Source organism: Cyrtonyx montezumae, unplaced genomic scaffold, assembly GCF_038088225.1.
Source record: "Cyrtonyx montezumae isolate F1298 unplaced genomic scaffold, pur_monq_1.0 scaffold_1, whole genome shotgun sequence".
NCBI lineage: Eukaryota > Metazoa > Chordata > Aves > Galliformes > Odontophoridae > Cyrtonyx > Cyrtonyx montezumae.
Window position 1 is genome coordinate 7,972,055 of NW_027071825.1, and position 69,853 is coordinate 8,041,907.

Genomic DNA, 69,853 nt, shown 5'->3' on the forward strand with positions numbered 1-69,853 from the left:
TGATAAATTCAGCAGTGCAGCTGCCCATGTGAGCGGGGCCAGGGCACCTTCTTCCTTCCTCTGCAGCAGACAAATGCCCCTTCAGAAAGATAGGTCCCACTGTGTCCTTGTGAGGGAATCATAGAATCACTGAGGTTGGAAAAGACGACCTCCAAGATTGCCTAGTCCAACCCTGGCCCACCCCACTGTGCCCACTGACCATCACCATCTGCACCACCTCCAGGGATGGTGACCTGGCCACCTCCCTGGGCAGCCTGTGCCAATGCATTCCCTCTCTTTGGAAGAGGAAATTATTCCTAATACACAACCTAACCCCCCCCCAGTGCAACTTAAGGTCATAACCTCCTGTCCAACGAGGAGGACAGATCACAATCTGAGTACACAAGGTGTTTCACCTCCAAATTTTACTTTTTCTACACAAAATTGTGCTGCAGTGGGTGGCAGTTCCTTGCCCCCAACTGGACTGAATCTCAACCACAAGCAAACCCTATGCACCCTGGCATTGTCCCCATTCTGCCACCTGGCCCAAGGCTCCCCTTAGCCACATCCTGCTGATGACCAGGGATGTTTGCAGGTGACTTACTTTTTAAAGGCTGGTTCTGAACCCTGTGACTCCGTGGCAGACCTGTGGTTGAGAACCTGCATTGTGGGGAAGAGGTGCTGGGACAATGGGGCCACACTGCTCTTGCCCCACTTGCACCCATGCTGCCTGCATGTGGGACAGGCTGGGAGCTGTCAGCCCGCATCCAAATGCATCGCTCCTCCTGACGATGTGCTTCATAGCCTGACCAAAGTCAGTTTTCTCTCTCTGTGAACTGAAGGGAGTTATTTTTGTTGGTTTCTCTTTTTTTCTTTTAGTTTTGTTTTCATTTTTCCATCCTCTCTCTTTTTCTTTTTTTTTTTTTTGGAAGGCACCCAGCCCATCCTGCCACTCAACGTGCCAGGCGGGGAGGGGTGTGCGTGCACGTGAGCGTGCACACATCAGCGTGTGCCCGGCTGCAGGGGCGGGCAGGCTGCCTGCGTGTCCCGGGGACAGCTGCGGCTCCGGCAGGGTCAGGATGTGACATCACCGGCGGGAGAAAAACCCTCGGCCCCCACTTTCTGCAACCAAAACCTCAGTCAGCATGCGGCTGCTCTCCGTGCTGCAGGGCGTCCTGCCGGATCCTGGGCTTTTATTTTGAATTTTTTTTTTCTTTAGTAAGAGCAGAAAGTGCGGCAGGACTGCGTGCTGGCAGCCAGGCGTGCTGAGGATGAGGTGAGTGCTGGGGCTGGAAAAAGGCGTAGGACCGGCGTCCCAGCTGGTGCTGTGTCTCCTGCATCCCTAAGGATGCTCCTGGGGTGCTTTTAGAGCAGGCTGGGCAAACTCGAGAGGAGCTTGCAGGAGCTCTTCCCCATTTTGTGAGTGTCCCGGCTTGGCTGTGAGCATGGAAGTGCTGAGGGATCGTGGTTTGCAGCTGTGTGTTAGTGCAGAGAGCTGGAAGTAAGTGGGGAGCTCAGGGTTTTGGCTGGTCACCCATCAGCCCAGGGCTGGGGGCAGTCCTGGAGGTGGCTTTGTTATTGTCTGGTGGAGGGCAGGAAGTTTCAAGCTGAGAAAGTTGTGGGGACGTGCTTCCAGCAGCTGTCTCGTGTTCTTCCAATCGTCTTCCTGGAGTTCCATCACTTGGGATTATGTCTGTGATGATGGAGCGATCACCCTCAGGACTTACCTTGGCTACAAGCAAGTCCCTGTTGCCAGTGGCAAAACCCCAGCATCAAGAACAAGGTATTCCTAATAGCATTGCTCCCAAAGTGTGCTGGGTGCCCCACCACTGGAGAGATGGGACTTGGACTTTCTGTGATTTGGGACATGGGGGTTATCGGGTGAGAGGGCTGTGTGTCCTCTTCCTGGAAACTGTGCTGGGTTTGCTTTTCACGGGGTGGGGATTTCCAAGCGTCAGCGGGGCTGGAAGAAACAACAGCATGGGGAACTGAGTGTCCTTTGGGAGTTGATCCCTCCAGAAATGGATGCTGGGTACTTTCCTAGAGGATTCACTTAGCCCCATGGGAATATATAAGAAGTACCCAAATTCACTCTGTGTTGGGGCTGGTGGGACTCTGCAGTCCCGCTGTCTGGCATTCTGACTCCCAATTCCTTCCCCAGCATCTCATCTTGGCTTGTTTCCTGGAATGTTCTATCGTTTGGGTTATATTTGGGATCGGCAGCCGAGAACCCCATTTCTCATGGCCAGCCCAGCTGGGGCTTGGCTCCAGCAGGAAGCGTGAGGAGAGCGAGAGGGGGCAGAGTGCCAAAGCCGTGCCCCCAGCATCTTCCTTCTGCATTTAAACCCTTAAAACCAACTGTGCCATCACATGCCACTGGTCCCAGGCTGGATCTCAGGGCTGTGTTGCTTGCATTGCAAGCGATGCTCAGGGGAGGCAGGGTTAGGTTTTGGTGCACCACCAGGAAGCCCCACTTGTACAGCTGCTCTGGGACAGGTTACAAATTGAGTTTTAAGGACATGGTTTTAAGTTGGCGTGTTGGTGATGGGAAGGTGGTTGAACTAGATGATCGTAGAGGTCTTTTCTAACCTTAATGGTTCTGTGAAAAAGGACTTATCTGCTAGCAGAGGCCCTGGCCAGCAGACAGCTGGAGGCTGTCTGTCTGTCTCAGGGCTCTGGCTCACTGCCCCAACACCAGGCTCACCATGCAGGGACGTGGCAGGAGGGACAGTCCGCAGAACAGAGAAGGCAATCCCCTGCAGCACCAAGGGAGAGTCCAGCTTCTGGGGGAGCACTGGGGGAAGCACAGAGGGATGTGCAGGGCTGGCAGGTTTGAATGACAGCTCTGCTTTGCGTGCTCGTGCTCCCCAGCATAGCTTGCTGTACTCTGCTGACAGCTCCTGCGGTTCCAGGGCAGATGTTTGTGCAAGTGTGTAAGTGTCTCATGCCAGATCCAGGACTGGCTTGGGCACCAGACCTACTGCCAGCTGGAGGTGCTGGTTTTAGTCCCTTTCTCCTCATTAGCACCGACTTCTAATAATCGTTAGGGGCGCTCACCAAGTGCTTTCTCTTTCCTGAAGCCAACTCTTTGTTTTTGCAGCCCTTAATATCAGTTGGCCATTAGGCAGGGAGGAATTATTTTTGAAACTGGGGAAACTGAGGCAGAAATTGTGGCACCATTCCTGCTGTGTCCCAGAGCTCAGCGCTGCCCTGACCACTCCTCCCCACTGCTTTCCAGACCCCAGTTTGGGGTCACAAAGGCAGGTCTGCCCCGGTGGCTTTGCTCAGACCGGTGGGAGTGATCAAAGTGGGCAGAGGAAGCTCCCCTCTCTGCTTGGCTTTTTTTCCCCCCTTTTGTTTTGCCAGTTTCTAAACAGACCATTCAGAGTCATTCTTAATTTAAATCAAAGCCTTTGTTTGGCAGCATTCTGTGGATTTCAAATGATTTAAAAAAAAAAAACAACAACCAAAAAAACACCCAAAGAAAAAAACAAATCCAAAAACTAAAGAAACAGAATCCTCCTCTAATTTGGAACTAGCAGCTGCCTTTGACCGTGAACTCACTTCCCTCCCATCCAGTTCATTTCCTTTCTCCCCCAGACCTGATAGCCCTCTAGGAAATCAGGATTTTGCATGTCCCTGCCTGCTGCAGTCCTGTAGCGGCTCAGCCCCACAGTTTAACCCTGCGCTGACTTGGCTCCCTGAGCCCTTAGTGCACGGCTATGAGCACCGCCCCACCATGGGAATGGCAGCACAGTAAAGTGGGCTGCAGTTGTGCCAGGGCTTCTCGAAGGGGAGCTTTGATTTTGCACGTGGGAACAAAAGGTGGGAGCTGTGGGCACCCACCCAGGCCCCTTGGCAGTGGGATGTGTGCCTGCATGCTGAGGGAGCTTCTGCCTCAGCCTGCCCCAGTGTTCCTATCTGCAGCTCCCTGTGCCTCTTGTGTATTTTCCTGCCCATCAGACCTTGTGCAGTGGGAGCTTTGAAGAGAGGTTAGGAAAGAATCCGGTTCCTGGCCCGGTGCCTCCGCCTGCTCCTTTTGGTTGTAAATCCCAGGATGTGTTCTTGGCTTTGTGTTAAATTGAATTTCTGGAGAACGTTTTTCTCCCTGATTCCAGTAAGGATTCATAAGGCCTTTAAATGGCTCAGTAATTCAGTAGTGGAGCTGGCAAGGATCCCAAGAGCAAAACCAGTCGCGTTATCCAGCTGAGCCTAGCTGTTGCAAGCTCAGGGACAGTTCTGCTCTGCATTTGGGCAGCACTGGGTACTGCTGCCTTATTCCTGCAAACATCTAAAACGCACAGCAGGATAACATCCATCGGGTGTGTAGTGTTTCTACACCATGTTTTGTTTTTGTTTTTTCTTTTTCAATTGATGTTTTGTGGATGTTCCAACCCAGTGCAGGGATAACTGAGTTGTTCTCCCATGCTCTGTGATGGTGTGGTGGCTTGTCCCCACTGGCCTCTGGTGGCACCTGGCAAGGCTTTCCCCTGCCACCACCTGGAAAGCCCCACAGGACTCGGGGGGAGCCCAGCACTCCTCTGGCAAGGTGGTTGGCTGATCTCTGCTGGATAGAATAGGATTTGCTTTTGGCTTGGGACTGAGTTTACAGAGCAGAGTTAATGCAGCAAGCTTTTGGCTAAGAGATGCCCTTTTAATGATGAACATGCATCCAAGCTTTCCTTGGACGCCATTCTCTCTCCCACTCATGACTTCGTATAAGTCACTTCCCCTTTCTGCAAACCTTTCTTCTTTTTTTTTGCTTTAACTTCTCCTCTTTGGGGGAGGCTGCCTGGGGACTTTTTACCTCTCCACACTTCAGAAGGGCACTGAGCTCACTCCCAGTGCTGCAGAGGGGCACAGGGAACTCCATGCAGAGGCACGAGCACATTTCAGCCTGTCCAAGTGCACGGGATTTCCACTGGAGCTTCAGGAAGGAAAAAAGGGAAATGTCGCAGACCTTATCTGGCAGCCTCAGGAAGGGATGAACTCAGCAGTGCTGAGCAGTGGCTTGCAGGTCACGTCCCCTGTTCCCGGGGTGCTGTGGGACCAGAGCACCGTGGGGAGCGCTGGCAGCACCGGCTCCCGCGCATTGTGTCGCATCCTGGCCCTGCTGCACTTGGATGCCATTTCCCTTCTTTGGCTGTGGGTTTTGTTCTACTAAACAAACACACGGGCAGAACAACAAGGAGAATCCCCCCCTTTTCCCACTGATCCGGGTGCTGGAGCTGTGTGAACCAGCGGCCAGCTGCAGTCACAGTGTTGTCCCTAAGGCACTGGGGCTATTTTTGTGGGAAAGAGGCACAGCCCCTTTGGCAGGAAGGAAAGGGCCACAGGTAGGTGAGATTTGTTGACATCGCACTTAGTGCTTCATTGAAGTAGTTCTGGCCAAAAGCCCTGGAGATAAGAAGCTGGCTCCTGGTTATCTCAGTGCTATTTCATCCCAGTCAGGTGTACACATGACCAGAACTTGTCTCCTCCTCCCAGATACCTCCAACCCTGAAGATCCTCAGCGTTGACCTCACCCTGGCCCAACCCACGATGGCGTTGTGTCTGAAGCAAGTGTTTAACAAAGACAAAACCTTTCGCCCCCGGAAGAGGTTCGAGCCTGGCACGCAGCGCTTTGAGCTGTACAAGAAGGCACAGGCTTCCCTCAAATCAGGGCTGGACCTGAAGGCTGTGGTACAGCTGCCTCCTGGAGAGAGCATCAATGACTGGATCGCCGTGCACGTGGTGGACTTCTTCAACCGCATCAACCTCATCTATGGCACCATGTCAGAGTACTGCACGGAGAGGAGCTGCCCAATCATGTCGGGTGGGCTCAAATATGAGTACAGGTGGCAGGACGATAGCAAGTACAAGAAGCCAACCAAGCTGTCAGCCCCACAGTACATGTGTATGCTGATGGACTGGATTGAGATGCTCATTAACAACGAGGACATCTTCCCCACCAGGATAGGTGAGTGTGCTGTTGTAACCCATGTAGTTTTCCAAACTGTTGGTGCTCCTCTGGGTTGGTATTGCTGAGCTTTGCAATCCTAAGAGCTCTGCTGATGGCCTCCTCTGGCTGGGAGCTCTAGTGACTGCTGCTGGCCTTTCTGCTGAGCTGCTTTCTTGTAGTTTTTGGGAGATGTTCGAGGGTTGGAGCTGATGTGTTGCCAGTGGGTGCTGGTGAAAGACAGCTTTCACCTCTCCCCTTCACTAGGGGGCTATTCTGGTGGCTTTCTGTCATCTTCAGGGAGCAGACAGGGTCTATAAATAAACTCTGTCAGCGTTCAAGGGATATTTGGATAAAGCCCTAAAGAATATGCTTCAACTTTTGTTTAGCCCTGAAGTGGTCAAGCAGTTGGACTTGATCTTTGTAGGACCTTTCCAACTATCCTGTCTAGCCCTACTTCATCCCATCAGACCTGTTCTTCATCTGGGTCATTTGTGCTGAACTAGGCTGCCAGGTTGTGTCCAGGAGCAGTTGATTTACAGGTGAAATGCAAAGCCGCTTGGATGTAAAAGAGGTTTAGGGGGTAAATACAGGTCTTAGGGGTAAATGCGGGGCCTTGAGTATTTATCTCTCCCTTTCTGTCACCTCAGGCAGCAGAGCTGACAGAACTGAATAAAACCACTGCAGTTAGGCTTAGAATTTTCATGCTAGGAAATGGTCAAGAAAATGATCAGTGAGGGATTTTTGGCTGCCACTAATTGTTGCATCTTCATTTGGCTATGCTGGAGCTCCTAGTCATGCATTACTTCTTTTTTGGGAAATCCTGTAGCCCTCTGGGCTCTGGCTGTTCCACATGGGTTCAGAGGGCTGCCAGCTCTGTGCAGGCAGGAGGAGGGAGGCAGTGTGTGGAGGCTTGGTGTGTCAAACTTAACATTAAGTCAGCTGTGTGGAATGGGCGGATGGGCTCAGACTGCAGTTAGGGTGGCACAAATACATTTTTTTCTTTTCCAAAGCCATGACCAGGATCCCTTTTACAAGCATCCTTGTGTATCCCTGAGTGACTTCAGCCTCCTCGCTGGTGTACTTCAGTACCTTGGCTCTCACTTGTAACAGGGAACTTAGCTGGACTCATGATTCATGGTGTCATGCAGCAGGGAGGGTTGCATGGCCTGGGGATAGTGCCCCAGGAAATCTGCCTGCAGATTTCCATCCTTGCCATCTGCAATGCAGCTGTCCCAAGATCAAGATTTCCTTTCTAAGGCCACCTGACCGCAGACAAAGCAGGGGTTTTTTTAGAAACTGCAAGTGTGACCCAAACTTGCTAATGCAGTCTGAGGCTAACCTCAGCAACCCTGTCCAACAAAAGCCACAAAATCTGGAGCAGCACATGATTCAGTGGGACCCAGTTATAGCACTGTTGGCAGCCAAGGGAGAGGAATTTTTGGGGTCAGAGTGGGAAACTGGCTCATCTTGGGCTCAGAGGCTCAGCTGGAAATGAGCAGAGATAGAAGGCAGAGAAGATGGGGCATCTTCCTCATCCCCAAGGAAATCCACCCAGAGGGCTCCATCCCACTTAAAGGCTTTGCTGTACAAATCCTTTGGAAGGAAAACTGTCTGTCTGTTGGTCATGATGAGACAGCTTCCTGGACGGGGGTAGCATGGCTGCCATAAATCTTTTCCAGCTCTTCCAGACAACCCGTATCAGTTAGCATGTTTTAGTTTCACTCTCCCAACCAACATAGCTGGGCCGAAAAAGAAATAAATATCTTCTACATGCGGAATAAGTATTGTTCCCAAGGAGGGATAAGAATAAATGATTCTACAGGCATATCTTCACCAGCTGGTCAAACTATGTCAGTGTTCTTTTTCATGAACAGAATTACCACATGTACAATAGCACCAGCCCCAGTAATTGCTGTGCCTTGAGGTGCCTGCTGGCAGGGGAAGAAGTCCCCTTCAGTTTCATTCAGTGTCTCACTGGGATCCTGCCCAGCACCCAGTGTCAGGGCCACCGGTAATGCGTGGGGAGGAGGCTTTGATGGATGGAGCTTGCAGGGCTGTGTCCCACGCCAGCACTGACGTGTATGCCAAAAGCTCTCCATTTTTAAATGAGCACAGACGTGGGGCTTGGATGAAAACCAGCACTGGAAACACCCTGTACTCTCTGCCAAGCATGTCTGTGGCTGGAAGGAACATCACTCACAGGAGGCTCTGGGATGGTTCTTGGAAAGCTCTTCTATGCTTAGACTGTGCTGTTCACACATAATCCCAAAACAATGATAAAAAGCAGAGAAAACTTGATGTATGATTCTTTCTCTTATAACAAGAGTAAAATGTTCAGAATTCAGTTCTAATTATTGCAGTTTTCTCAGCTGGCTGATTTTTAACTCAGCTTGTCTTTCATTTCTCCCTGTTTTGTTCCAAAATTAATGCCACACCAGCTTGCAGCTGCCATTGTGCTGTTAATTTCAAATTGGATTTAAAGGCTTATTTTTAGGAAAAGACGAATCATGGAACAATCCAGAGGCCAGAATGGAGGTTAGAAATAATATGAACAATCATTCATCGTGCAGTTCATTGAATTACTGCTTTTGGACAGGGAAAAATACAATTGTTAAGAAGCAAAATAGTTTCACAGCACTGTTTCATCATGAAAAAATGTAACTGGCTAGTGCATGAGGGCCGGGGATGAGAGAGATGGTGAGGAGGATCCAAGGCCCACTCGTATTCCCTTCCAGTAAGAGCAGATGCTTTTCATTTCCTTTTCCACACAGTCCCACATGACTTCCTTATGTTTTGAAGTGATCAGCACAGAGTGTGGAAAACAGTCTTCTCTAAGCATTAAAGCACATCTTGGGTTTCAAGGAAAACATCCAAGATAAACTGAAGGTGCTAACTCATTTTGGGGTGGTGAGTCATGCTGCTCACCAGCGCCTTGATGAAATAGAACCTGCTGTATTTACAGCTCTTGTGCTGGCTTCCAGCACTTGTGATGCTCTGCGTTTTGCATTGCTGCTCTGCTTGGCTCCTGTTGGTACCATTTCTGCTCTGCGGAAGGATGAGGCCCACCAGCCTCCTTCCTAGAGTGGGCTGTAGATAGAGGTCTTTCCTCACAGGGTGAGGGAGAAACTTTCTTCAGAAAACCCAGAGAATGGGAAGGGGAAGGGACTGAGAATGGGGGCTGAGGACATGGCTGACTCCCACTGACCATGTATTACGTGTTTTGGCTGGAGGATTGTGTATGCATCTGGCAGGTGGGTCCTGTTGGGTAGCTGCCTCTTGTCTGGAGCCCACTGGAGATGTTATGGTTGGAGAATGATGATCCAGCTTATAACCACAGATTCACTGAGGCTGGAAAAGACCGCTAAGCTAATCTAGTCCAACTGTCAACCCATCCCCACCGTGCCCACTGACCACCTCCCTCAGTGCCACATCTTCAGTTCTTGAACATCTCCAGGGACAGTGACTCTACCACCTCCCTGGGCAGCCTGTGCCAGTGCATCATCATTCTTTCCGAGTGGAAATTTTCCCCAGTATCCAACTTGAACCTTCCCTAGTGCAACTTAAGACCATTACTTCTCATCCTTTTGCTGTTATGTGGGAGAAGATTCTGATTACCAACCCCGTCACAACCTCCTTTCAAGGAGTTGTAGAGTTTCTTCTCCAGACTGAATGATCCCAGTTCCCTCAGCTGCTCTCCATAAGTATTGTGCTTAAGATCCAGTACTAACTCTGTTTCATAGACGGTGCAGGTTCAGCTGTGCCACTGACCTCTCTCCTAGCCCATGTTACTACCCCGTGGTAGATGTTCACAATACCTTTTAAGGGGTTCTGGGACAGGAGAGTGTCACAGGAGAAGTAGACATGGCTGCAACATGGGGAGTGGAAGCAGGGCCTGATGGCCAGGCCCTGTGTTTCTCATGTGTGAGCAAGAGACGTGATGTGGGGAGAAGAGCCCCAGTAGTGGTGCTGCAGCATGGTAGGTGACCTGCTCGAGTCTATTAGTGACTCCCATGGACTCTGTTGGTGGCCAGTCATCGACACAGCAGGGCCATGTCTACAGAGAATGGCCACACACTGACACCTTGTGATGGACACAGGGAAGAGCAGCTGCACATCCCAGGAACTGGGTTCATTTGAAACCACAGGGGTGGATAGAGCAGAAGGGTTCTGTTATGCCTTGTCAGCCCAGAAATATATTTCATGATATCATCGTTAGAAGTAAGTTGACTCAACAGCTCCTACAGTTGCTGTGATTCTCCATACAAGATCAGTGCTCCTCACTGCCTGGTTTGTGAGGAGGAGGTACTAGGCAGAGGATGGTGATGGAGACAACACATGCATTGCTGCCTGCCTCCTGGCACCTTGCTGAGTTCCTGGCAGCAGCTGCACATCCTTGGTCTCAGGACAGGCTGTTCAGAACAGCATGTATTCCCCAGCTACGGGCTGGGAACGTGCACTCATTACAAATTACTTGCCATGATGGAATTTTCTTTATTAAAAGAAATATTTTTATAGCTGGTTCCCCAAATCTGATCTGTAGGAGCCACCCTAATAGCACATTTCAGGCCCCAGCTGGGTGATTAGGGCTTTTAGTTGCTCAGCAAATTCTCACTCAGTGCAAAAAGCTCAAATGAAGCCTTTGATAAAGCACGGTGTTTTTGCTGGCTGCAGGGAAGCCCAGCAGACTGCTCGCTGTCCTTATCAGCTAGGCAGGCAGAGTGAGCCCCACAGCTAAGGGGTCAGGGCAGAAGCACATCCCTTCATCAGTGGGATGGAGAGGTGCTTGCACTTGGCAGAAAGACCTAATTAGAATCTAATGGGTGATGTCAAAGACTTCACTGGGTTTTGTACTGCTGCAGGATGCTCACTGTAATGCAGGGCAGTGGCTATAAATCTCAGCCCCCTCTCCTCTTGGCTGCTGAGCCAAGATGCACATTTTCCTCAAGATGAGCCCAAGCCATCTACCCATGGCACAAGCAGCCCAAGGTTCTGTCTTGTGCACAAAGCAGGGTGAGACCAGGCTGAGGGTGAGATTGCTCCAGACCAAAGATAATCTTCTGTTGTGAGTACTTTGACACAAAACTCAGTGCTCACAGAGGAAGACTCAAATTACCATCTGTATTTTTTTAGCTAAAAGATGTGTGAGCTGGCTATGGGAAGTGTTTGGAAAGATTCTGAAGAGGTTAAGTGCTACATTAGTAAGAAGCCAAGGGAGGAGGAAGGTAGCACCGTGGGAAGGGAGGATTTTATTTTGCTCTTTGCGAATTTGCATTGAATTGCTTGGAGGAAAGAACCTTCAGGAAAACAAATTTCACTTGGTTCATTTTCCACCTTCCAAAAAATATATTTGGGGGTTTCGAAGACAGGTTTTCTGTAGAAATTTCCCTTAGCTTCCTGACACTGGCTGCGTTACACCTCTGGGATTTACGCTGTTATAATAATGTATTTAGATAAGGATATAAATAGAGAGTACTAAATTGTATCCTTGTACGAGATAAAGTGAAAAGTACAAAGTGGTGCATGGTGGGTCCTGTTCCTGAACACCTTGGCAGGTTATTTCAGTAGGGAGCATCATACAGGTGCAATGACATTACAATCTGAGCGTTGTCAAGACTACCATTTTTCTTCCTGTTTTAATGATGTGTTTGTATGAAAAAGGGATCCCCAAACCAGCTGGACCTCTGTTTCTGTTGATGCATCCATGCTTACCTGTTGAGTGCAACAGGGGCATTTAAACATGAGCTAGTTTGGGGTTTTTGTCTTGAGAAATGGTCAAATGACTTTAATTTGCTTCTGCTTTGCAGGTGTTCCCTTCCCCAAGCAGTTCCAGCAAGTTTGCACTAAGATCCTCACCCGCCTCTTTCGTGTCTTTGTCCATGTCTACATCCACCACTTTGACAGTATCATCAACATGGGTGCTGAGGCTCACGTCAACACCTGCTACAAGCACTTTTACTACTTCATCAGGGAATTCAGCCTTGTTGACCACCGGGAGCTGGAGCCTTTGGTAAGGATGCTCCAGGGATGGAGAAGAGGACAGGGTGAGAGCAGTGTGGGTTGAACAGAGCTCTGGTAAATTCAGGCAGGGTTAGGCTCTGCCCTACGCAGGACACACAGCTCCAGATAGCAGCTAATATGTGTTGAGCAGAAGTTGCACTGCAGCCTCCCTTGGGAAGCAATTAAAGCAGAGAATGAGAGAGAGACCTTGGACATAGCAGGGATGAAGGAGCTACACAGTCCTGTCACGTAAACTATTTTTAAGAAAAGCAAGTGTGTCCCAGACCAGGCTGAGTGTGGTCTGGCCTATGGAAACCTGTTGTGGTGGGGAGAATAATAGGGTACCTAGTAGTTAGCATGCTGTGCGAAGGGATGGGCTGCAAAAAGGGCCAAATCCAATTGGAGAGTTCAAAGACAAAAGAGCTGAGAGAAGTCACAGCCTGAGCTGCCTCTTTGGTACTTCACCAGGGAGCACTAAATGCTTTAACTCCTTTCCCGCTTTCTTTTTTCTGTCAGTTTGCCACCTCCTCTGCTCTGATTGCAATCTGTGAGGCTGGGATGATGATCCAGCCTGGAGTCACATGAATGACAATTACAGACTTGTTAATTAATTACTTCACGTAGTGTGATTGTGGCCGATGTTATCACAGTGGCCCTCAGCTACAGAAAATGACAGTTCAGTGTCACTGTGTCCTCTGTTCTTTCTCACAACCATTCCTCACAATAAACTCCTTTAACATTGATATGCAGCACATAATGGTGTCATCTCCTTTGACTGATGCTTGCTAATGTAAATTATTAGCACCTAATAGCCAGAGCAGTGACTGATGTTGCTAAATAGCCTTTCAGTGCCAGTGACACGCATGCAATGTGAGATGACATATGGTTCTGGATGATTCTGAGATGAACAGATTTTCCTGTGTGATGCAACTAGTGTTAAGCTACAAGGAAATGAGGGACTTTTCTCTCTGGTTATGCATGTCTTGTTTCCTGGTGTGCCCACTGCTTGGTATCCACTACCCAGAATCCATATCCTACAGCAGCCTCAAGCACCCATGAGACCTTCTTCCCTTCAGCAATGACTTGCTGTATGTCTGCCATTGAGTGACCTGCAACCAGAGAGGGCTGAGTGCAGTGCTGGGCTGCGGAGGTGGAACAAGGTCCTGAAGGTTTATGAACAGCTTTCAAAGACAGAAAGTGGTTCTTCTGACCCCTCTGTTACCTCAGGGAGGCTACATCTCGGCACAGCCAGCAGTCCCAAAATCTGAGTGGCAAAGAAAAACAGCCTGTTAGCCTACACAGAGCTCACTCTTGTCCCTCCTGTGTTCGGCACTGATGACTCAGGACTGGGTTTCCGAGATGAAGCATCTGAGAAATGACAATGAGAGGAGGGGACTCTGGCTATGGACACTTGAGCCTGAGTGGCTACGGAGGAGTTGCTCAAACTGAAGAGGCATGTTGATGCATTAGGGATATCACAAAGCAGGAGGAGACCACTGGATAAAGACATCTAACTAACCGTACTGAAGGCCAGAGATGTGAGTTGCCAGGAGATTTTTGGTGGCCCTTTGCTATTAGCACTCTTCTGCAGCCATGGGATCCCTTGCCAAAGCCACAGGCCCCATGAGTGAGCTGTTGTCATCACCTGGAGGACAGCCACCACTTCTGGGAGCACCTTGCATCTCCAGGCTCTGGGAGCAGCACTACTTCTCTGTCTGCTCCCTGCTGAGTCAGGATGTGCAGCTCAAACATTTCAGCTCTTTCCTTGGACTGTTCTCAGCCCTAAAACTAACCTCTTGACATTGAGACCAATGAGCATGCCAGGAAGGAGCTGCTGGGGCAGAGAGGTTCCCAGAAGGGCCACCATGGGAAACAAGAACACTCTGAATTCCATACAGCCACTTCCTTGGGTTGTTTTTGGATACCTACCAAACTGCTTTGTGCAGCAAAACCTGTGTTTTACACTTACTGGTTCTTTCTTTTTTCCTCCCCTTCAATGCAGAAAGAAATGACAGAACGAATTTGCCACTGAAGCGATTTCAGCATGCATGATTGGCAAGATCATTCAGCACTTGATGGGACAAGAACCCTGCGGAGGGAGATGAAATGCCCAGAGCAAGTCCTTGGGAAGACAGCTGAACTATGAAAACTGCAGAAGAGCCTTTCTTCTTTTTTGTCTTTGGCTGCATCAGTCTCCAAATGTTTTGTTAGCGAGACCTGCCCCATAAGAAGGTGTGACCTTGGCTACTGAGTCATGCCTGTTGCCTTTCTCACGCATGCTGGACTATGATAACATCTGAGATCAGCTCTGTAAAGCTGGTGACATCTGATCCCAACTGACTCCATGAGGTTAGTTGCCAATGTCCCATTTTTAACCATGAGCTATGAATGTTTCTCCTTCTGCCCTAATTCATGCTTTACCAAAGGGACTTCCCCTCCTTTCCTCCCCCCACCCAGGAATTTTTCATGCTTGGCAGAAGGGACTTCAGGATGTCCAGTACCACTTGGACTGATGGCAAAGTGGACCCATGACAAATGGAGGTGAACTGGGCCACTTTTCAGAGTGATCAGCAGTCTACCTGAGTATTTTCCGTACTCAGAAATTATGATATAAAGTGAGGGAAAGAAACTTGCCAGAAAACAAGTGATGTTTCCTGACATGTTGTCCTGGCTCAAAAAAGCAGGTGCTGGCTGTAGAAATCATTGTCTTCCCATTATTCGACCCTGTAGCATAGGCATTGTTCTTTTGATGAGAGTTTAAGGCTTTTTTTAATTATTACTATTCTGGGGGAGTTAAATTGTCTGAGCCACAGTGTTGTTATGTTTGTGTTCTTCACCTTTTTCTAGGGAAACTTTGTGTACCAGACACAGCTGATATATATATAATCAGGGGTTTGCCCATTCTGGGGGAGAGGGGGGGTGTGGATAGAAAATGTAAATATTTAAGACAACACTAAAGTTCACAAGTGGATTTTTAGTGCTTAAAGCACTTATTTTATTGGGAAAGTCTATTTTTTTTAATCTTGTGTACCAGATGTATATTTTTACATGGAAATAAAATGGGACAAAATGGACACAAAACTATCTGATACATCATTCCAGTATTTTCTGTGTGATATAATCATTAAAAGTCCAGACATTTTTGTTCTGTTACTAATTAAAGAAACAGGGATGAGCCTGGTGTCCTTCGTTCTTCCCTCATTCATAGTAAGACATTACGAAAAGGTATCCAGGATAACTTGAGTGGATTTCCCTGACAACTGCAGCACTGATGGAGCTCAGTGCCATGTTGGGACCTCAGCAATGGGCAGCTTTGCAAGAAGTTGTACATGATGAAGAATAGTAGACTAGAAGAATAGAAACTCTACAAGTGTCTGCTGAAAACCTGACTCAATGGAAGACTCTGAGATTTAAGCCTGTGTTAGGGCAGGGGACTGGCAACCCGTGGTCGCAAAACCATGATGTGAGCTGGTCTGAGATGTTCTTCCTCTCTTGGTGGAAGTTTTTGAGATGTAAAAGAAAACATGGGAAGAGAGAAAAATGAGCTAAGAAGCTGTTATTTGCTTTCTTGGAGGTGGGAAATGCTGATTCTAGCAGAGAGATTCACAATGAGATGCAAGACTGTCTCTTGAAATGTGTACAGTTTTTTTCCTTCTGGAGGCTGGCAGCTTTGCTAGTGCAGTCTGGTCAGCCGGATTTCCTAATGAAGGTCAGGAAGGACAAATGACTCACAAGCGTCAAGAAAACCTTGAAGACAGAGTGTGGCATTCAGCTGCCTGCTGTAAAGGGCCCTGAGTCAGAGCTGAAATGCCAGCAGTGTGGGGAACTAAGTGCACGTCTGACTGGATGTAAGCAACAGCAAGCAAGGCTGCTTACACAAGAGAATGTCTTCCTGTAGAGAGCTCAGTTTGGAAGACAGAGGATCTGTGAGTCTGTAACACGTCTGACCATTCAGCCTGTGTTAGAATAGAAGCTTTGCTGCAATATGGGTAACCCTCAGATGCTATTTATTAGAAACCTTAATGAAGATGTACCACTTGGGAGTGGCCACACAGTAACAGACCCATCTTTAGTCATTTAATATTTTACATCCACTGGCCAGTTTCCAATTGCTTTGGGCTATGCCCTAATGATAGCATGAGGAGTAAGAGTTTTGCCATCCATCCACGTGGCTGATTGGGTGAGCATATGTAAGAGCTGGCAGTATTGGGGCAGCTCACTGTAGGCATCCTGAGCCAGAGGCAAGGACTAGCACTGCCCTCATGATCTTCCTCCCTTGGGTCTTAATCATCTTGCAGTTTTCCAGTAATGCCAGGATTCTCTTCACTTATATGACTACAGAGAACGAGAGTCAGGAGGTAACAGGGTCTCAGCCCCAAGCTGAACTGGCAGGTTGCATGTCCTAGTCTAGGTGGCTACATATGGGTGGAGAGAATGTTATCAAAGACCTCTTTTACTGATGCTATGGCTAAATGTTCTGCAGATTTAGTGACTGTATTCAGTAGTAATCATTAATGAATGGTTTGTATAGTGAAGACAAGAGTTTTTCTGTTTTCTTTCCAGCTAATTCAGTTTGCTAGTGTCTGGCAGACCATATATTTTCAAGGTCCCATATAACTTTGGCTTCCTATTAAACAGTCAGTTCAGGATCTCTGTCCTCAGAGGTAGTGGACTGGCACTGTGTAAAGCTGTGAGTAGTCCTCCTGAGCCTAGCTATAGGAAAAGCCAGTTTCACCTTGGCATATGCAAACATCCATACTAGCACTTCTAATATCCACTTTGAGAGTTTCTCCTTGTCCCCTTCTGTGTACAGCTTTGGCATACGGGATCCTGAAAATATGGATGGAAATATGGTCTCTATTTGTAGGGGCATCCCGTGCCACCCATTATGCTGTATGTAAATCATAAGGTTTCCTGAAAGAAACAGCACCTTTTTTCCCACGTGAAGTTCACAACAAAAGAATGACACTGAAGTCTGAAGGTTTAATCACCCAAATGAGAAGTGTAATTTTCAGAGAAACAGAGCCTGTACAGCTTCCTTGAACAGCAGAGGGAACGGTACATGCTCTGTGTTCTGAAAACCAGACTAGAGTCAATCACAGGTGCTTAAATACAGATTTAGGTTCTTGGCTGTGGGCAGAAAAGAGAGGGATAATTCTAGTCGAGGCTTAAAATCATTTTAGTAGTAAAACGTAGATCGAAGTATTGTGATCAAATTGTAACATGGCTATATCAAAACTAGCTTTGGTAATTATCTCTTATTTGCTTAACAGCCAACATAGGCAGCTCCTTATGTCCACTGTCTGTTGCACAGGTAAAAAGCAGACACACTCTTGAAAAGGCATTAAAAGGAAAAATCATGTGGAGAAGCTAGCAATTTTACAGTGGTTAATGCACCAATTACAGTGTTTGAGAAGGTGGTTTTTTTTCTTTGCAGGAATTTGCTTAACCATTTCCTAGAAATGTCATGGCTATCTCATGCAAGAAGATGAAAACAAAAATCCTTTATTTACTGCTTTATAGCAAACCAGGCTGAAAATTAAGTCTTGCCCTCTTGTTAAGTGTGCTGTGCAGTTGGGTAACCTTGCAAGTAACAAAGGGGAAAGAAATACAAGAAGATTCAAGAATACACATCTTGCTTTGAGAATGGATGCCTACTTTTAAAGACTGAAAATACTGTGCTGTGTAAGAGCCCTTTAACCCAGCAGAGAATGGTATGACAAGAAGCAACCGATGGGAATTAAAATCCAGATAAGTTCCATTTGAAAATAAGCTACAAATGTTTGACATCATATCTGAGCACAGACAGTTCTAGATGCTGAGGACATTAAGGTGTTTGTATGGGTTTGAGTTACTCTTCTGAACTAGCATTTAATTTTGTTCAAGTGGAGGAATACAAAGAAAGATGCTCAGGCACAACTCCTGAGCCCTTCAAGCATAAAAGGTTTCTAACTGTCATTAAAAGAGAGAGGCTGAGGAACATCCTCAGCTAAAATAGACCTCCAGAGGTCCAGGTGGGGAAGAGCTGTCAAGAGAGACATCACTATGGGTAAATCTTCACCTAGGCTTGCCTCTTGTTAGATATCAGAGCACTCAAGCATTTCTAGGAAACAGCTACAGTGCTTGTGCTGTTTGAAGGATGTGTTCTTTTGTGTCAGTTTGGTGATGAGAACAAAACATGCCTTCATCCTGTGAGAGGATACGAAAAAAAAATACTACTAGTGCTCAGTACTCCCCATTCTGTCCTGCAGCCTTCTGGTTTAAGTTGTCTGAGGCACTGCTCTTCAATTTCTGGGCTGTTTCCTTTGAACCTATGTGAAGAGCTGGCAGCTTTCTAAAGCTATGGCCCCTTGACAGAGAAGGCAGCAAGAGCAAGTAGCCTATGTCTTTACTTGCCTTAGACTTGCTGAGCTTGTGACTTTGAGAGTTGTGGGCACCAAACTGCATGTCCAGATTGAAACCACAGTGTTCTGGCATGATCATGGATTAAAGCTGTAAATCACTGACTGAGCTGAATTTCATGTTTCTCTTAAGCCACTTTAACAATAGCCAACACTTGCAGAACAGAAGAGCTTTGTGTGCAAAATGCTGCTAACAACAACTTATTGGCCTTGTATGTGGCTGCAAAATTAAATGTTGTGGTTCTTGTATAAATAAAAGAAATTCTTCCTGCAAAGAAATCTGAAGTTGCATTTTGGTGCTTGGGGGATAGGTAGTTATGTCCCCTGTTTGAAATGTGGTAGCATTGTATGCAAGCTCCTAGTTATTTGTAAATATGAGGCAGGGAGCAACTTCAAGGAGTTTTTGCTGGACTGGATTTTCATCTTCATTTATATATAATATATATTTGTATACAGACTCTATGTTTCCCAGTTTAAATCTTTTTATTTAGTCTACTACAATGAGTGGAGGATTGAAATGGCACCCAAATGGAGAATGACCTTTTAAAATGTCAATCTGAGTTTATATGGAAGACAGCTCTTCTTTGCCAGGGATACATCTCTGCAAATGATTCCACCACCCCGCTCAGGCGCTGACAAAAAGGCTCACGAAGAGAAAGTTAACTCCTCAGAAGCAGATCTGAGCTCCTCTTTGTAAAACTAAAAAAAGAGGCTCATCCACCAACTCAAAGGCAAGGTTTCTGTCATTAGTGAGCTTTTTTTCTCTTGCTGCTGAAAAACTGCTGTTTATTCCTGAAGGGAGGTGAGAAAATGAGACTAGAATATGGGTAATCTATTGAGGAGTGTTTTGTGTTTGTTATCTTTTCCCTTTCATCTCTCTCAGCCTGATCTGCTTGAAGATTGGCTTACTGGATGTCAGGAGACACAACCCCAATCCCTCTGCTTTAGCCACACTGCTTTGAAAAGCAAAAGAGGTGGAAACTTTCTCCAGGTTGCTTGAAAAACTGCTGAGATACGCAAACTCCATATTGGTCCTAAGAGTAAGCTGGAGGCCCATGAAAAATCAATGTCTTATGTAGAATGTTTGTAGGAGCACAGGATGAAGATAGCAGGCAAGGAAAAGACCTCTCAAAGCATCTGCTATGCTTCTGGCATTACACACATTAATCAATATGGTGGGAAAGCCAAAACAGAACCAAAAAAATCCCAAAGACTTTTCCATACAGTTATCCTCATCATCCCTTCTGTGCTCTGACACTTCACAAGAGCAAATATTTGATGAAGCCATGAGATGTGAAAGACTCATTGGCTTTCTTGAATGCATCGGTGTGAGTTTTTTTTTTTTTTTTTTGTGAAGGTATCATCTTAACAAAAGCTGAACGTTGTTTGATTGCTCATTCCTCCAACGTTTTTATTTTTTTTTCCCACTGTCCTGATCCACCTTGTGCACATCGTAGAGGATCTGTAACAAGGTTCCAGGACAGGTCTTCCCATTCCTGAGGACGCCTCTCTGTGCTCACGAGGCCCAGAAGAAAGAGGCACTCAGGGAGAGAGCAATGGCACACCACACGGACCCCTACAACCTCAGCAGCAGCACAACATGGCGTCCACATCACGTGACCCCTGGGGTCCAAACGGAGCTGCAGGCCTTGTGGGGCAATCCTGCCACTCACTGACACCCAGCTAAGACTTCAAGCACCAAGCCAGGCGGCCCAGCCATCTCCGTGATAATCTTTCCCTGCTGGCCTCGATTAGACGTGCATCGCACCTCGCCTGCACGCCAGGCAGCACCTGAAAGCGAGAATCGCTCCAGCCCAAGCGGCGCTTCGCGCATGCGCAGTTCCCCGCCGCGGGACGCCGGCGGCCGCCATGGAGGTGAGGGCGCCGGGCTAAGCCCTGCGCAGTGGTGGTGGTGGTGAGGAGGGGCTGCTGTCCACTGCGCTGAGGGGAGATGTGGGAGGGGAAGGCTGCGGGCAGGGTTCTCCACGAGTACCGAGCATCTCATTAGAAACCCACGTACCGCCGCTGCTTATCCGTGGGATCGCTGGGGGTGACCTTGTGTAGTGATTCCGAGGGAGTAACTCCGGCTGCCGGCTTCGGGACACGTGTGACTGCCAAACGTGAGCCCATCCCCCTGACAGCGTTTGGCGCTGGTTTGTGGAGCGCTGACTTTGAAAGTCAACCACCAATTAGATGGCTGTGTCCCCCCCCTCCCCCTTTCCTACCCTCTTTCTCTTATGAGCTGACTGCTTATCAAGGTCTCTTTTCTCTCATACAGATGAACACTGCACGATTTGCCCGGAGAGCCTGCCGCTTGTTCTGGTAACTTTGAAGGTGTATCCATTGGTTTTTATCCAAACAAAGCTGCTCCCTATGCCTCCCAGATGCTGGGTGGAAGTAGGGGCAGAACACACCTGTGGAGCTGAGCCCCTTCCACTGCAGTCCTCAAGGTAACTGTGGGCGGTACTGGCAGCTTGCCGGTGAAATTGGGTGTGCTGAGCACCTGAGAGCCTCTTGAAGTTGAATATTGTCAGTCATAACATTATTTTGTAGTACAACCGCTGCTTAAGTACTCCGTAAAGCTTTCACACACACACAGAAAATATATATTTGGCACTATGAAGGACTCCAGTAACGGTATTGAAGCACACGCTTTTCTGTGTGTGACATCAAATGTGAAAATTCACTGGAGTTCAATGGCTGTTAATTTTAGGTGAAAGAAGAGTGGAAGAAAAATCACTCTTGTTTTGGGCTTTAAAAACATTTTGTGGTAAATGAACCCCTCCAGAAGAGGCTTTTGTAATATGGGAGTGTGTTGTGTAGCCTTTTTCCCACTGAGAAATGTCCTTATCTAATGTTCTGTGGGGTGCTGAGTATGATCAGGAAATCCTTATCTTGCGTTTGTTCAAAATGTAAAGTTGTCTTCTAAGGAGTTATTCTCTTTGGTTTACACTTGAAAACTGGAAATGGAGCTCACTGTGTGGGGTTAGAGAAGCTCATTGGTGGTGCAGAGGCAGACTGCTCAGAGTTCTTAATGCCATCAGATATTCCAGTGGGAGAGCAGCTTGCTATTTCATAAGTGGTCCTTGGGACTTACTTGCCCTGCACAGCTCCTTAAATTAAAACTGCTCAAGGGGTTAGAGGAGCTTTGTGTAGTTGAGTCAAAGTACTGTTACAAGGACTTTTCTCATTTAAAATATGTATGATCTGGAATTTAAAATGATTTTGCAGCTAAGGTCCTGCTGCACTGTGATAGAAACTCTTAAATATGAAGTTTCCATTGTGGTCTGTAGCACTAAATACCTTGTTAGGCTGTATGACTCTAAGTGGAAGGAAGATGGTTTTTAGTTCCCTAACCAGTATGTATGCCACGCTGTCCCAGGTGCTGCTTACCATTCATGATTATTTGCTAGTCTGATGAAATATTACATCCTATTTCATTCTGTTATTCACTTGGCTGCCACAAAGGCAAGTTGTCCCAAACAAGAAAGTGGAAAGATTACAGCACATTTTTCAGCCAACTTCAGTTTCATTTGTTATCCTTCCTTGTTAACTCATTTTAGGGTCATCGTGCTCGCGTTGTTTGCCTTTGGATCTTTCCAGTGAGGATGATAAGTTCTCTTTCTGTTATTCTGAATGGTAACTAGTGCTTTTAAAATAATGCACAATGACTGATCACAGCAGAAGACCTCTTTGTCTGTTTTTTCTCTCTACAGGAGAGGGGAAGGCGTGCTCTCTGTTCCATTAAGGTTCTCCCTGTTTCCCCAGTAATGGTGAAGTAATAAATTGGGGTAGGAGGAATCTATTTGAAGTAAGTTTGTGCTGTCCTGCAACGTGAGATCCACCCATTGCTGGAGGGTTTGATTCAGAACCTCAGAAACCCCATCCTTAGTTTGCATGGGAGGTGCCTGCGAATATGGTGTTAGACTGCAACTTGCAGAAGATAAGGTGACTGGTCTTCTAAAAGTGAGACTGAAGGGAATCACAGAGATAAGCAGGGGGTCAAAGAAAAAGATTGCTGTAGCCTTCAGAGTGAAGGATTTTAGAAGGGTAGTGTCAGTTATTACAACGTGTAGGTGGTACAGTAACATCTGCAATATGGCAACTTTGATAGCTAAGAATTAATTACAACAGACTACCATATGGATGAATGACTGTCAGCTGAAATGAGTGGAATATTATCAATAATGCTGCGTTTTGCATTCTGTAAGTATAGGAAGTAAAATCCTTAATGCAGAAGTGTGCCCTTACTGTGCTTGAAGCACAGTGCAACAGGTTCTTGCAATCCCTTGAGACTCTGGATGTGACTGTAGTGTACATAACAATATTTATGTGATTTTTGAATGTAAGTGTGATGTGTTCCTTTTCAGCTACCAAACAACTCAGTTCAAGCAAGACAGTGTTGGAGCAGGTGGTAGTACTTGGACTCTGCTTAAACTGCTTCCTCCAATTGAATTCAAACACATAAACAAGGTATCTGCTTCTTAATAGAAGAAGGCCATCTGTATTGTGTTTTCCAAGTGCTTCCTGGATATGCGTATGCTTGTTTTTTAAATATAGTCTTCCTTCCTTTGGTAAGCAGATAAGAATAAGAAGGGAGTTACTTTCGGATAGTGGATTTTGGCGTGTTTGTATATGGAGTGTTAGGAAGCAAAATGAAGGATAATAAATGGAGGTAGTGAAAACTGTGTTGATTTTTCCTTCTCTACCTGTCGTTATTTGAGTGTATATATGAGTTCTATATAATAAGTGTTATTGTTCATCCTTTTGAAAATATTATAGAGGCCACGACTGCAAAGAGGAAAAGACTGCAACTATTACCTTCCCACACAAGGCTGTGAATAGTGTATATGTTAAATATCACCTCAGCACTGAATTGTGATGATAATAACATGCAAGATTTCAACACCACTGCAGTTAAGGCAAAAATTTGCATGCTTTTTTTGTCCTTTTGAAGTATGGATTTTGCTGGGTTGTGTTATCCTGTGAGCAGTAATCCTAACCTGTCTGGCAAAGAAAGGCAGAGTTTGAATTGTTCCCTGTTTCTTCAGCTCCTGTCAACTCAGTCAGCCAGTACTCTGTTGCGGTTGAGAAGGATGTAAGAAGTGCTCTAAGCACCTGCCTCCCTGCTCTCAGCCAGAATAGATTGCAAGATGGGTGGACAAGTTGGTTTGGTGGAAGCAGGAGTTCAGCACTTTGAGCCACGTTGTAAAATGACCTTTAAACGACAGAGTTTAATGTTCCTCTTGGACCTGATGCATCTGGGAACCTTTTTTCTCCAGAGCAGTTCATCCAGTCTGTGCTTTCTGTCTGGCAGGGTGAGTTTCCTGAGAGCCCAAATGTCCTTGTCACCAGAGGTAGTTATGCAGTGTGCAAAACACCTCAGCACTGCTTGGAAGGTTGAGGCATGCTGTCTTTCAATGTCATCAGAGACTTTTATGTACAGTTATAGAAACACATTGCTTTGAAAACTTGAAGAACCACTAAGGCATTCGATTAGGAATTAAAAGGAATTTTCTTGTCATTCCAGTTGTTAATTAAACTTTGGTCTAGTTCCCTTCTACCAACGAGAATAAAGCTATTATACCTATCAAGAAAAAGCTGTGTTGATAGAGAATTTAAATAATACACTGACGTGAAATAGCAAACAGGAAGGGTAAAAAATAAAATCTAATATAGTAAACACTTAATGCCTATCTGATAGTACATTTGGTCTAGACTATAGGTTGAAAATATCAGTTTTCAGTAATTTGATTTCTGTAAAGATAATTGGTGAACTTTCTGGTTTTAAGGAAGCAGTTATCTGTAATTTAGGAATTGAGTCAGACCAAAAGGAATTGAAATAATGCAGTGAGGCATTAAGCACTGGGCTGTACATAGTATAGCCAACTGGTAGAGCACAGGAGATGGCGTGAACAAATGTGTCATCTGTGCTGAGGTGAAGGGTTTATCTCCTGTTCTTTTTGCATAGTTTTTAGTCTTCGATATGAACTCCAAATCCATGTAATATTTTAACTGAGCTACCTGTCTAGGGATGATTTTTTGACTTGTAAAAGGTCAGGTCGCTGAACGGGCTCGACACCTTTTGGGAATGAAGTGCCTCCTTCAAAAAGTCAAACTAACACTGAGCAGCTTCGTGTGTGTTGTTTTATCCCAGCTCCGATTAACTTCACATGCAAGCTGAAGTCAGTCAGAGCTGGGACTTGCTGTCAAAGGCTGGCCTTATCTTTATTTTAAAAGTTGAACCTGTCTAAATGTCAGTTTGAGTTAAAAGTAAACTGTTTCTTCAGAAGCAGGTGAAATGTGTGCCTGTGTCTTTCTCACTGTATTTCAGAACTAGCAAGTGTCTTCCATTGCAACGATTTCTGCTAAAGACTTGAAAATGAGGATTTACTGTTCTCTTGAATAGATGATTGTGGCTTTGAGTGATGCGTTTTCAAGTGTTGCAGTAAGACATTAGAGGGCTTTCTAAATAGCGTTTGTCTATTTGAGACAAGACACGAATTGTAAGTGACACTTATAATAGCAGTTACTGACAGATACTGACAAGAAAAGCAGTTTTTTCTTTCTTTCTCATGTTTTGGTAGATGGTTGTGTAACATTTTCTGCCTCAGATTCTCCGTGTTTTAAGAGTGCTTTAGAATCAGAAGTGTAAAAACAGTTATCAAGTTTAAAAAAACTTCAGTAAGGTTTTCTGTTAAAGGAGAATTGCCTGAAAACTTACTGGTTTTAGGACTTGCATTTCTATCGTTGTTGTAATCATACTATTTCTAGGGATCTATTATTTTTCTTTCTGTAATATAAGACCTTTAATAGTGAATTTATTTAGAAATCCCACTGACTGTGTAATGTGTTAGCAGTTCATCAGTACTGCTTGAAGACTTAGAGCAGCAATTTTTAACTGAGGGAGCCGAGTTGGCAGATACGTCTGAAGTGTTGGAAAACTGCTCATGTGAGTGGATTGTGGAATCACTTAACCTTTCTGGAAATAGGGTAGCTATTTGAAGTAGCCCCTGGCATGGTGCTGCTTTTGATTAGGCCTGCCTTAAAAAAGAGAGGGTCTTTTTCTGCTGTGTTATCATCGGTGAATTGTTACCTCTGAGTAAGCTCTTGCAGTATTTGCAGCTTTTAGTACGAGAAATAAAATCTTATGCTCATTTTGGAGCATAGGTTATCTTCCAATCTGTGGTTTAGAAAGGGACATCCTGATTCTATAAGAAATGTTTTGCTGGCCTGTTGTCAGCATAAACTGACATAGATCCCTCCTCTGACCTGTTGACTCCTGTGGTTGCTTCTTTTCATTGCTGCATTTAGGACTTCCCATTCTTCACCCTTCTGTTGTTTGGGGAGCTCCTTTTCTTAAGGTGACCTGAAAACGTCTTAAACACTAGCATAGCTGAAAGTACAGTACCTGTATGAGGGTTAAAAATCCTGTCTGTCTTCAGCCTTCCAGCCTCCCCTCTATGATTCAGGACATGTGTTTTATTGAAGGTAGCTCATGGTGGTTTTCAGTGAGGTTATTCCTGTGCTTTCCCTTAGTGTGCTGTGAGAGGAGGAGTTGCAACAGATCCATAATTATTTTCCTTTGTTTTTATGTTTATCAAACCTCCCCAAAACTGTTAACCAGCACCCAGCTTGTCTTTTGTAGGTTTCCTCTATTTCTATGGGAGAAGCATCAGCCTGTGGTAAGGAGGCAGAGATACTTTTGTATAGCTTATGGGCATAAACAGGAATATGTGCATTTTCTCCTGAAGTAATCCTGTGTGTATTAAAAGCACCTTTATGTTCTGTCATGCAGAGATGGTCAGCAGTCAGCCTCTTGCTGTAGCAGACAGTGTGAAAAGGAAAAAAAAGAAAAGGACCAGAGCCACAGATCATGTCCCTGGGAAATTTGAAGGTTGGTGGTAATTTCTGAGCTTCTACTTGTAATGGGCCATTTTCTCTAACAAATTTCATAGCTAAATGTTGCGTTTTGGCCAACATTAAAAGTCAACGTTTCTGTATTTCTTCATTGTTTCAGCCTTCAGTCACTTTTTATTTCTTGTGGTTTTGAAATCGATGTTTCCTATTTATATTTGATTTTGGTAATAGAATCAGTGTTTTGACTGCTAGATGTGAACACAAATGTCAAGGCATTATCAGAAAAACACAGTTCAGTGGGACAAAACTGACCAGAACGAAACTTCTTAGTGTGGAAGTAGCATTGTAAGGTAGATTACAGATCAAGGTGGTAGCAGTCTTCAGCAGACTACATCTGCAAGTAGATTTCACATGGTAGGCATTTTCTGATCAAGGAGGGAAGTGTTTTTCACTTGGAAAAAAATCAGTTCTGACTTGTAAGTGAAGACAGGGAATGTGGTTTAGGTCCTAGCAGTCACTGAGGTAAAATGGTGCTTGTGTAAACAAACTTGTCCTTTTATTGCTGGGATGAAATCAACTTTAAAGTTTTTTGGAACATGAGGAGGAAAAAAGGTGAATAATGAGGCATAATTAAGCCTGGCACATCTACTTTAATACTGCATAAATCTGTTCTCTGTGGTCATTACCAAGGAAATATTCTCCCTTGTTGTCATGGGGGGGGTGCTCATCAGATAAATAGCTCGTCTTGATGTTATTCACTGAAATGCTTTGGCTAATATTTCCCATCTGCTGGGTTTCTTTGGCAGATTTGTACAAGCTGACTGCTGAGCTCCTTGGTGAGGGAGCTTATGCCAAAGTTCAGGGTGCTGTCAGCCTCCAAACTGGGAAAGAATATGCAGTAAAAGTAAGTATAGAATAGAAGCAGTGTCACTTCCACCCGTAACACGTTTTCTACCTCCTCCTATCTAAGTTAAAACATGGAATAGAGTGTGTAATAGCAAAAGCTTTTAGGAAATTCTTTATATATTTTATTTTCTGACAGAGGTGAATCTTCTCTAATACTACTATGCTGAGTGCTAGGGCCCATTTATGGACCATGTCTGTCTCAAGTCTTCACATTTAATTACAAATAGTAGTGATGGGAAGGCTGTATGCTTGATTCTTTAGCTAAGAACAGATGCACAAAATTTTAATCCCTTCTGAAAAAAAACTCCTGCAGATGTTGTAATTTTGTTTGTATAACAGTTGAAGTGTGAAGTCTGGAATGAATAGCTACCTTATGAATTATACGTCTTCAGATACTAGAGAAATCTGACTGTGAAAACGAGAACCTGACACTGTATATTGGTGGTGCTAGTACTTGCAGGAGCATTGTGAGCTTTCAGTTCAGGTTACAGTTGTTCAGTCTCCACTCCTGTGGAAAGCCTTTGTCCTCATTCAGTCTGAGGAATGTGTGAAGGCAGGTGACTTCTGATGGCACTGCAGAAGGCCTTTGAGATTGTGTGTGTGTTTGCTTTAATATATTAGGTCTTGATATTGGGTCTCCGTAGTATTTGTGCCATGAGCCAGTGTCTCATTTTGTGGTTAGTTTAGTACTTTTTAATTAAATGCACTTAATGAGGAGTCTGTTCTTTTTGTCTATTTCATGTCTGATATGACTCAAATCTATTTTTGTTAGAACTGAAAAGGATCTCCTTTTCTGCAGAATTAAAATGATGCAAGAAAAAGCTTGTGGTTACTGATCAGTAACTGTGGTAACAGGCGGTTTTAGTTCCTTCCTTCTCTTCCTGTCCTCATTTCTCCTGTTCTTTGAATGCTTTCCAGACTCTGCTGACACTGTAAATAGATGACACGTGACAAATTAAACAGACAGATAAATGTGGAGTATCTCTCTCTGGTGGTCATATATGAGATTGAAGTTCTACATCAGTTATCCAAATCCAGAGGCACAGGCACAGTTCCTGCAGTAATCTTTTGAATGTGAGCTCTGTCTCTTTCCACAGATCATTGAAAAAAATGCTGGCCACAGTAGAAGTCGGGTTTTTCGTGAAATAGAAACACTGTATCAGTGTCAGGGTAATAAGTAAGTATAGTGTCTCTTCTTTGTTTGACGTATCTTGAGTATTATAGTTTCAAATTTTCATTTGTGTCTCCTTAAAACCACTTGAAATTTAGACTTATCTGTTCAAAATAAGATTTTCCTCTTACCTGGGAAACTTAGAGAAATGGTTACAAATTAAGTTGTATAACTCAGCCATCATCCAGGTCAGTGTAGTCTGGATGTGCTTCAGTGATGCCTGGCTTTTATCTAAATAAGGAATAAACATGTTGACACTTCCCCTCTGATTTCACCACTGGCAAAAGCTGACCTAGTAGCAGGCTGCTGTTGAATGTCTTGCCCTTTCTTAATGTGTGCTTTTTTTCTTTGTATTTGTCCTCCTGCTTGGAACTCTTAATTAAGACAAAAGCTAGTTTAGTTTTCATTTGGATGAATGTGCTGACTTCATTTAGCCAGAGGATGAAGTAACTTTAAAGCTGCCACTCATGTCTGAAAGGGGGGGAGAGCTTGTGCTGCCAGTGACAGTGTGCTCTGGGATGAGTGTAAGCAGTTTCTGAAACTACTCCTTTAGATCTCTGTTAATATGTCACTGCTATCTGTAGTACAATTGTGTAGCTCATGTTAAAGTCTATTTTTAAACAATTTTTAAGTGCAGCTGTTAAAGGTAATCTAAAAACAAGCTTGTTTACCAAACTGACAGCTTTAAGCTGTGCTACTGAGAAGCAGATTAATCTTTGTTCTCTGTGTTGTTGAGAGCATATGATAATCCAGCATATACCTGATTAAAAAAACTGCAGTTCCTGTGACCATCTTCATCACACAGACTTTGCATTTCCTGTAAGCTTTGAAAAAATCTTATGGGATCTTCAATGTTGGACACGCTGAAGGCAGCTTGGGCTGTTTGTGCTGCACTGTGTGAAGACCATCCACTAGCTAAACCAAAATTAGTCTGAAATTGGCAAGTAACGTACTGGACTTAATGTCATGTTGATAGTTGCTGGTCTCTTGTGAGCCCTGAGTGTTTTGCTTTGTGATTTCTGCAGAGAAGAAATGCCAATATAATTGTTTTTTGCTCTTGCCTTCAGCACAAGCGTACTCTTCCAACTTATTAGATACAGCCTATTATCAGTTATCTTCCTGTCAGTTGAGCAGTAGCAGAAGTCTTTTTCAATCCTGTCTGATGAGGATTTTGGTTTTTGGCCTGTTTCCTCTGCTTAAATTTCACTGTGAGTTGGAAATTGATTTTAATGCAAAGAGGCAACCAAAACGATTTGTTTAATTAGCACTTTCAGTTTTGGTTACTTCTGGCACTTCCTAATTATCCGTAATGAAACATTCATTGCTGTGTTTACACTCTCTGCTTCACTCCTTTTTTTTTTTTTTTTTTTAAAGGAACATTTTGGAATTAATAGAATTCTTTGAAGATGACACAAGATACTACCTTGTCTTTGAGAAGCTGCGAGGAGGTACTGTACAGCAACTGTGCCTTTGCTCATTGAGTCATCTGGGTCCTATTTGTCTCAGTGTTTTAAAAGAAAGTGAAGAGCTTATTTTAAATGCTTGTCAGTTTTAAGACAAAGAGGCAGCAGAGGGAGACAGTCTGTTGAATATTATGCATGACTGTAGTATAGAATCTAGATATCCTGGTAACACTTTCCTTCAGTGAAGGATTGATGCTGTTTAATTGAAGCTGATGAAGTGGCTATTAGAAAAAAAGACATCTTACTTTTGTCTCGCCTTGCTCCAGTTGTAAAGCCGTCTGCTTGTGGCTGTTGGAGAGCCACTGAAGTGAGCATTTGTGATCACTGGTCACCAGTATTTACCACTCACTGGGGAATGAGGCTACATCGAGCATTCAAGTGGACGTGAAGTCTGAGTTGTGCAGTTTTTTATGTTTGTTTGCATGTGCATAATTACAGTATCCATTAACTGTATGATGTGAAAAAACAAGAGTTAAAAGTATAACATGTTGTTTGAAGAACATCTGGCTTTTTGAAGGCTTATGCTTCTGTCTGTATAACACCATCTATTGTCACTGGCCAGGAAGACAGTAGCAAACCACATTTGCAAGAAATGCAAATTATTTTAGTATAGGTGCAGAACCCCTTTTCTTAAGGGCACGGCTTTTCACTGAGAAAGAGCTTTTGTTCACTTTCCCTTAAAATTACTGCATCATTTCATTATTGTTGCCTAGGTTTCTCCACTGCACAGACTTCTCTGGCAAATTAGCTGTAGCAGGGCTAGATTGAAATGAGCCTGCATTTGTCTCTTTTCCCATCTGTGCATTCTTCTACTAGTTAACTCTCTCTTTGTTGAATGTTAGGCTATGCTTGTCAATGTACCTGCTGCTGAGTGGGTAATAGTGCAGCTCTCTCTGCTATCTTACCTACTGCTTTTCCAGTGTTTAACTTGGGCTGAAGCTTTTCTCTTTGAAAGACGTCAGTATTTGAAGTGTTAATTATGTGGGTTTGAATGATTATCAAAGAAATAATGGGAATCGGGTTGGACCAGCTTCTGATGTGCTGCAGATTTCAATGTTGATATAAACAACATGGCTGGCTCTGACTCCAGTCTCAGAGATGGAGTGCTAGTATTCAGTCATAGCATGGGCTTCCCATTTTCTCATTTGCTTTCCTGTAGCTGTGGTAACTGAAGGAGTTTGGCTCCCATTTTATCTGTGATCTGTTCTCCAAGACTTGCAGAAAAAATCTGCAGGCTTTTCCGTAAAGATGGGCACATTATTAGGAACTGTTTTTACTTTGTAACTGTGTGAAGTGCAACTCTGCCAGGAAAATCCTTTGAACTCCGTGCCCTTAAAAAATGTGTAGTAAGCTCATAAATGATGTTATCAGCAGGAGAAACCTTGTGTCTTTGAGATCTGGTAGCCTGCTCCAAGGTGGCTTTCTTCCAGCAATCTGAAATAGTGTTTTGAAGCATATCTGAAGAGTCTTTTTGTTCATCCTTCCTTTGACTCTCTCTGCCAGTCAGCTTCTTCCTTTTTTCCATCTGAATCCTTACTGTGGAGGAGTGGCAACAGTACTGATTGTGTAAGAATGTGACATCCTACAAGAGAGGAGGGGAGGCTTCCTTCCACATCTCAAACTTAGGAATAAAAATGAATTCACCTGATATATAAGATATATGCAGTATTTGGAGCTTATCACAAATGTCACAGTTACTTAACACTGCCTAACTGCTGTCAAAAGCATACATCTCTGAGTAAAAAAGAATAAAAATAAAAAATGCAAGTAGTGAGGCTATTTAATGGGCTTGGATCTCTGTGGGTTATGTTTAATTACTTTTTAAAGGTTTTTTTAACATTTTGAGAAGATTAATGGAATTCACTTAGAGAAGTGTATTTCCTTATCTTTTTATCCTTTGTTAAAGAGATACCAGTGGTACCCTGTCTACCAGTTACCAATCCCTCATATTTTAAAGGCCTTTTGTCAGATTTCACAACCCTGGCTCACTGTGTGAGCCTTATCTTGATGTCAGTGGGAACTGTATATTTAAGGAGTGTATTTTCATTTTGATGATATTGAGATTTAAAAAAAAGTGCTTACTTGACTTTCAGAGCAGGATTTCAGCTGTCAGATTGCACAAAATGAGGAGAGTTAGTTCAAGGATGTCCTGCTGCGACCTGGAGACTGGTGGATTTTGCTGAAGTCCTACGTACATATAAACTGATGCTTGAGCTTTGCTAGTACCATTAGCAAGTCTTTGATGTTCGTTGTATGTGGAAAACAGACCACTTGTCCTGGGGCAGTAAAAAATGACTAATTCACATGCTGTACTTAAACCAGAAGTCTACAGGGTTTGAGAATTATACGCTAGTACACTTACATTCTGAAGCTACTTATTCTTTTATCATTTTCCTGTTCAGTACACAGAAGTTGCCTCCTGTAAAAGGCTGTTACGAAATGAGAGAAATGGAAAAATGCATTAATGTATCTGTTGTTTTGTAATTGTTTTCTCTGGCTTTTTTCATGTAAAAGCATGGGACCATGAGGCTTTTGTTGCTGAGAAATAAAAATATTAATAAGATTAGGGCAACACTTTAGTTTCAGATAATTTTTCTAAATAAATTCTCTCTGAAACTGTTCACACTGAGGTCAGTTTTCCCTCTCTTGCAGACCAGTAGTAGCCATTGCGCTTAGATCCACGTATTGACAGATCATTTTCTTGGCTCAGTCAGCGTTTGCAGTAAGATTTTCCATCTGTTAACTCTTACAGGTTCAATCCTGGCCCATATCCAAAAGCGGAAGCATTTCAATGAAAGAGAAGCTAGCAAAGTGGTGAGAGATATTGCCTCAGCTCTGAATTTTCTTCATACGAAAGGTAAAGGAAGTTTCTCTCCATCTTCACTACTTGATACTGTGCGTTTAGGATGTGAAGCATGTTTTATCTGGAAGTAGCCAGCCTTAACTTAGCGAGCATTTCTATTTCCAGCCGTGCCAGAAGACATGTTATTTTCCTCTATAATAATCATTTCATAATGTGGTAGCTTTAGTAATCAGCTGTGTTAGGATGGTATAGCCTTTTGGAAACCAGATTTTAAATCATCAGCTGAGGAGAATTAACATTAGGATTGAATCCATTTGCTTCTTCACGTTACCTACGCCACTCTGTAAAGGTTACTCAAAAGGGAGCTGGTTTTCTTTTTAATTTCCCCCTCTTTCAGATCCGCAGAGATATTTTTCTGTATTTACCCTGAATTTCTGCTAATTACAAGAACTCCATGTTAGATTTTGGTCTCTACATTCAAGTCCCCACTGTTGAGGGAGAGACCTATGAGTGAACCGTAGTCTTTCTTTGGCTATGCCTGCATTTCATTAGGAATATGGTTAGCTTTAAAAGCCATTCTGTGTGTGAAGAGTTCTTTAAAATGTTTTCCCCCTGCTGTTCTCTACTTAAGAGTACTCTAGTTTCATTGCAAAACATCTGTGTGTATTATAGTAGTCTCAGAGTTATGTGTTCAAGTGGAATGGGGTAGATAACTCTAAAACCTTATCCTTGTCCAGATTATCTGGTCCTACCTAGTTTAAGCAGTTTACTTAATGTTTGCTTTCATTTTATTGCAGTAACTACTTTTGAATTGAATGGCATTTAGTTGAAGGCTATGTTTGTTGCTTATTTTGACAAGCTTTCCATTCACTTTGCTTATTCTTGTTAGCCAGCTTTTACAGGTGGTCAGCAGATCTGTTTGCTGTCTAAATTCTTGAGTAAAATAAAATAGGTTAGTTTGTAGGCTTTACTTCTAAGTCACAGGACTACTTATGCTTAAAGAGTTGGAATCACAGTATTTATACCTCCATAGGTTGAATCTGTCAAGAAGAGTGATAATGCAGAAAGAGTAAATAAAGTAAAACCAAGGAATATTGATCTTGCTCAGTGTTCTGACTGTGATCAGAAGTTAAAAGAGCTTAATTTGGATTAAGATTTTTGGTAATATTTGTAGCCTGGCTATGTGGTGACTGAGTTTTAAATCTGCTGAGAGTGTTGTCTTTGAGTAGTTGTGTTTAGACTTGGAGTTATGGGGTGAATAATAAACAGAAAACTTAGGGCAGACATGTGGAGAGACACACATTCATCGTGTTAATAGGCTGTTTAAGAGCAGAAAGTCTAGGAATACTGTTCAAGCAAATTTAATATCTACTCAGCTAGTATCTTTCTGTAGTTCTCTTAGACTACTTAGCTTTGATTCCCTGTTGCCCAAACAAAAGGGATGTGATTCATTAAAATGGTGTTAAAGCATCAATATATTTTCTTTCCTGCTGTTTGCTGTGAATTGGTACAGTGGGGATGTCTCACAGAATCAGCTACAACAACATCCTGCTTCTTTTTATTGTTCTCTTTATGGATCTTCTGTGTCACATTAAAATAATTAGTAAGTACCATACAGAACACCGAAGTAAACAGGAAATGAAAGCAGTTTTATCACACAACTTAACAGAGAAGTGCTACAGCTAGATAGTTATTCAATTTTTTTTTTTGGGGGGGAGAACTAATTCTTTTGCTCGTAGTAGTTTAAAACTCGGCTGGATGATAATACTGCCTTACACCCACCTGGGGTATGTGTGCTTTATTGCTAATAATCCACTGGAGGAGTGTTTAAAGGCAGTTGTTTTCTTTTCTCTGTACTGTGTGCGGCTGCAAAATAAAACATTATATAACCATACATTTGAATTCAAACTGTAATACAAAAAAAATGCTGTTAGGTTTCACCTTGCAAGCCAAGCCAGCTGCTGGGAGTTCTGTCAGCCTTGCTGTAAATGCCAACATGGGCTACCTTGATGGATGTTGGTCACATTTCCCTCTTCCATGTGTAAGCAGTGGAAACTGCTCTGATTCCCTTAGATCAGTGCTATGCTATGAATGTTAGATTTTTTAAGTCACTTCTTGTGGTTTGCAATGAAGAAAAGTAGTTGGTATCTTAACTAGAAGTTGATGGGATATCTTCTATCATAATATAGAGCAGTAGCAAGTGTGCTTAGAGTGCTTTTAAACAAGACTAGAGTGCTGCTAGTAGCCAAGTTGCTCATTTGATTTTATTTTTGCTACTTGTTTTCTACCTTCCCATCATATTTGATCATATTTAAATGGAGAAGTTCCAGCAAATGCATGGTTAGGCAATTGAAGAACTGTTTTGATCATCACCTTTGCCTGTGAGTTGCACGAACAGGTACTTTGAGTTTCCCAGCTGGGTCTGCTTATTCTGGTAGCAATTGAGTGAGTGGTTCTCCTGAAGACTTTTTTCTACCTCTGACACAAAAGCCTTGATATTTTCTTTTGCTTCAGCAATGAGTACGTAGCTGTACATGTCATTAAAGGAGCTATATTTTCCTCTGTAAGCTCAGTGTTTTCTTCTGAGCAATGTCTTAAGTAGTGTCTGTGCTGAGAGGAGTCCTGCAGACTATCAAATGGTCACTCTGGAAAGAAGGGCCTTCCTGTAGAAGGCACGAAAATCTTTTGACTAAATTGTGTACACAAGTAAACCTTCTTACAGGTTTGTCATCTTAACAAGCTGTTTTTAATGAGTTAATTTTAGGGTAAGTTAAAATGTTCCAGTGTTAGCAGGTTCTTGTTTGCTTGATTGACTCCTATATACAGCTAAGGATGATAAAGGTATAGCATGATGCAACAGTGACTTTTTACAAATTTAGTTAATTGCAGTGTCATTACAGGGTGTGTGTGTAAACTCAGGGCCAGAACATTTCCCAGACCATCTTCTAATAGAAAGAAATAAAGAGAAATAAAACAAGAGAGTATCTTCTCTAATGAAAATTTGTTTTCTTGTTTAGGAATCGCTCACAGGGACCTGAAGCCTGAAAACATCCTGTGTGAATCTCCAGAAAAGGTGCTGCTTTGTTCTTCAAAACAAAAAAAACAACAATGCTTCACAGAGTTAAACTTAAGTCAGTGCTCACATTCAGTCTGTTCTTTTTACAAAAACTTCTGAATTTATTAGTGAACTTAACTGAATTTAGTAGAACTGAAGCCTGGAAGAGACTAAATTCTTCTGTGAGTTGTAAAAATATGAGTATCTGTCCAGCTGATAAAAAATTAACTGATTTTTGAGATGGCATAGCAACTGGAACTTAGCATCTCATCTATTCTGAGGTAATACCCAGATGGACAAATAATGTTTTCAGTCCAGCTGGTCATGTTATGCATAGTTCCCAAACTGCTCCACTGTGTACTGGCACTTGCCTAGCCATTTTGCACCCCACTTAATGTGGGGTGATGTGTAATGTGTAGGGTAAAAGTAATGTGACAGGGTCAGATGCTGGGGATGTGGGAGCTACTGAGGGATATTGCTCATCACCCTTCCGACCAATGCCCACCAAACCTCCTGAGCAGCAGAAGAGAGCGAGATGAGCTCCTACCCCCCTTCAAAACTCCTTCTGCACAGTGCCGAATAGTATGGACTATCCCTTTGGCCAGTTTAAGTCAGCTGTCCTAATTCTGTTTCCTCCCAGCTCCTTGAGCCCTTCACCCTGAATGGTCTTTACTGTGTACAACACTGCTTAGCAGAAACTATGTACATCCTTGTGTTATCAACATTATTTTTCTCCTAGAACCAAAACATAGCTTGATACTAGACACTCTGAAGAAAAATCCATCCCAGCTGAAACTAAGACAGACCCAGCCTTCTGAACTGGAGTGTTTTTATCTTTGGTTTTAGATTTCACCAGTGAAAATATGTGACTTTGATCTTGGTAGTGGAGTGAAGCTGAGCAGTGCATGTACTCCAATAACTACTCCAGAATTAACAACACCGGTAAGAGACGCACTGTGGCTTCCTGCTTTTCTCCTTCTACCATAAAACTGTTTTTCACATCTCTGGTGCATAGCTTTCAAAGGGCAACTGCAACGATGCTGAGTGGTGGATAGTTCATTTAAAGCAGGTATATATGTGATAATTGCTGTCTTGGTTTCCCAGCTGTAGAACAAGTGAACAGAAGAGCAGGATTTCACTCTGTCAACTCTCCTGTTGGCTAGAATACATCACACTGATCCTGTTTGTATCTCAACTCCCCAAAGATAGTAAAGATTTTCATGTTTCCTGTTTTTATGGGACTGAGTTTGAATTCAGTTTTGTCTGCGTTTCCACATACTTAGTTTTTGTAGCTAAGACCCGTGAGCTAGAGGGAATGCAACCCTGTAAGCAGTTGCTTCATAACAGATAAACTATAAAACTACAGAGCTGTTCTCTTGGCATTACTGTGAAAGAAAAATGTCAGATTGTTCAGGAGTCTTGTTTTCTCAAAGTCATTTTCCATGATAAAATTATTTGCTTTCTGAAAAGCTCCAAACTGGTGGGTAAGATTTTAAAATGTGAAGTATGAGTAAGTAGATCCTGTGAATAAAGTGATAGATTAATATTGAACAGCTTATAATTCTGAGACCAGTTGAATCTCTTGCTTTCTGTGAGGCTTAACAAAGTGAGACCTGCAGTAAAATCTAGCTGCAAGTTTCAGTAGTCTCTGATGCATAGTTCTGCTTTTAGACAGAGGCATATGTTGTAAAGAGAGGAGTCGGTTTAATTAAAAAAACGCCAACAGCATCTCCTTGTTTTAATTCAAGCCTCACTTCAAAATCTTGCTTAAATTTGATTCCCTAGTGTGGGTCAGCAGAATACATGGCACCCGAAGTAGTTGAAGTCTTCACAGAGGAGGCCACGTTCTACGATAAACGATGTGATCTTTGGAGCCTGGGAGTGATTCTGTACATCATGCTCAGTGGTTATCCTCCTTTTGTGGGCAACTGTGGCATGGACTGTGGCTGGGACAGAGGAGAAGTCTGCAGAGTTTGCCAGGTGAATGCATGTACTGGCATACTTAAGACACTGTACTTTGCCCTGTGTAAGACTGGCCATAGCTCTGAAAGTGATGTGCATATTAGTTACCTGGGAAGATAAGCTCTCACTGAGAAGTGAGTCTGGTAATGTAAGACTTGATTTACAACAGCCCTTTCTCAGGTAATGGTTGGCAGATACCTCTTTCTCCTCTTGATGAGATAGCACAGAGCTTCCTCTTACCCTTCCCCCATCCTCACTGTATTCTCTAATCCTTGATCTGGTTTATAGTAATCACCACAATTCCTCAGGTGAAAGTTGAGCTCCCAAAGAGTCTATATATCCAGAGCCTGAGTTTATTCTTTCTGAAAACAGTATGTTGACTTCACTGTTACTGGGGAGTGAGAGGTGTTGTCAGCTGTGTATCATGGCTGTCTTAAAATGTACTGTGTCACTCTATGGAGCTCCCTGACACCCTTGATTTGTTGTATAAGGAGACTAGCTGGTTTCAGCTGTCACTCACCCTGTGAAGTGGATAAAACTGGGTGAGAAGCATCTCACCTGGGAAGTCATCTAGTTATGTTCTAGTTGCTGTTTAATTTAAAGATTTTTTTCTTTACCAGAACAAGCTTTTTGAAAGCATTCAGGAAGGCAAATATGAATTTCCTGACAAGGACTGGTCACATATATCCTCTGAGGCCAAAGATCTCATCTCAAAGTTGCTGGTTCGTGATGCCAAAGAACGGCTTAGTGCTGCTCAAGTTTTGCAACATTCGTGGGTTCAAGGAGTATGTATCCCATTGTATTTTTAAGGGTTGTTCTTCTTCCTGAGTTGTAAACAAGCTGCTCCTTCTCTCTAAATATTTAGTAGAGATTTTTCATGTTTAGTGCTCTTGTCTTGATTAATTACACTATATCCAGTGGTTTTATTCTTCCTGAAGCTCTGTGTGGTAAATATTTGGATGACTCTGTCAAGCTTTAAGTATTTTTTTAATTTGCTTTATGCATTTTAAATAGCTTTCCTGTGGAAATTAGGCACTGCAGTGTGCTTATTGTGGTGCTGCTCTCTAATATAATGCTGCAGAATCCTGGTAGGTATGGTTTTAAAAGAACTGTATGCTCTCTTGCTTTAGTTCTCAGTTCAAGAAAGAGCAGATAGGCCCTCTGGAGAACTTCCCAAGCTTTTGCATTATACCTGCAAGTGGTGGTCTCTTTTTGTGATGGGAAAGGTGGATTAGGAAATCAGTGAGCAGTCATTTGTAAACCCACAGCAAAGTAGTTAATATACAGTATCCATTAGCTCTTGTGAATGTTTGATTCCCACCTTCTAATGCATAACTAGCTTTCTCTGAACTGCTTCTTCCAGCAGGCTCCTGAAAGGGGATTACCTACCCCTCAAGTTCTTCAAAGGTAATCTTTTGTTTTTTTTCACACTTTTTTTTTAATATCTATAAGGTTGGCCAGGAATTATTACTGAAGGAATGGGGAGGGATAGGACATGGCAGGAGGTGGCAAATGAGTGGGTAAGGTCTGTGGTTAATAGTGGAACTACTTAAGTATGGCAGCACTAATTTTGTTAAGAGCATCAGAAATATTAAAGCTGTCATTTTTCTTTATAATCTAATCTTACTTGTTTGTGGGAAAGGAGTTGGAGAGGATTCCTGTGGAGCATGGCTAATCTTAGTCTGGAAATAATCATGGTTTTGGCAGTTTGCTGCCCAGGAGGCAAAAAGAGGCATAAAGGCATGTGTTACCCAAAGAGACTTCATTTTGATGGGTGAATAATCGTATGTACAGACTCGGATCTGACTTCCACTGAAAATGTGGTAATCACAGTAGCAATTTAACCATGAGCAGGACAAGCTTTGTTTAAAGTGGTTTGATGACAGATTCTGTGGGCCTGAGTCACACATCTGTTTTTATTTCTGTATCTGCCACTGGCAATTCCAGGTTTTTCTTTTCCTCAGAAATGCAATTCCTGAACCCAGATGTGCAATTCTAGTGGGATTTTAGTTTTCGGGATAAAAACAGGATAGTTCCACGTGCCTCTCCTTTCTTACATGTAAGCTGAAGCCTGGTGTCACAGGTGGCTTCCCAGGTTTTCCTGGGGAGTCCTTGGCAGATGGAGGGCTAAAACTGTGTCTGCTTTCGGAATCTCACAGCGGTTTTGCTATGTGTTGCTGGTTTTCACAGTAAGGAGGTGCAAATATTAACTGGTCTTTTTGCCTACTGTGTCAGTGTTTTGGTAGGGGAAAGAAAACTTCCTGGAAATGCATAAAAAGGGTAAAAAGCCAAACTGCCTCTTCGCACGTGTTCTAACTGCTTTCTCCTTTTCCCTTGAAAGGAACAGTAGCACAAAAGACCTGACTCTTTTTGCTGCTGAGGCTATAGCCCTTAACCGCCAGTTGTCTCAACATGAGAACGAGCTCAGCACAGAGCAGGAGAGTGCTGCCCATGCTGTGTGCTCCATGAAGCTTTCTCCTCCATCCAAATCCCGGCTTGCCAAGCGCAGAGCAATGACACATGCCACCAAAAACAGTGACTTCCAGCCACTTCCCCATAAAGCCTTTTAAACTTCTTTCCTGCTATACATTGGCAAGATGAGCTTGTTTTATTGTGTGGATTTTCAGAACTGATAAAAGCTTCTCTGCTTCTGATTCTTTGAATAGAAGCTTGCTCTTGTGATGCCCTTTGTAACTTAAAAGGGGTAGCTTTTTATGGGAATGTTTTTGCCTGTCAGATTTGGTGCATTAAGATAATTTAACTGATGTTTTTAAACTAGAGAAGATGGTTTTGCTGCTGTATTATCTGAGGTGATACATCACAAAGCTTTCATATTTTCTTAGAAGAGCACACTTTAAAATTCAAGCTTGAAAACATTTTAGAAAAAAGTACTTTCTTGCTTTGCCTGGCAGAGCACAAAGTTTACATATCTGTTTGCTCTCTTTGATAGCAAATCTTGCAAGGTGCTGCTGCTAGTGTCAGCAGTAGAGACTGTTTTCAACCAACAGTGCCCATCTCTCTTTTTGTACACTCAGGAAACAGAGATGATGACTGGGGGTGGATCTGTGTCTCCACTGCGTTCAGTGAGCATGATTTTTTTGTTGGTGATATTGTAAAGGTGTAAGGAGGTCTCAAGCTTGTTGAGATGATGACGGTGTTGCTTTTCTTTTTTCCTTCTTGACAATTTGTGCATCAGCATGTGGGACAGAATCTGGAGATGTTGTTTCTTTTTCTGACATCTTGTTCTCAACTACAGTGTACTGCATTTTATACCAGTTCTTTCTGTCCATTGTCCCTTTCTCTTACAGTTATGCTCTTAAGTCTGATAACAATATTATTGCAGACAAGTTTATGCTTAGTATTTGTTTTTAAAATATATTAATGCTATTGTCTGTTATACCTTCTTTTCTCGAAACTCATATTCTTCCAAATCCATTTATATGCATTACCTGGAGTTCTTAATGGACAGGCTTGAGTGAATTTTAGTATGTGAATAATTTAGGATCATCAAATCCAGAGGTACGTCTGTTCAGAAACAATTCTGCAAGCTGCACTCATGTAGTGAACTCAGGCTGAGATCTCAAGTTCCAGTTTGAGTACTGTGATGCACCAGGGAGCAGGAGTAGTTTGGAAGGGTACTGGCTGAAAAGCTGAAGATGTTGAGTGACCAAGTTAAGGTGTCCATTGAGAAGGATGCAACTGTTGAGCACTTTCTAAAACATAAGCTGTGAAAATTGGGCTGAGATGCCCAGCATGATGCACCTTAACCTTACCAGCCATTTGTGAAAACCTTTGCTGGGGCATTGTGCACAGGCTGAAGGAGGATAAAAGGAGGGTCCCCCACTGCCAGCATAAAACTCTCCCAAGCAGAACATGAAGGAGTAAAGTAGCTGATCCAACAAGTGTTTGAAATTTGAGTAGTCAAAGCTGAATGTCTTCGTATGTCCTATTCAGAGCTGTGTTACATTCTTTTATCAGTGTACATACAGCTATTTTTATACAGTATGCTGTATTTTGTGACTAATATTAAAGTTCTTATTTAAAAGTTTTTATACGTTGTGCCAGTGATTATGAAATGTATTTTGCTTTGTTTTTATTAAACCATTTTAAGCTATGGATTTAACACATTTGACGATTCTTCTGTGTGGTGTTCCTGGGATTTTTGCTGTTGATTTTTGGTGGCTTAGAAAAATCAGGACTGACTGACTGACATCTCTGTGGTTACTCTGGAGGGTAGGCTTTGTTGTGGCTGTATTATTTTATCAGGCTCCTGCCAAGCAGAACTTGCACTAAATTGTTAAACTTTGTCTGCTGGTTACAGTAAGCCCTCCAGCTGGTGGCTCTGAACCCTGTGAGGCTCTCGGGGTGCTTATAGCTGCCTTGTGGATGCTGTGACCTGTATTAGAGCATCCTTGTTCCCCACTGATGCATACTTGCAAACTCATCTGTTCAGGGCTTGAAGCTGAGATGCTGGGCTTTTTAGTGAAGAGCTGAAATCTGGACGTGCTTCTTCAAGGCAGTAACCTCTGGCAGAGAGGAAGACAAGCAGCTGATAGCAGTATGTGCCAGAGTCGAGTGAGATTGGGAGCTGAGAAAACTGCCCCAAACAAGGAAGAGGCAGTCACTTAAGCCAATTCTTCTATTACCAGATGTAAACTAGTTTCCACTGCTTGCAGGGCAGTTTTTAAATTTCTCTGGAGGTTTATGACTAGTCATTTCTAATTGAGTTTGGATGGGGAAAGCTGTTCTGCCTGAAAGGCAGTCAGTGTGGGGGACGGGACGCAGCATTCCCTGCATGAGGTTCACCTGCAACAATCACATCAGTTGGTCTGTGTCAAACACTGTGGGCTTTGTTTCTTTTTCTGGTAAGATCTGAATAGAGCAGGAATCCCAGAGCAGATGGTAGGCCCTCTGTTTGCACTCGCATCTTTCTAAAGGAAATCCTCTGCCATATTCGGATCAGGAGCTTTAGTTAGAAGTAGGCTTTAAAACCCTCTGCTTCTCATTCCTCTTCCCCTTAGTGAGGGTAAGAGGGGTAGCAGGGAGCATGGGGGGCCTTACAGCAGCAAGTGATACAAAGACAACTTCTTACTAACACTTAAATATTTGCCTCAAAATGAAGTCACATTCATCTTCTGGTCTATCACAGGTGCCTCCTTCCTTTCTGATCTTTAACTTTCAGTTCCAATTGAGTTTTCTTTGGGCTTCATAACCCCAGAAGTCCCATATTGAATGCCTTTATGAGGCTTTTGTTGTTGTTGTTTCAATGGGGGAATGGCACTTCTGTGCAGATAGAAGTCACAAATCCCAGAGTATCAGTGGTCTGTTCTTTTGAAATACTGTTTCACAGATATTTGCTGTCGACTGAACTTCATATGTTCATGTCTCCTATTGAATGTGGCTGCATCTCACTGCTGAATTGCACCCTTTTCAGAAAGGGCTGAATCTCTGTACTGCTTTATTTCAATTACTGAATAGAAACAACCAACCAAGTGGAACAGGGCACGCAGCTTCTATGGGTTTCCTGACTAGAAAGAGGAAAGAGGTTTTTTGGTGGGGAAATGGGGCAGATAAGGAAAAGAGGTGACTAAGCATTCAAACATGTGTTCTGATAAGCTGGGAAAATAGCAACGCTGCAGGTCTTTAACTCTGATTGAAATGGCCCCTGGGCAAAATTTCCCTTCTTCCCTCCCTGTGCTTTTACAGGGAGGTGGGTGAGCCACCTGAAGGAGTGGCACACTTCCTATGGATAAGGGGGGGGGTGTAGTTTTAAGGAAGCAAATGACAGCCAAACACCACTGGTCTCAAGGTACCCTCCCTTTGTCCTTCCAGGATCTGGTGGCACAGAGCACTTGGCAGGTATTCTGCTGACCTTCATGCACAGCATTTCATACAGCACATCCAGGTTTGTGTTTGCCTGTGCATTTCAGAAAGGTTTCTGTATTGTTGGTTGCATGAAGGGAAGCTGTGTTTTTTTTTTGTTGTGTGGCATTTTCTTCTCCTGTTTCCTCCTTCCTCGTGTTTACTGAATCCTTTATCAGAGATGCAAAGCTGCTGTTGTTTTTATTTTTTTCAGGGCTGTGGGTGGGCTGGCTCTCAAGGTAGAGAACAGCTTGGTTAATTTTCAGAACTAAGAATTTTTCTTTGGGCCACTCCAGCGGCAGCAACAGGCTTCAAATGTGGCTTCCATGGAAACATACTGCCATGGAAACTGAGAGGCTTGACAATCCTGAAGAAATATTTGCTTGTACCCTTCCTTCCCTCGTCGTTCCGTTTCCCATGTGATGCATACGTCTTTGGTTGCCCGTGCCAGATTCGATCAGTGCATTCAAAATGCTCCAAGCATGGAAATGCAATTCTCTCAGAAGAGCACAAAACAAAAGTTGTGAAAGCAGCGGTGGCACTTCACTGGCATTGTTTGCACAAAAAGCTATAGAGAGTCTGGAGGGAGATAGCACTGAGCCATGTTCTGGTGGGAAAGAGCTCTGAAAGAAATGCTTCTGTGTTAGGTTATTTTACGGGGACTGGTTGGAATGGGCTGCTTTGGGGAATCAGGCCCTGCACCCCCATCAAACAAATTGACTCATCCAGTGGTAAACAGAGAGAGCAGCAGTGCTTTGCTGGGCCCCTTCCAGCTGGTTCATTCGATGCTGCATTTTCAGTTGCTGCCTGTCACAGCTGCTTTCACACTAAGATTGGTTAGCAGCATCTGGCAGGGTGACAAGCAGCCATAGTTCACCAACTTTGCTCTGATGTAACATGGAGTGGGAGGGGGAATGGGGCCTTCTGAAGTGTTTTGCTAAGCAAGGAGCAGGACAGGGGCTGTGCATGGCAGAGAGTGAGCCAAGTAGATGAGAATGAGGCGTTCTGCTTGAAACCGAGTGCAAAGGTTCCAACAGTGTGAGATGAGTGAGGTATGGACCCCATCTCCTCCACCATTCCCTCACCCCAAAGCATCCTGGATTCCAAAGACTGTTTCTGGTCAGCTGACCTGAAAATAATGAATGCTTAATTGCTTCCTGTGTTTCTTGCTCCTTTTTCCACTCCTCTGTTTCACTCTGTGTTTCATCCAGGTGCTTACCTTGTAGTAGCTTCACATCCACTTGCTTAGCCAGCAGGCTCCAGCATGGCTCTGGGATCTCTGCAGGCTTGTGAAATGAAATGGGAAAACAAATCACGGAGCTATGTGCAGGAGGAGAGCTGGCAGATGAACACAGGTTGGTGAACTGGGAACGTGGGGTCAGGTCCTGTCCTCCTTGGTCAGAGAACTGTGTGATAGGAAAAAAATTCTAATATTAACTGTGGAAACTTTAAAGGATTTGCAGTGCATAATTAGAGGTGTACCTATGTCTCCCTGTTGGAATACTTTCCATGGCCCTGTGGGATGGTCAGTGTAGTGGTCTTTTCTTAATGTCACCTGTGTGTACTGTGTTTTGTTTCTGTGGCATGGAAACATGCTGTTATGGGAGGAAAAATGCATATTCTTGCCATGAAAACCTTTTGTGGATTGAGTAACTCCCATGGCCTTCCTAAGCATGGAACTCTAGCACAAAGCTTCAGGAAGTGCTGGTCCCTCAGCGCCTAGTTTCCTCGCGTGCTGAGCTCTGCACAGCAATCTTCAAGTAGTTTAGGTCCTTCCAGACTGTGCTTGCAGCAGACTGGCAGTACTGTCCAGAATAAGGGGGTATGCCACCCAGAACTAACTATGGAAAATGCCCTTTATGCACTATACATCCTTCCACCAGCAGCTGCATGCAGCTTTCCTCGTGTCCTGTCTTGGCACTATCTTGCAGTGATGCTGTGCCCTCTGATGCTGTTTCATCAGAGCACTTTCCCTCTCTTCTCCGCAGGGGCTCAGTTTCATCGCAATGCAGGAAGGGGAGACTACAAAACCTGTCTCCATTCTGATCAGTTGATTTCATTTTAATTGAAACTGGAACAGACATCACCCTCCAGGGTTTGGCCACCCCATTTCTTTTCTTTGAAACCTCAACCACTTGAGGAATGTTGCAAGCTATCATCCCTCTCTTCATGCCAAACACATCCAATTTCCCCATGCAGTCTCATTGCAGAAAACCAGCAACGATCTCTGCACTAGCAGCTTGAATACAGCCCTGGGGCTTGGGCTACAGACATAGAACAGTCTGTCTGCTCCCAAACCCAATGCACAGTCCCAGCCTCTCTTGCAAGCAGAAAGCGCCTCTCCCTGAAATCTCAGCACAGTAAAATTAATTATTTACTAATACAACATTCTGCAACTTGGGGGGGGGAGGGCGAGGAGGGGGGGGTGATAAGTGGCATAATGAAGGAACTCCTCAGAGTGGGGAAAGAGGAAAAAAATGGTATGAAGTCGTTTGCAGGCATTCCATATCCACTTTTATCCAGAATGGAGAGAGATTAGGGATTCCTTTTTTCTTTTTTCTTTTTTTTTTCCTCCTCTTTAATTGTTGCCAGTTTCCTCTTGCTATTTCTGGATACATTCTTGGCATTTTCCTCCTCTCCTGCTCTTTCTTTCTTTCTCTCCAGCCACGTGTGGAGCTGAGCGTTTTGGGGAGGGAAGGAGGCTTTGCTGGATGCTTTGCTTTGTAACCAGCTTTGCTTCTGCCCTCAGACACCTGTGAGTCTCTCAGAATTGGAAACCAATTTTGCATATAAATAAGGTCTGCTGTGTTCAGGAGCTACGGTTATGAGTTTATAAGGGAAGCGATCAGTTTAATAGGGAAGAATGAGAGTGTTCAATTACACTGGCTTCTGATTAATTACCGTCTGTCAGACCATGTCAGCACACCTCCTCGTGCTGAAAGCATTGGCTGAGACCTGTGGAGCAGCAAGGCCTTCACCTTAACCAGTGACAAATCCAAACATGCCCTTGCACTAACAGGTAGTTTCTCCCACTCCTTCTTGGTTCAGTGGGAAAAAAGTTGCCTGAGTCTCATCCAAGTATTCAAAGCCATTCTGGACAATTTGCTTTAATCTCTTCTTAAACGTCATCCCTGGTAATTGCAGTCTTTCTCAGTTTTTGCATGTGAACACATTGAGCCCTTTGGGTGGGAAAAGCTCCCCAACCTTCTTCCAGCAACACACTGTCTTACCCACTTGCATCTGTGCTTTTCTGCTAACCAGAAATATTTCACCTGATTGTGTTAAGGTTGCTCTGGTGTCTCTGTATTTGCAGCCACTAAATTGCTTCTGAACACCCAATCCTTTTCCTCTCCTCTGAGAACAATAGAATGAAGGTCAAGTCTTTACTCTTACAGCAGAAATTCCCATTGCTCCCTAGTGGCATTTCTGCCTGCTATCAAATTTTTGCCCTGTTACATTACTGAGGTTGTCATCGTCTTGCTTCTGATATGGTAGTCCTTTTCTGAGTTGTGGCTCAAAGTCATCAGCAGATCTCCCTGCCTGGCTTCTCTTTCTGTCTTGGTCTCCAGATGATTTAATTGTTTGATGGATTTGATTGCTGCTGATTTCTCCTTACTCACTAGATCCTCTTCTGTCAGCGCAGCCGTGGCATAAAAATCCTAGCTTCTGTGAAAATCCCTCTGTTAGGAAGCTAGCATGACTGGAGCTATTTGTACAGGAGCTGTATAACTAATCTCTTCACAGAAATATGCAAAATCTGATTGAACAGTGTTTCTCAGTGAGAGAATGAGCGTGTCTGGGAATGAATGAGTGGCTGGTAGCCTGCCATGTAAGCAGCACTGCTCTTCCAAGCTTTGGAATAGCTAAAGGGCACACCTCCCTGATCTCTAGATTCAGGTTGTATCTCTAATGCCACGTGACAATTAAAATAATCAGATACCCGTTGTTTATTCAGCTTCAAAATACTTAATGCCTTTTGGTTTAGTATGGGAACTATGCAGCTGTAAGTAAACGTAGAGATCCTGTGTGTGTTTCTCTTCTGTTTTCCTCCCCGTTCTTGACATAACGCTGACAAGTCCAGATTTCCTCCACTTTTGATTACCAGCTGATATCTAAATCCTGCAGATTTGATTTGTGAGCCCTCCAGATAACACCCTTCCTCTCCCTGCCTGTGCTGCTTCTGGTGTATAAACACTTGTCCATGCACTGGTGGGGCTCTGCTGGGCTCTATTTTGGTGCCCTTTAATGGACACACATAACCTGTTACTGTGGACCTGCATGGCGAGTTGTTTACATGCTTGAAGCCCATGACTGGATGTGGAAGTTCTCCAGCACCATCAGTTAATCACAAGCTGCACAACAGATCCCTCAAACCACGCTGTTGGAAATACGTCCCCCTTGAGCTTCTTCATTATCAGTTCAAGGCTGCAACAATATGGTACAGTATCTGATTGATGACTGCCAGCTTCTGGCTGCTTCCCTGCAGGCTTTGAGCCTTGCATGAGTTCCTTAGATGGGCTTAATCCCTCAACTGAACTTCACGGAGTGCTGCCAAACTTTCCCAATAGCACCGAAGTCACTAAGCTTCCTTTCCCTTCCCACTCCTGTTATGGCTTTCCTTTTCTTGTCGTGTGTTCTTTTCCTTCTGTTGAATAATTCAGCTAATAGACTGGCACTTGAATGCTTGAGAGCTGTGTGTTCCCTAATGAGGGAAGCAGCTTGCCAACTTTTTTTTATCTTTCCAGTCGTTAGACTGCAAACTCAACATCGTTAACAAATCACCGTGGAATAGCTGTGGAAATACAGAACAAATTGTGGTTGTCTTAACTTTAAGTGTGCAAGGAATTAAAAATAGAATGAGAGAAACCCAAACCCTGCACAGGATAAGAAATATGGGAGCAAAGTATGCCTTGAGGAAAGGATGATAATACATAGAAATCTCACTGCAGCCTCACTCTGCTTCACAGCATCTGTGAGCAGGAATGATATAATGGATGTTAACTTTCCTAAGAGACAAAGCTGTGCTAATTTGGAAGATAGGTGTAGGTGAATCTATTGGCAGCTCTGCTTTTTTCCATATTTATGTGAATCAGGGTTTGTATACAGAGCATTTCTTTTCTTTCCCAGCTTGTTTTTTTAAAAACCTGAAGGTTTTACAGTCCATGAGACACAGACCAGTGTGAAAAAAACAACTGTGATGTTTTGCACGTAGATTAATCCCCTACTGGGTTGAGGATTAATCCCCTATTGTCTTGAGTTTGTTCAGACTGAGATTCACACTGATAAGTTTCAGATGAATGTTTAGTCCTTGGCTTTCTGTGCGTTTTTTCTTCCCTAGATCCCCATCCCTGCTTACTGGAGCAGCAGTTCTTGGTGCCTGAATGGTCCTTGCAGGTCTCCAAGCAGGTGAGGACATGTGCAAGGTTTCTCATTTCTGTTGCAGGATGACAGCTCTCAGAACTTGGGAATCAGACAGAAGTGCAAGCTGGTTGGGAAGCAGGAACCTAAGGTAACACGCAATGGCAATGGCACCAAGATCATGTTCTGGGCCTGCTTTACATTAGCTTAATTGGTGCTCTGGGAGCAGGTCTGTAAACTCATGATTTTGCTGTTAGATATTATATGTGCAGCTGAAAAAAACTGCCAGAGGAGCATGTGAATATCATGTCAGTGGTGAATGCTCTTTGTTTTTGTGTCAGATTAATGCAGGAGTGAAGTGTTAGCACACTGCCCTGTTGCTTGCAGAGAGCACAGGAGCCAGCAATGCACAGGCAGAAACAAAGGCTCAGGAATAGACCATAATCTTCTATCAGAGACCTACAAAGATGCTCGTCAGCATGTCTGTTGTGTTTCTATCACTTGAAGACTTGACAGTGAATCCCTTTCAGAACTAGCTGGATATCCAATAGCATCCAGCTCCTAGCATACATGCTTAAGGAAGAGCTACATCCTTGTTAAGCAGCAAAGTTACGGGGAGGGTGCAAACAATGTCAGCATCTCTGTTTTTGAAGCAAAGATATGTTCATGGTGGGGGCAGGCAAGATATGAAAATTTAATAAACAGAGCTTTTCATCCAGAGATATCACTGTCATTCACATTTTAGGGATGAGGGAATGAAGACCTGTGAAGCTGATGTGGCTCAAATGAGTCCTCATGCATGCCAGTAGCTCACACAGGACCAGGGCTCTCATCTTGAATCTCCTCCAAGTGAAACTCTGCAGCTGAGCTTAAATGACACTGAGAGCTGTATGAGTTTAATATCATTATCTTAACTGGGTTCCCAGAACGTCTGTTTCCTAATTTCTTTCTTGTTGTGTTGCATTTTACACAAAATGCAAAGCACTGAGCCAAATGGCAGAGCTGGACAAAATTTGGGCGTTCTGGATTGAGCTAAACTGGTTTTAACTGGAAACTGAATTCCCACTCATCTGGCCTGTGATTGCTGTTACAGGATCCTTTGAAGGTGCAAGGCTGGCTTCAGTCAGCATTGCTGTATAGATGTTCAGGAATTGACACCAAATTGAAGTGGTTAAAGATCTGACTTAGGTTCATTTGCACTCAAAATATGCGGAAAGGACCCTGAGATGAACAAAAATGAAGATGGATACAAATAATAAAAAGAAGAAAACAGTCAAAACAAATGACTCTGAAATACATTGGAGTGCTCCCTTAAAATGCATCCTCAGGAAATTCTTATTTAAAAAAGGTGGATTGATCCTCTTTTGTTTGTACACAAGTGACACTGAGCACTTTATCTTTCGCCTCTTGCTCGTTTGAAATCTATCTTCTGTTCCCCATCAGTCTTGCTTATCTTCCAGTCTGTCCTTCATTTCTTTGTGGCAGGAGCTAAAATAACCTTCTGCTTTGCATTGCATGGATATGTGTGATATGAAGCCAGATGGCTGCAGAGATGAGCAATTGAGAGTGTCTGCATGTTATGGATTGCTGCTGCTGCTTTTGCAATTGGAGGTGAAGGTAAGGTTCCCAGCAGCAGCCAGTAACAGGTGGACAGAGAGTGATTTGGCTTGGTGGTATGTCATTAATATCTGCTGGAATGGGATTTACTCAACTCCACTCTGGGCTTAGATCTTCTGCTGGACTGCGTGATCATAGAAATGGGCATATTCTAGCTTGCACTTCCAGGTGTTGTTCAGGAGCCCACCTTGATGCACTACTGTGATCCCATTTTCTTGGCTGAAGCTGAACTTATTTGCATTGTTTCTTGCTCTTCCTCCTTTGTTTTTCTCTTACAGCTGCATTGCATTACTAAAAATACTTAAAAACATATCATTTACTGAGCTGCTTCCTCTGCTTGTTCTTGTTCTAGGCAAAAACATCCATCTCTCTCTGAGTACCTATCTCATCTGCTTAAATTAAATCACTGCTTCAGAGAAGAGCTTCAACTTTAGGGAACAGCTTCTGATATACTGTGACTCTAGCTTGTCTCCTCATGTATAGCCAGAGGCCAGCGCTCAAGGTAAGGGCCCAGTTTTGTAATAATTGAAGGGAAGTTAGTAACCCCCCCATCCTCGAGGTTGGAGGTTGGAACCTCTTGGCTTCTTGCTGGGAGTTAGAAAGGCTCTTTGGATCAAGGTAGATTTGTCTTACTCTGTGTTCTGGTCCTGTCTGTGGGCAGTAGGAGATGATGAAGGAAAACATGTAATTAGTATGCTTTCTGGACCTGTGACCCCTAGCCTCTGGCAATCAGCAGCTTAAGGACTTTGTGAGCTGGAGGCGTGCTGTGCAGTCAGCAAAAGGTGGAGATATGTCATCTTTATGAATCTTGAAGAAGCCTTGTTCCATATTTCCTTCTTGACTCACAGCAATCGTACATCCTGCTGCCTCAGGAGTAAGGCTGAACTTCAGCTTTTCTTCATTTGGGGCGTTTCATGGTCTGGTTCTGTAGGGGATGAGTTTTGCTGCATGATGTCTCCTACAGATGTTTGCAAGTTCTCTGGATTGTCCTTCTGGAAAGCAGCAGTATCAGGGTTTGATTACTTCTTGGAAAATCTGGCTCTCTTACTAGGAGGAACCAGAAATAAACCCCCAAATGAGTCTGTTAAAGGTCTCTGAAGAAACAACATAGACATAAAACAGCTGAGCTCTGATTATGCCATGAAAACTGTGCCAGTTCAGAGTCAGAGGGGATTGGCCTTGTGATGTGTGGAAGCCTGTGGTGATGACAGTGGCTTAAGGTGAGTATGAGGCTGAGGGCCATGCAGGTACCTGAATCCCTTGGGAACATACTTGAGATTTTCCATCTCTCCACATCTTCCATTAAGGAATCTCTGCAATGCCAGCTCTGGCTGTAAGGGGTTTGTACCTCAGGCACTGCACAGCTCTCTGCTCAGAGCCTCAGGCATTTTGGTATCTGCAATTCAAGGGCTTTCAGAATGAGATGGTAGGCAGTTTGGGGTGGGATAAGGTACTTCTCTATACACAGAGTACAGAAGTAGTACTTTTTCTTCCTGTAGAAAGGTGACAGGCCAACAAAATCCCACAAGGTGGCTCAGTTACACTCAACATAATGACTGTGCACACAGGTCTCTGTGTGCGCCTGAAATTAGTCCACCTTGATTCTACTTTAAAAGTTATATTCCCCATATAAAACTGCTTTTTCTTTTTTTTTCCTGCATTTAGCCACAGCCACGTACACGCTTATGTTTGTTTGTTGTACAGATGTTCACACATAGGACTGTTCTAACTCTGAACGTGGTTATTTCCTATCTGATGTGATCTGACTACAGAAAAATTAAAATAAAGATCAGATTAGTTACCGTGGTAACAGCTACCCCTGCCTCATATGACGCACAGATCCTGTGAAGCGAAGGAGCACGTATCAATTTACATTCTTAATTTTTGGGACATGCAGGGCTCAGCTCTTCCCAGGAGGTCCTCTGATGACACCATGTGCTACCTGTATTTTCATTCAGCAGCTCATCCTCTTTGACTTTCTGTAATTCACTAGAGCTTTGGAGCTACTGCCACTGTCTTGTAGAAACAACCTTTGTTTCAGTTTCTTTCTTCAAACAAACAAACGAAAGAGAAAAGCAATGCAGCGAGGAAAGTCTGGTATGGGGGATACTGAGGCTGTGAGAGGGGTGCTTGGTCTTCTAGGATATAGGCAGCAGTGGAGGTGTTTCTTGTAGGTGATACAAATTGAGCATGTAATTGAGGCCACGAGCTTAGGAGAAGGGCTCAGGGCAGCACTGTGCCACCTCCAGCCCATGGGCTGTGTACCAATTTGGCCACCAGTAGGGTTGCCAAAGGCAGAGAGGTGGCTCCCCTGGTCAGCAGGCATGGTGAAGAAGGGCATGCTCCCCCCCATCTGTGGTTACTCAAGCCCTTTGTCCACGATGAGTATTTCTTTACCCATTGATTCTTTGCAGACATGGGGACATCTGAATGGAGATATCTCCCAGCTGAGAGCCAGGTGACTGTGTTCAGGGCAGGGAAGTGGCCAGGGCATCAGATCAGAGCCTGTGTGTGGACAGAGACGATACAGCTAATCAGTAATGGCTAATGAGGGGGGGAATTTTCAATAACATCAGCATCCATGATCTAACTAGGAAGTGCACAAAAGATGGTAACGGTTGGATTTGCAGGGCTGTCTTGGTTCACTTGTTTCCATGACTTTACGTCAAGGTTTTAAATGTGTCTGCCTGGTGTCGGAGAAAAATAAACAGTCTTGAGTAGGAGTAGTTAAATTAATGATGTCTTGTGGTGTGAGATCTCACTTGTTACATCTTCCAGCTATCAGAGCTGTTGAGGTGTAGGATGAGACCAATTATCGGGTCTGCAGGAGAAGAGCATGTGAAGAGATAATACGGTTGACTGCAGTTAATGATTACTACTATGTGCCTATATACATTACAGAGATAATATGTCTTTTTTGACTCTTGCCTGCCGGACACACATCCACAGTGTCTTTCAGTCTGCATCCCTGGTGCAGAGCTCAAAGTTGCTCCTTTAAATGCAGTGTCTCACATCATACCATTTTCTATCCAGGAAAACCAATGTAAGGTTCAACCGATGTAGGGTTTCTCACCATTGTGATCAGGATTTATTGGATCTAATTAGACAGTTTCTAAAGCTGGGATAAAGAGCCACAGGCTCTCTAGAAACACCAAATCCTATATTCTCCTGAGTTTCCCAAGGAAAACCTGTCAAGAAGAGCTTTTGTTGTGGGCATAGTTTCACGCGCTGAAAGAGGACAAAATGTCCCACGGTGCAGTTCGAGGCATCTGTGTTTTCACAGCTGTAAGAACAGAAATGTATTACGAGTGCTAATTATATTAATTAAAGTTGTGCTGCTGTTTGTGTGAATGCTCACAGAGAGGAATACAGATTTTTCCCACTGTTTTGCTTGCAGCAGAAGCTGAAGGCCAAGTCTGCCATACCCGGTCACACGAGCTGGGATTTCTGAAATGCAACAAAATACCTACTGCTCTTTATAAATGTGATTCAAAAACACATTCAATGAGAGCAGTGTTTCTCTTTTCCAGAGGGACTCCCTGGGGACTTTGATGCTTGAAATGTTTGCTTTCACTAGCATCTATAAATTGAGCCACGCTCCTGTCCTCAGATCCTTTTTGTGCCTCTGCTGCTTTGTTCCTTTCTCCTTCCCAGATTCCAGGGCCTTACTGCTATCAGCTGCAATAAGACAACAGCTCTGGAGGGTCAAGATCCTTTACTATGCAGCACTCTTGCCGTGTCTAAGGGAGGGCAGCTGCTGGTGACATAAATGGGAGGAATAGGCTGCCTCTCAACACAAGTGCTCTATTTATGGGCTGTTAAGGACTCTAGCAATAATGCAGAGTTCTGGATGTCTGCTTATGAGGGCTGCAGAAAGAATTGTCTTTCCTGCTTCATGGTTTACATCCAAAGCAGCTATTGTGGGATGAAGGCTGTTAGAAATATGAGGATACCTCTGCCAGCTTCTATCCTGTGTTGATGTAACTGCCTTGGCTGTGTTAGCACTGCGCATTTGCAGAACAGTGCTCATCTTGTCTGGCCTAGACATTCACTTCTTCTATCTGGCTTCACTTGACAGCAGCCAAATGCTGCCTTTCCTTCAGTGAGATTTATTTCTCTAGTCCTCCAAGGATGGGGACTCAACTACCATGCTAGGCAGCCTGTTCTAATGTTTCACATTTCCAGTGAATAAATCTTCCCTGATATCCAACATTAGATTGCCACTTGCCCATTTCCTCTTGTCCTATTGCTTGGAAGAAGAGAACAACCTGCGCCTTGATATTACTTTCTTTGAGATAGTTGTAGACAGTGATGAAATCTACCCTAAGCCTCCTTTCCTCTAGGCTCAATAACCCCAGTTCCCTCAGCTGCCCCTCAGCAGGATTATTCTCCAGGACTTCCAATAGCTTTGATGCCCTTCTTTGGACACACTTCAGTTTCTTATTGTCTTTCTTGTAAGTGAGGTACTTATACCAAAACTGATTGTATTAATTGGTATTCAGACCAAAACTGAAACAGTGTTTGAGATGCTGCCTCCCCAGAACCATGTACAGAAGCATAATCAATTTTCCAGTCCTGCTGACCACATTATTCTGAGGCACAACAGGGCTCTGCTGGCCTTCTTGGCCACCTGACCAAGATGCACAAGTTTTGCAACAGAGAGAAAATGAGGTCAAAGCCTTCATCAGCATGAATTTGGTGAAATAAGGTGGTTGGAAGAAAAGATTGAGGCCTCAGCCCTACCACAGCATTGTGGTGTGATCTCAAGCAAGCTACTCCATCTTAATGTGTTTCTGTCAAAGGTAGGAGAAGGATTTTCCCTGTGGCACATCTGAGTGGCTTGCTGTCATCCTTTGTATGGGCTTGCTCCTGTTCTGATCTGGTGCAGCTGCACTGACCGCAGTGGGACACCGGTCATGCCTACCCCATTGGGTCTGCAAGACATGAATGTGGGATCCACACACTAGCCTTGCTCATCAGAAGCCAAGGAGCAGGTAGCAGGATGTCTTTGTTATCCTATGTGTTATCCTACTCTGCTGCACTTACTACAGTCAGCTTTGCCTTTGCTTTGCTGCTGTTTAGGGGCCCAAAGATTTGAATATTTCCATCTCCAGCCTGATACTTTTCTGAGCAAACGTAATCTATTGCTTACAGCAGGCTTCCTCAAGCACAATGTGTTTTGCTTCCCTCCCAGTACAAGCTGTCTCTGTTGGCTCTAAACTGCAATAACAACTATCTTTAATCATCTTTCTTGTTCAGTTTGTAATAGGCAGCTTTACCATAGAAGATGAACTCGAGAATTTTCCTAGCCCACAACTGGTATGATCCAGGCAGGTTTCTATTTCCTGTCCCTTTTTAATAATTAGTTGGTGTGAAACCTGAGTAGAAGTCGTCAGGCCTCAGAGAGCTGATATTTGCTTCCTCTGACTGATGAAAATGGGAAAGTGAGTGAAAAGCACTTGGTCACACTGCCCTCACAAGACTTGCAGGAACAGCAGCTAATCTTTATCCTGAAATATGACTTGGAAAGTCTGAGCATTCCGGGTGAGATGTGTCAGCAATCTTGGGAAGAGTTCCTGTCTACTGAATCAGTGACAAACTGATCCAGCACAGCAGGTGATGAATGTCTGTTTCCACCATCTTCTGATTTCTTTGCCAGAACTTTAGATGAGATACTTAGTTACACGGTAAGGGGGCAGTATTGGTGGTAGGTGAATGGTTGGACTGGATGATCTCAGAGGTCTTTTCCAACATTAATGATTCTACAGTCCTATGATCTTCACCAAAAAAAGCCATCATGCAGCCCTCCACACCCTGGTGGCATGTCTTGCAGGCAGCCTTGCCCTGCTCCAGCAGCCTGGAAGACTCAGAAGAGTGATGAAGTGATGAAAGGAGCCCTGTGCTGTGCTAAAGAAAGCTGTAGGTGTGGAATAAGGAGGAAATAATGCCAGGACAGGCTGAGAACTGACAGCACCTAAGTCTGACAGAGTGGGATGCTGTTCTGTGGTAAATGATCTTGTTTTGTGCCAGAAATGGTAGTAAACCATTTCGCCGGGGAAGATTTAGATTAGACCTGAGGAAGCATTTCTTTTCTGAAAGAGTGGTCAGGCACTGGAATGGCCTGCCTAGGGAGGTGGTTGAGGCACCATCCCTAGCGCTGTTCAAGAAGCGTTTAGATGAGGTGCTAAAGGACTTAATTTAGTAGTTGGGTAGAGATAGTGATAGGAGGATGGTTGGACTAGATGATCTTATAGGTCCTTTCCAACCTTATGAACTTATGAACTTATGAACTTATAAACCTTCAGCCTTCCCGTACCCTGCAAATCAAAGGACCTCCTGGAGCTGGTGGGAACTACTAGCTGCAACATTTTCTCATTTCACTGAAAATCACGTGTGGACAGACAAACTCTGCACCTGCAGAGTGCCAGGCTCAGGGGACTGCACCTGGCTATGGGAACATCACAAGAGTGTGGTTAAGGGCTTTCATGTGGTCCCTTCTTTGTTTTCTATGGGTTCACCTGTGGGTGAGCTGTGTTGCTGACAGGGATTGCTTCTGGCATACTGAAACCAGCATTTGTCCTTGCTGGACCCAGCAGACGTGTGTAAGTGCTCGTGCAGCAGGGCTGGGTACATTATCACAGTGGGCGGTCAGGACCTGCAGGGCTGGAGCCACAGGGCTCTGCTCCAAGAAGAAGCAAAAGGAGACAGAGAGCATCTTGAGAAGGGTCTGAAATGAAGATTCCCTAGGAGCAGTGCTGCCTACCACAGTGAGTTTTGCAGTAAGAAAAAGAGAGAAGTAAGTGGGAGCCTGGGCTGATTTTGCACCTGGTGTCATTCTCATGTGCTATCCTACTGGGTGAATCTAACCCCTCAGGTTTCTGGTGTCCTGAGGGGCTGTGCAGGGCAGATAGTGCTTCAGAGGTGTCAGAAGCTGATACTTCATTGAGGATCTCTTTTCTAAATAAACCAAAAGCTGTTCCGTTTTAAATCTTGCCACTTTCCTTCTCTATTGACACTTCTGAACAGCCAAATACCTTTTGTTATTTATATTCAGAGACCGTAGCTGTCCTTGAGCGTTTACAGCAGGCTGAGAAATCCATTTCTTGGCATGACAGAGACGTGTTTCTGTGTGAGCTGCCTGCTCTCAGGCCTGGTTGCTGCTCAGTGGGTTTTGCAGTGACTCCAGTTTCCTTCGGTAGCTGCAGGAGGCTCAGGGGACCTGTGGCTCCATCCTGGCATGCTGCATGGGTTGCGTTTTCTGACTTCCTACCTGGATGCTCACTATGAGCCGTGCTGCTGTGTTATTCCCGTGGCCTTTCATCTCTGCTCTTCATGATGTCCTGGTTGCACTGTGATGTCTTAATGTTGCAGGGAGCTCAAAGTGTTACAGGACGGAAGTGTGGCACAATTTATGTTTAGTGTTTTCTCACTGAAATTAGCATCTTCCCTGGCTGCATCCCCAGTCTTGATGTTGAATACGTTTCTCTCTGTTCCTGGGTAAGAGCTGAACCTGCATAATAGCCAGTATTCAGATGGTACCTTATGGACTGCTAACCAATTGTAGGCTGAGCAAATTAAAAGCAAATGGTGACAAGCAGAAGGTGTGCTAGCTGGCACTCTCTCTAAGAGATCAAGGTATTTATTCCTTTGAGTAGCCCCTTAAGAGGCTGCCAGCTATTTTTCACCATTCTTTATATTGACTTCCTTTCCTTCATTTCAGCTGGATGTCCTATAGAGATCCTGCCACCCCAAGAGATGCTCTTCCTCCCTGGCTTTTCCCTCCTGCCTGTTTTAGAAAGCTTCCAGCCCACCCCAGGTGCTGTCTTCTGAACCAAGCCACAATACTGGGAGAATAAAATTTTTGCAGTAGACCTGTAAATCCACATGTAACGTTTCCTCTGAATTCTACCCTGTTTTACTGCAGGTTTTATTAATGCTTTCTAACGCACATGCCACTTGTGATATAACTAGCCCATCAAGTGCTATCCGGGGAAATTTTATTGGATTAATTTTTTTTTATTATTTCCATTCCTCTTGCAGCCAAGCCCTGCTCTCTCCTGCTGCTCCCTCCCCACACAGGCACAGCTGCTCAAGCGTTAGAGACAACTTTATGTTGCCTATAAAGCTGCCTTGCTGTCAGCTCAGTCCATTGGCTGCAATTTCTATTCTGTGGTCATTCAGCTGACTGGAGGCTTGGAGCAAGGTGCAGAGCAGGAGGGTTTATAGCCAAGCAGATGAGCTAGGCAGGCTCAAAGCAGAATTAACTGTGTTTTGCAGTCCAAGCAAGGTGCAGAGAGGCTACGTCACACCTAAGGTTCCATGTGGGCAGATGCAGGAAGGGCTGGGCACGTCTTGTTTCCTAAGTCACAACAACCTCTTTTTACTGAGTGAATTGGACCCAAAACACCAGAAAACAGCACTTGGGCTGAGCCGAGAGCTGAGCTGTTTCCTCAGTCACAGGGATGTTGCTGTGGACAGGGGATAAATGGCTCCATCTGAAATAGTCATGGATTTCCAGGCATTGATCTCAGACCTGGGAAACATGCTTGAATGGTTAAAAGGTATAAATTGCTTTAAATTAATCATTGATTTAATCCGCCTCCCCAGAAGCTGGGATAACCATGCTATTGAATCAGGAATAAGCTTCAGTTGCAGACAGAACTGTAAGAGGAATGCATGTATTCAGTGCTTTGGCATCTTGCTCTTTCTGTGAGATATATACCATTTCCCACTGAGATGAGTAGGTGTTGTACGGTCCCCAGCAGCGAGCAGAAAATCTCCACAGGAAAAATGAGTGCATTTCCAACCCTCCCAGAATCAAATCACACCCATTCAGAAACACACAGGAGCTAACAGAAGATTTCTGCCAGGTGAGATAGAGATGAGGGGAGTGTTCCCCTCCGGACTTCACTAAATGGGGTTAAATGTGAAAAACGCCCGCCTCCCTGCTGTACCCAGGTCTAAGTGAGGATCAGCTTCCTCCTGAGTAAGCTGATGGTAAAAGCCTGGAGACAGAGATGTGGAGCTTGTAAGGAGGAGAGAGGCCCTGGGGAAGATGCTCAAAGCAGCTGATGAGCAGTTCTCTGTGCCCCTGCAGCCACCTCTCCTGTGTTTTGGAGAAATAAATGGGCATCTGTAAGAAAATGGAGGGGAACTTTGTGATTAGGGGCGACCGTCTTACTGCTTTCACAGAAACACCAGGCCAAGTTGTTTCCAGTTATTTGTTTGTCTTTCTCTTCTTCAGTCGTATTGTTTCCATCTCTGATTACATTTGCTGATGTGGTGGTGGCAATGGGCAGGGTGATGAAGAAGGGATCTCTGGTTCTGCTCCCATCGGTGTCGCCGGAGGGTCCATCAGGAAAGGGCTTCTGTAAGCCAACATCAGCTTCTAATGATGCTTCGATTTCTCAGCTCCATAAATTAATACAGGATGCGAAATTCAATTGGAATTTCATGTTGTCTTGGTGCTGAAGTTTAGGTGAAAGCCCAGTGCTTAATTTCTCACCTGATCTTAGTCAGTCTGTCAGGTGTAGGAGTCTATAGGTTCTCAACAATGGTAAAGGCAGCATATAGGCTCAGCTTTTCCCTATATGTTTGTGGTCCACACGTGGAATGGGGAAAAGGGAAACTGCAGTTTCAGTGACTCCTAAACCTAACAAACCATTAAAGCCTGTCTACAGAATGATGCCTCTATTGCTGCCATCCCACCCCACCAGTTGTCTACCCAACTGCAGTGGGAGGGTAATGCTTTCTCTTAACTATTTGTAGCGGCCATTGGATCCTTTCCCTCTCTGAATAATGCTCTTGAAGGCAGTCACATATAGCTGATCTCAAACCTGTGGGAAGCAGTTGCTCCCTATAGACAAGTGGGTAGTTAATGGGGTCTGATGTGGAGCACATGATATTTATGTCTGCCATAGGTACAGCATTTCTGATCTATCCCGTTTGAGAGCTGAGTTCATCCAGAAAGCAGATACTTTTAGGGAGAAGGGAACCTGTCTGCTGTGTTCTGTGGTGACACTGGGGTGGTGGTATAGGAACAGAGAGGCAGAAAGATTAAATGTATTATGAGAGTGACTTGTGGCAGAGCTAATAGGTCCAAGTCAAGTGCTTTAAGCAGATGCTTCTCTGGGTTCAGTGTAAAATAAAACTTGCACAGACACAAAGATGCTAGGAAATGTTTGACGTGATGACCTTATAATCACTTCATTTAAGGGTGAGATTAATGATCTGTGCTTTGCCATGTTGTAACTTGATATCCCATATTGTGTCCACGGACATCTGCTCCCTACCAGAGGGTAAACACTCACAAGGCAGCATCCTACAAACCTTGTTCACAGTTCACTGAAATCACTGCAACTTCTTCCATGAGGTGATGTGGGATCTGTCTAAAGCACAGAAGGATCCAAATAGTCTCTCTGGCTTTCTTCTATGTGCCCTGCTGTTGAGGAAGTAGGATATGCATTGAAATGGTTTCCAGAGTTTCGCATAAGGACAAGTAAGGACTCCCAATTCTGGCCTTAAATTTTCATAGGAATCTTCTTTTTTTTTTTTTTTTTTTTTTTTTCTGCTCTGAAGAGTTAAGGACTTGCAGACCTTTCTGCTGTATTACTGTAGATTGAAATACAGGAGATCCAGGAGGTTTTGCAAGGCAGAAATACTTTTAAAACATCTCACCTTTGTCAAAGGTGTAAAATACCTTGGAGAGACATGAACTGCTTTTCACCACTGGCTGTACTTCCAGGTCTTATCACTGTAGATGCATAAAGGTTCAACCCTTGGGTTAAAAAATGTTGGGTGAGAACCAAGGGCATCAGTGTAGTGTTGGTCTGATTGAGGACACGACTCTCCTCCAGAGAGAAACACCATCTGTTGACAACATTCAGTCTGACGTTCCTCAAAGCTTTATTTTTCAGGAATCAAAACTGGCTGGAGTACTGTGATTGATGCTGATGATAATTAGTGTCTCTTGTGGTCTGGTGTGCTGCAAGCTGACCATCAGGTGGATATAAAATGTGGATATTAACTCTCCTCTTGCTGGCCCACATTAAATCTGTTCCAGAGAGGTTTTGGGCTTTGTATCCACAACAGCTTGAACAGGAAAGTCATTGAACCATCATTTCTGGTCTTCTTCATGATCAAAAACCCAGTTCACTGCTGCTGATTGGTGACATCATCTAAATCCCATTCTCAAAAACATCCTTAAATTCACTCAAACATGGTCTCAGCAGAAGAGCATAATGCTTTTGGAAGGACAGTTCCTTATTCATGTGATGTTTGATGTATGGGCCTGACATTCCCAGGTGCATCAGTGGCTTTTTTGTCTGGTGAAAGCATCGATCACAGAAAATCCATTCTGACCTCAAGGCCTGTGAGCAGTCACACTGAATCCAATAGGCTAATGTAAATTCCAAGCAAAAAAAAAAAACCCAAAAACAGTCAACATATATTAAAGTGCTCTGCTGGATCAGGACTTCTCTTCCATGACTCCTGCTCTATCATGGCTGCTAATTTCTCCAGCTGCCCAAATGCAGATTGTTTTAGTGTTTTCTTCTTAGAGAAAAAGAGGAAGATAAGAAAAAATATTATATAGTATGTAACACATAGTGTATAAATTGTACAATGCATACTCTGATTTCTGAGCTGCCAACAGCCCTTTAACTAAAATCTCTACCATCACTACTTGTAAAGAAGCAGATTTGAACTGAGGTTTCAGGTGAGCTACGTTTGAAATCATGAGGCAGAGCTGCTGATGGGCACACTGTGCTTTTTTATCTCATCATGATCAACTCGGCCTGCACTGCCCAGGAGAGACAGCCACGTGCAACAGGAGAATGAGCTGCCTGCTGGAATAATGAAGCCATACAACTTCAGGCCAGCTCTTCCAATGAAGCTTCTTGTTAATTAGTTTACCAGTGGGAACCTTTGAGAATTAAACACAGGAGACATAATCTCTCTGAAAGCTAATTACAAATATTTGCCCCTTGCTGATAAGTGACCTGCTAATTTCCTCCTGTTTGAGAAAGCTTCATTAAAAATTACTGTACTGTTTGTGTAACAGAAGAATTGCTAGCACAGATGTTTCCCCAACAAGGATGCTGCCAGCTAATTTTCTTCAGCTCTCAGCATTTCCAGAGGTCTTCTTAGGAAGGAAAAATTGGTTTGAATATCTGGAAGACATTGCAGATGTGGTACTTTGGGTCATGGGTTAGTGGGCAGTATTAGTGGTAGGTGGATAGTTCAACTGGATCTTAGAGGTCTTTTCCATCCCTAATGATTCCATGATTCTATAAAGCCTCTTTTTGGTTTGTCTGAAGAGGGAAAGACTCCCAGACAGGGAGTCTGTTGCAGAGCAGGGATTTGAAGCCACATCTCTGGAACCCATAATGAAGCACTTGAATTGAATTAGCATTCAGAAGCTTGGGATGAGGGTCTCACACCATTCAGTGCAACACACAGACAAACAAAAGAGACCCATGCTCTGAAGGGCTTTGATGTGAGGATGGGAACACCTGCTAACAGATCCAGGAACAGCAGGCCCCGCTGCGTTAGGTCACGGAGACAGTGGTGTGCGTGATGAGAAAGCTCATGGGAAGAGCAGAGTGCAGGTGTTAGCTATCCCTACTGCCTGCAGCGAGTGTCCTGGGGGACATCATGCATGGGGATGGCTGCCAAGACTCTTCAATTCAGAAACAACAAAAGCTTCATCCCTGGTGAGATGGGACCAGGCCACACATCTGCCTTCCTTGTTGCTCTGCCTCAGTGGCTGGCAATAGCAGAGCCTTAGAATGCAGGGATCACATCAAGCCAAGAACAAGCTTTCCCCTTCTGGCCATCACCAGCACTCAGAAACGCAGGGACCTTATAAGCCCACAGCTGCAGGTGCTTGCTGCATCTGACAGGTCCAGTTGAGGCTCTCTGCTGGCTCTGAACACGTCAGTGCTGTTGTACTCCATGGCAGAGTCCTGTGGTTTTAATTATACGCTGTGCAAGGAGCTGCCTTCTCTCGGGGTTTAAATCTCCTGCACAGCAATTTCACAGCAGCCTCTGAGAATGACAAATACCAATCTCTTTTTTTTTTGTCTTCTCCTTAATGTACGTGATGTTACAGACAGGTAAACGCTGCTGTGGAAATTGGCCTTGCCCTCTTCTGGATTTCAGAGGCACTAAGCCAATAGGCAGAGCTGGATCCTGCTGTAGTGCTAACTTTCTGGCAGCCTTTTTGGGTGCAGGAGCACTCAAGCCAGATTTCAGTGTAAACCCACACTCGGGAAATGACAATGGGAAAAAGCAAGCAGGCAAATTGTGCCTCTAATTCATAAACTTCTGACTTGAGTTACTGTTGGAATTCAGCAGAAAACAAGAACGAGAAGCATCTCCAGACATACAGATCTGCATTCTGCAGAGGGCTGGGAGCTGGGCATGGCAGGGCTTCCTGATAAGCTCAAAATCAGACTGGGGAAGCCCCCTGGCAAATGATGAATGCCAGAGCTCCGCAAGGTGGTGGATCTGTTCTGATTTATACCAGTGGGAAATCTAGCTTCAATTTTAGTTCTTGAATTAGCAGTTGTTTTAATCGCACAAATGCAGCCTGCCAGGTCGTCAGGGCCACATATGTGAAACTCAGAACTGTTTCTTCAGTGGAGTCCTATGCATGTCATATTTCTGCAAAGCCTTTCCTTTTTTATTGGGTTTATGGCCCATTAAGCTGAAAGTGTGATGGAGAGTCATACAACAGCCAGCAATAACCTGAATGAAGCAGCCTGCTTTATCACTGCCTCATGCAATTAGGGAATGGCTCACAGGTCATTTGGTATTAATTGACCCTATTAGAAGCTTGAGCACTTTTTGATTGCTGTTATACAATGTGATAGCAGGGGACTTGAATCAATGACCCCGGCAGGCTCTTTCTGTCTGACAGCTTCTCTTGAGTGGATATGGCTTATGGGGCCATTCCCACAGGGCTCTGTGGGGCTGTGCCAGGAGTTCAGCACTCCACTTTTTACCCAGCAACAGTCAGTGAGCACTCGATGACAGCTCTGCTGCAAGAAGGATTCTCTGAGTTGTGCCAGGCAAAGTCCAAGAAGCAGTGTCCTCTTGCATCACTTTTCTTTTGGTTATGAGTACACTGAGCCATTTTGAAGCTTACATCACAGGGCCAAGGAATGTCTACAAGATATGCTGCATTTCTGGAATGAGATTTCCCTGTTCTTTCATCTAAGAAGTCTGGGCAATGTGTCTGACCAGTGCTGTTCTCCTGGTACCCCCTGCCCTCAGCCGAGCACTGCAGTGTGCTGACAGCACTGCCCCAGGCAGGGAGAAGGCAGGGCTGTGATCCTCAGAAGGGCTGAGCCCAGCTTCCTGTAAAGCTTGTTTTTGCCTCAATTTCAAGGCCAACCTGTGAGGTGGGATGCAAGAGAAAATGCTGCTTTATTAAGAATGTGCAGGCTGGAGTGGTACCTGGAGAACAGAGAGAAGTGTGTGTTTGTTGCTCTTCAACAATTTCTCATTTGACCTTTGTTTTCCTCCATCTCTATGCTATCTTTCCTCCTTCTCTCTCAAGAACATGAAAGCAATCATTTTAAAAAGGAGAGAATGAATCATGTTCGATTCGGGTAGGATTTTTCTGCAGTAAGCTGAAGAAGAGCCTTTGTCGAATTGCTGCTGGCAGGATGCTTACAGCAGTGTGGGCACTGATGAGGGCATGTGTGCATCTGCACAGCTGAGGAGGGATGACCTACACTCTGTGCAGTGCACAGTGAGCAGCATGCCTTCCTTCTGTGGGCACCAGCTCTGCAGGCTTGCTAGTTTATTAGTGTGGGAGCCAAGATGTTGGCTGTGCTTGCAACAGGGTCTAGCATATTTGTAGACAGATGCCAGCAGCCAGCAGCATCTTTGGGTGTACACAGGGTCTGAGAGCATCTGAACGTGCTCTTTGAATTCACCAGCTCTTACACCTTGAGCAGCCAGGAGCTACCCCTGCTCCCATCCAGGATGCTCAGCCCCTGACACCAGCTATTTGTTCCATTCGCAAAGCGCGCTCCCAGCCTTCAGCACAGCTGTTCCCACATCTCTATAGGGCGTTTGTGAGCCGGGCACGGGGGCTCGGGGCTGCCCCTAGTGGGGTGCAGCCTTCCTCTGCCGGGGAACAGGGGCTGTTCTGCTTCGGGCACCTCCGGCGGCTGAAGGGGCGGAGGCTGCAGGCTTCAAGTAGAAAAGGGAGAATAAAAAGGAGGTAGGGGGAGAGGCGGAGAGGCTGCCGGACAGCGGGCGGAGCTGGGGAGGAAGGGGACGCAGCGAGGATGCGGAGCTGCGATTGAGCCCCCTCCTCCCCAAGAAGGAAGAGCATCAGCCCGGCGGACGAAGGGCAGCGGGGAGACGCGGCCGAGCTCGCACGGCTCCTGCTGAGCTCTCACCCAGCAAAGTTTCCCGAGCTCGGGGAGAAGAAGGAGAGGGAAGGAGGCTATGGGAGAACCTGCTGTCCCCAGCCCGGCCCGGCTGGGATCCGCCGTGTCTTCGGCGCTGCTGTCTGAGGGCTGAATGGGATCTCCGGGGCATCTCCAGGTAAAGTCCCCGATCCCACGCACCGCGGCTCCCCGTGGCCCTGCAGGTGGCTTTCCGGAGCACTTTGCCCAGGGAAAGTCTCGCGTTTCCCCTAAATGCTTGTCCTGAATATGTTCGTCAGTCTGTGTGTGTGCAGGGAGGTGGGTAGATCTGTCTGACTGGGATTTCTGTGTGATGCTCACCGCCGCTCTTCTGCTGCCCCTCCGGATACGGGACACCTTGGAGCTCTGTTCTGCTGTGGTGGAAGGATGACAGCTCCATTCCCTTTGCTACAACTTAGAGGGAGCCATGCACGCTGCTGGCGTGGCTGTAAACGATAGCCATAAAACGCTGCCTGGATATGTCAGAATGTCCCCAGGGCTCTAGGAACTCACAGAGCTATGAATAAAACCCTCTGTTTGGCCCCAGGAGGATATAGGGAGGGATGAATATTCCCCTAGAAGGAATCACTCTATCCTCTGGATTTCTAGCTTGGATATGCAGCTTTTTTTTTTTTCTTTTCCTATTTCCCTCTCCCTGGTAGCAGTGCTTGACATTAATGCATTTCAAACTGAGATGTTGTTTGGAGTAGAAATCCAGATTCCAGCTGGTAAGGAAAGAACGTTTTCATGCAGCCTTAGAAGAACTTTTCCCGAAGGAAAAGAAGTTTGTCATTTTGGTCAGGATAACGGAAAGAAAGCTGGTTATTTTGGAACTCGTTGATTTGGCTGAAGTGGAAGCAGGAAGGTAAAAGCTGCCAGTTTTCCTCTGGAAGATAACAGTGGGAGCAGACCCATCAGTGGGTTCTGGCGACTGTAAAAGGGATGGGGGTGGGGAGGGGGAATCCTCTCCCCCGAGTATCAACCTGAGCTCTAAAAGGTGACAGGATTCAGCCATAGCCATCAACATGCATTGCCAGGCAGAAGATCTGAGCTGCCAAGGGCTGCGCTGGTTGCTATCAAAGTAGCCCTGATATCAGCCAGAAACCAGCACAGACCCTTTGGAGTAGCTGCAGGTGACAGCTGCCGTGTGATGGGTGTTTTTTACCCGTCCTGTTAAAGCCTGGATCGCTCCCTTGGGAGCAGGGATATTCTTTCAGGGTGGAAGCAGGTGAGTGCTAAGGAGCCAGGAGGAGTTAAGCCCCACGGAGTGAGGCTGTGATGTGATTCAAAGTGTGTGGATGTTTACCCAGAAGCTGCCTTGCTGGTGAAAGAGTCAAAAACAGGGCTGCAGCTCACAGCCATGTGCTGAGGTTCCCAAGCAGAATAAAAGGATGTTACTGGAGAAACATGCACATTGTTAGCCTGTCTGATGGAGAAAATGTCTTTCTTCTTGCACGTCCTCACTTCTGAAACATTTTTGCCTGCAGACTCTTCCCCAGATGAGGAGGAGCCATATCCTTCAGTATGCCCATCCCTATCAGCTCCAGGTGATGTCTCACTGAGAGGAACTTCACTGAGAGTTCACTGATGCGCTTCTATTCAGCTCTAAACAAAAGCCTGAGCAGAGACAATGAGATATGACGCTGGAGACAGCAGCAGAGAGCTCTTCTCCGGCTGGAGGTATGGGAAAATGTAATACCCTGGGAAATGTGTTGGAAATGGCCGTCTGATCCCACTGGTGTGCTGATGGGTAAGGGTTTCTATTTCCTTATTCATTTTTCTGTTACTTATGTGGGGATTTTTTATTTTATTTATTTATTTATTTATTTATTTATTATAGTGGCTGCGGAGTGTTAACATGACAGTGATTTTGGGCTCTTGCATTAGAAATCCATGTGGTATCAGTTTTCTCCCTGTTGCCTTTATGAATGTGATTTGACAGCAGAGGAGGAAAGAAGCTAGGGAGCGAGGCAAGGAAGTAGAGATGAGAGAGCAGACTGTTGTTTGCAATCAGGCTGGGATGAGAATTGCTCTTCTGTCTGTAAAACTGAAGGCATCACCAGCAAACTGCTGGCAATTTGGCTTCTGAAAATTTGGCTTCCCAGCAAAGTTCAGTGAACTCAAAGCCAGCTCCCATCACATCCAATAACCTCTTTCATGGACAAGTTACTGTTGTCAGTGAAGGATATGTGTTCCTGCCTTTTGGTCCTAGAAAAGGGTAGATTCCCACACAGGCTCTCTTCTAACTTAATTTTCTCATTTGCAATGATCCTGCATCCAGGATCTGGAGGTGCTCCTGTGGGAAAATCACATCAGTATGGCTTTACACTTGCTGGAGCACACAGACTTCCTGGCCCCTTCTACATGATCTCCTACGATCACACCATCATGCAATGTGATGCATGGTAGAAAGAGTGGTTTAGCAGGCAAAGCCCCCACAAATGCTCTAGGGACTCGCATTCATTTTTTCTACCTCCACATTGACTTCTGTGTGGATGGAGGGTGTCTTGTCGTGCACTTAGAGAACCTGAGCAGTTAATGGCTTAGTAGTTGACTCAACCTGCCTATTCGGGACATTTTAGAGATGTCCTGACTTGCCTTCTGAAGCCTTTTATTCTCCACTGGCTAGAAGTTGGACTGGATGACTAGTTTTAACTATAGGACAACTGAGTCATGGAGTCAGTCCCACGTCCTGTTATAACTAGGTACCCTTATCCTTCACAAATATATTGCATTCACACTGTGGTGAGGGGCTGTTCCTAGCAGTACTGGGGGTCTGTTATTTTGGACAGATGTTGTCTGGGTGATGATGAGGCTCTGTGAGGCAGAGCCAAAATCTTAGCTCTGGGTCATCACGTGCCTAGATTCAGTTGGGCTTTGTCCAGCCGTTGGATCAGGGAGAGCCCAGATTTGAGAGCAGGCTAGGATTTGTACTTCAATGTTGGTACCAGCAAACATGGAGAAGAGCTGATCACTTGGAATAGTGGTGAAAATTACCTTTTGGTTTCTTGCTGTAACAGCTGCAATTTCTTTTCTTCCTCTGCAGTGATTTCAAAGGAGCAGAAGACCAGAGAGAGCCTTCTCAGCATTGTGTGTGCCCTGTGAGAACTGAAGTGACCTCTGAGACTCACTTCAATATGTTCAGTGAAAAGAGCAGCGCCTCTCTGACCCAGAAACCCAACCAGAAAAAGACTCGACCTCAGGGCCTCCCCTCCCCTGCCCTCTGCTGTGCATGTGGACTTTGCATCATGCTGGCAGGGATCAACATCACTCTAGTAGGAGCATTTGCATTCGGGACCTTCCTCCCCGTGAATAACCCTCCCATCATCATTGGACCCATCTTGCTGGTGGTGGCCTTCACATTCTTCGGTGCCTGCTGCATCTGCAGCCGAAGGCCACCTGCTCATGGGGCCAGAAAATCCAAACCGGGTTCCAACATCGGTCTCATCAAACCTGGCAACACTGCCTTTGAAATTGAAACTAGTGAGCACACAGTGCAGGATACCACTGCTGTTCAGCTGAGCCCAACAAATTCCCCCATCTCCTCGAAAAAGTCCACACCGGTCCATGAGAACTCAAAGGCTTGCAAACTCTTCACCATGGAAGGCAATGGGCCAGTGGCCAAGTACACGCCAGGAGGAGAGGCAATACAGCTCAATCTGCCCAGGGACCTGGCCACATCCTAAACCCAAGCAGAGTTTTGTTAGCAGCCAGCTAGGTGCTGCAGTGGATGGGCTGGAATCTGAGGTGTGCCATCTGTCAGAGGTGTGGGAAAAGTGCTCGTGACAAGCCAGCAGGCAGACAGGCTTCTCTGAATCAGTTGAAGGAGTAGGGATGAAACAGCAGGAAAATTCCAGAGTTTTGCTGATCAGAACTTGCCCATTACTTAGCTTCACTAAGAAAATTGCTAATGATGTCACTGTGAAAGGATGAACTGGACAGTTCCTGGGGAAAGACTGGCTTTTAAGGGAGCAAATTGGAAGAGAAGGATGAAATAGTTTGTCTAGCAGGAGGTGGCAATGTGGTGACTGGAAGGAGGGGCTACGCGGGGCT

At 44.5% G+C, this 69,853-nt stretch overlaps 3 protein-coding genes across 7 annotated transcripts in view; all 3 read left to right on the forward strand.

Moving 5' to 3' along the window:
• Positions 1-1,095: 1,095 nt before the first annotated feature.
• MOB3C (MOB kinase activator 3C) lies at positions 1,096-15,092 on the forward strand. 2 transcript variants are annotated; one of them, XM_065739259.1, is made up of 4 exons: positions 1,096-1,255; positions 5,467-5,938; positions 11,725-11,927; positions 13,920-15,092. In XM_065739259.1, exons 2-4 carry the CDS (start codon positions 5,521-5,523, stop codon positions 13,947-13,949), a joined length of 651 nt encoding a protein of 216 aa, XP_065595331.1. In that variant the 5' UTR covers positions 1,096-1,255; positions 5,467-5,520; the 3' UTR covers positions 13,950-15,092. The 2 variants fall into 2 exon arrangements, with proteins under 2 accessions (XP_065595331.1, XP_065595339.1); XM_065739267.1 differs by lacking the exon at positions 1,096-1,255 and adding an exon at positions 1,666-1,762.
• Positions 15,093-20,623: 5,531 nt separating this feature from the next.
• On the forward strand, positions 20,624-41,654 carry MKNK1 (MAPK interacting serine/threonine kinase 1). Of its 4 annotated transcripts, XM_065739334.1 has the most exons (14): positions 20,624-20,768; positions 21,882-21,957; positions 22,035-22,791; positions 26,117-26,215; positions 26,985-27,082; positions 28,182-28,261; positions 29,630-29,703; positions 32,471-32,575; positions 35,539-35,594; positions 36,423-36,518; positions 37,362-37,556; positions 38,159-38,323; positions 38,902-38,945; positions 39,880-41,654. In XM_065739334.1, the coding sequence occupies exons 4-14, from the start codon at positions 26,119-26,121 to the stop codon at positions 40,106-40,108; spliced, it is 1,239 nt and encodes a 412-aa protein (XP_065595406.1). In that variant the 5' UTR covers positions 20,624-20,768; positions 21,882-21,957; positions 22,035-22,791; positions 26,117-26,118; the 3' UTR covers positions 40,109-41,654. The 4 variants fall into 4 exon arrangements, with proteins under 4 accessions (XP_065595406.1, XP_065595398.1, XP_065595415.1 ...); XM_065739326.1 differs by lacking the exon at positions 21,882-21,957; XM_065739343.1 differs by lacking the exon at positions 21,882-21,957 and having other exon boundaries at positions 38,905-38,945.
• A 25,857-nt stretch (positions 41,655-67,511) lies between these two features.
• The window catches only part of TMEM275 (transmembrane protein 275), a 4,985-nt gene continuing 2,643 nt past the window's right edge, over positions 67,512-69,853 (forward strand). The window contains exons 1-2 of the mRNA XM_065746269.1: positions 67,512-67,550; positions 68,847-69,853. The exon at positions 68,847-69,853 is cut by the window's right edge and continues 2,643 nt beyond it. Coding sequence (XP_065602341.1) covers positions 68,938-69,486 — 549 coding nt within the window. The 5' untranslated portion in view covers positions 67,512-67,550; positions 68,847-68,937 and the 3' untranslated portion in view covers positions 69,487-69,853. The remainder of the gene's footprint in view (positions 67,551-68,846) is intronic.

What these genes read in the sequence shown, in the direction of transcription:
- MOB3C (XM_065739259.1), top strand. Translation starts at nt 5,521, where the DNA reads ATGGCGTTGTGTCTGAAGCAAGTGTTTAACAAAGACAAAACCTTTCGC. An exon ending in CATCTTCCCCACCAGGATAG is followed by an intron (nt 5,939 to 11,724) that starts GTGAGTGTGCTG and finishes TCTGCTTTGCAG; the next exon opens with GTGTTCCCTTCCCCAAGCAG. An exon ending in ACCGGGAGCTGGAGCCTTTG is followed by an intron (nt 11,928 to 13,919) that starts GTAAGGATGCTC and finishes CCTTCAATGCAG; the next exon opens with AAAGAAATGACAGAACGAAT.
- MKNK1 (XM_065739317.1), top strand. Translation starts at nt 26,101, where the DNA reads ATGTTCTGTCATGCAGAGATGGTCAGCAGTCAGCCTCTTGCTGTAGCA. An exon ending in TGTCCCTGGGAAATTTGAAG is followed by an intron (nt 26,216 to 26,984) that starts GTTGGTGGTAAT and finishes TTTCTTTGGCAG; the next exon opens with ATTTGTACAAGCTGACTGCT. An exon ending in TGTGTGAATCTCCAGAAAAG is followed by an intron (nt 35,595 to 36,422) that starts GTGCTGCTTTGT and finishes CTTTGGTTTTAG; the next exon opens with ATTTCACCAGTGAAAATATG.